The sequence below is a fragment of the Lipotes vexillifer genome, unplaced genomic scaffold (genome assembly GCF_000442215.2).
Source record: "Lipotes vexillifer unplaced genomic scaffold, Lipotes_vexillifer_v1.1 scaffold76, whole genome shotgun sequence".
Classification (NCBI taxonomy): Eukaryota; Metazoa; Chordata; class Mammalia; order Artiodactyla; family Lipotidae; genus Lipotes; species Lipotes vexillifer.
Genome location: NW_006773751.1, coordinates 2,044,942 through 2,112,388, shown reverse-complemented (window position 1 = coordinate 2,112,388; position 67,447 = coordinate 2,044,942). Strand labels below are relative to the sequence as shown.

The window sequence follows — 67,447 nt, the reverse complement described above, 5'->3', positions numbered from 1 at the left end:
GTAGGGAAATGAATTGTCTTGTTGTGTCATTAATTAGTAGCCTCAATGTGTCAACTTGCATAGAACTCCACTCAGGAGGCCAAAGTTTCCCTTGGCTCTATAACACTATTACCTCTTCAAATTTATTTTGTTTTCATGATACTGGCATCTTCTGAAAGTAGATATCAAATTTTTTGTGCTTTTGTTTTGAACAAGAATATCATTTAAAAATATATTTTATAGGGGCTTCCCTGGTGGTGCAGTGGTTGAGAGTCCGCCTGCCGTTGCAGGGGACACGGGTTCGTGCCCCGGTCCGGGAAGATCCCACATGCCGCGGAGCGGCTGGGCCCGTGAGCCATGGCCGCTGAGCCTGTGCGTCCGGAGCCTGTGCTCCACAACGGGAGAGGCCACAACAGTGAGAGGCCCGCGTACCGCAAAAAGTAAATAAATAAATAAAAAATAAATAAAAATACATTTTATGCAATTTGTCTTAAGAATGCACATCAGGAAACTCAAAACCACACTTTTAGCTCCAAACATGTTCCAGGATTCTGAGTTTCCACAACACAAAGAGGCATGTGTGATGACCCATTTTAAGCCCAGTCAAAATATTTTGAAAAATAATAATTACCTAAATAACTTCCCTAACTGGTCTGTCAGTTATTACTACTATTTTGAGAAAATTAATTTAAACAATTAGATGAACTAAGTGGAATTTTAAAACTCCAAATTCCTACTGTCTCAAGGTTGAGTTTCTTCAGTTAGAGAAAAGAGGTAGAAAAGGCATTTACTCAAGAATTCCTTGGGAGCTGCAATACTGACCGTTCCTGCTTCTGGCCTTTGAGACCAATATCTTGTTAATTCTAATACTTCCTTGAAAGTACAATTGCTCAAAATGTACATAACACGAGAGTTTGTCTTAAGAAGTATCCATACTATTTTCAACATTTTGGGAGACCCAGAATAGAAGGCAGGAGAATCTGTAAGTTTCTGGTGAAGACCATTTTGGTTTCTACATCTTTGCTTATAAAAAGAGCTAAGGATCTCAATGTGTGAAATAACCAATATGAAAAATATATTTTGCTGAGAACTATAGCAGCCAATATGCATCTGACTGCAAGGAACAGACTACTTGACTAAAAGTAGATCAACAAGAGGGGCTTACACTTCTCACACAACAAGGAATCCAGAGATTGACAACATCAGGGTCAGCCAATGACTGTGTGATGTCAGAGCTTTGTGGCAACCTGATTCTCTTCGATTCTCTTGCTCATGATGCCTGGGTGGCCAGAGCAGCTCCGAGTGCCTTGTCCCCGTTCATCGTCCAAAGTGAGAAGAGAGGGAAGGGATTTCTACTTACCTTATTCTCTGTTTTAACCTGAGAATGAAATTATTCCCAGAAATTACAAGGGCTAATTCGTTTAAAATGACATCAGAGAATGAACATGTGTTCATTGAAGCCTAGGGATCAAGGCCTTTGCATTTTTTTTCTACCCTGATTCCACGGCCTCTAATTTCTCGTTATTGTTATTATTATTATATATTATTATATATGTTATAATATTATATTATAATATAATATTATTATATTAATAATAACAATATTATTGTTGTTATTATTATTATTTTGTCTGCTATTGTAATTTTTTGTTAGTTAAATGTTTTGGTGAGAAAAAAGAATTGAGAAGTTATTCATATAAGCAGAAAGGAAATATGTGTTTACGTCAGCAAAAGAAGCTCAAAGTTCAAAATTTTTAACGTAAAAAATATTTTCAATTATTCCAATAAGTCCCAGCAAAATTCCCATTATGTGTCACGGGCCGCAATGTCCTCCTGAGTAAGTGAGACTCAGAAAGCAAGTATCCAGAATTTTCAGTTTCTGAGGGCAAGTCCCACAGGTAAGGAAGAAGAATGGGGATATGACTGTTTATTTCACAACCAGCAGTGTCTGCGAATGTATATATCCCAAGTTTCTGACCTTCTTGGCAAAGTTATGAGTTTGTGACTAAATAAAGGTGTAACTGAGTAGCACTTACTGACCTGTCGTGTCATCATGCCAACACCCTTCCGTGTGCTCTATTATGACCAGAAGGGCCTTCAGAGCTCATCTTCTCCATCCCTTCAGCCCTAGGTACAACCACATGCCAAACAGCCCCAAAACGGAGCAACTTCCCCAGCTTTGAATGAACTAGAGAAGAAGCCATTATTCTTTTTTTTTTTTTGGCCGCGTTGGGTCTTCGTTGCTGCGTGCGGGCCTTCTCTAGTTGCAGCGAGCGGGGGCTACTCTTTGTTGCGGTGCGTGGGCTTCTCATTGCAATGGCTTCTCTTGTTGTGGAGCATGGACTCTAGGCATGCAGGCGGTCTCAGTAGTTGTGGCTCACGGGCTCTAGAGTGCAGGCTCAGTAGTTGTGGCACACAGGCTTAGTTGCTCCGCGGCATGTGGGATCTTCCAGGACCAGGGCTCAAACCCGTGTCCCTTGCATTGGCAGGCAGATTCTTAACCACTGAGCCACCAGGGAAACCCCAAAGCCATTATTCTTGACTCATTCATTAGCCAGAAGTTCTCCAAATTTCCCTTGCATGATTTATGTTCAGGGTGTAGAGACAAAACAGACACGTGTTCATAAGTAAAGGAAACCATTAGGTAACAGCCATCCAGGGATACGTTCATCCGTCCATTCATTCATTCCATGTGTCCACTATTTTCTGGCACTGTTCTATGCACTGTGGATCCCAATAGAAAACAAGAAATTGAGGTCCCTGTTCTAATTGCTTACATTCTCTAGGAGGAGAGAGACAATAAAGCAAGCAATGCATAATGAGGGGAGTGGTCAGATCTGTGAAGACTGAAGAACAGGTGAAGTAAGACAGGGGGTTGGGCACATGAGCTCCTTTATACAGGAAGGTCAGGGAAGGCCTTTCTGAGAAGCTAACATTTGAGCTGAGGCCTGGATGATGAAAAGGAGCCACTTGTGAGAAGGTCTGAGGGAAGAGCATTCTGGGAAGAGGGAACAGCCAGCACAAAGGCTCTCAGGTGGGAATGAGGGATAGAGAATAGACAGTGTGGCTGCAGCCCCGTGAGAAAGGGAGTGTGGTAGACGCTGAGCAGAGGCCTCGCAGGCCATGGTGTGGGGTTGGGATTTATTCAGGTACAGTATGTCACCTGGGAGAGTTGTAACCAGGGGAGTGACACGATCAAGTCTGTACTTTTAAAAGCTGTTAACGTTAAAAAAAAAAAAGAAAAAAGAGGGAGTGCCTTTCTGAGGAGAGGCTCTGGACTGCTGCTGACTGAATGGGGTGTTGATGGAGAGAGAGACTTTGGCCCAGAACACGTGAGTGACATAACCTGGACCCACCTGGGTGTGTCTGGCTCCCAAAGCCAAGCCTTTATCCTATGTTTACTTTTGGTCATTGTCCCTTCTATTGGAGCATCTCTCTCAGGACTCAGAATGGGTTCCATCTTCTCTCATGTAACTCTGGGAGGGCAACCTCAGGCCCCAGGTCACCACATCCTAGATAAGACCTCGGGAATGGTCCACAGCAAAGTTGAGATCTTTACATACCTTTCTATTTGTTCAGAATAGAAACAACCCCCTCAGCATAGGCTGCAAAGCCCCCAAAGAATAGAAACCCCTCAGCATGGGCTCATGACCTCATCACATACCTACTCTCAGGTCAGCCTCAGGATCCCTGGGGGGTTATCAAAAATGCAATGCAGTGGCACAATCTCCCAAGCCTCTGCCTGGTCCCCTTGAATGTTTAGTAGTAATGATAAGCAACACAATGAAGTATTCAGAAGCCCTTCTAAGTGTTTTGCATCTAAGTATTTACATGTATTAACGTACACGAGTCCACTTAATCTGCAAATTACCCTATGAAACAGGTACTATTAGCAGACCCATTTAACAGATAAGATAATTGGGGCATTGGAAGGTAATTAACTTGCCCCAAATCATTCAGCTAGCAAGTGGTGGAGCTGGATTTGAATCCAAATAATCGAATCAAAATCATATATTGCATCTGTCCACAGACGCCTTCTAGTGTTAGGGCTCAGGTCCTGAATGTGGGTGCTTGTTTTCTTCTGAAAGGAGGCTACCGAAGCCTGACTTCCATGGTCGTGCAGAGAAGACAGAAAACCATTTGGGTCCATAGCCAGCACTTTGACCAGGCCCTTTAGGGCCTGTGTTAGGACCACAGATTCAATTCCTGTCTGTGAACTCAGACCCCACATCTACACAAACAAGACAAAGGAATGTCAGCTTCAGCCTCCTGTTCTTTAGAAATCCCTGGTGCTCTCCTCAACCCCACCCTCAGGAACATCTTGCTTGAGATGGGTTTCATAGTGAGGTGAAAGTCAGTCTTTATTTCTCAATAAGAGCATTAAACTCTCATCAAATGTAGGTCTATGTTTAGCCACTAAAACTTACCTAACGTAAGACAACGTACGGCTATGTCTGTGTGTGGGTATGAGTGTGTGCTGCAATCGTTCTCAGCAAAGGGGAAGCCGCAGACAGGTACAGTTCACGGGTGGAAGAATCTTAAAGGCGAGTAGGGAATTCTGAAGGCGGAGGCCAGATTGACCCTGTTCCAGGACTGCATGACTCCCGACAGCCCAGAGAGTCCCACTGGGAGCACCGCAGGGCAAATCCGGCCCAAATCCCTCCCCGCTCAGCTGAGCCCTGGCCCCAGGACTTGCCATGAGGGGTCACGCTGCTCTTTACTTTGGTTCCCGCCGGCTCTGGGCTATGAGGTCAGCCTTGGGCAGCTACCTTGAGAGGCAGCTGAACCAGGCGGTATTGTCCCTGGGCCTTGGAGCAAAATCACTGAGTGACGTAGATTCTCCCACGTAATCCTTGAAGACAGAACACAGAGGAGTCTAAGAGCTGATGTAATTTGCCCAAGTGGTGGAGCTGGGATTTGAACCCAAGGCACATGTGGCGTCAGGACATAAGCCAGAGCAGGCCTCCCCAAGCCCTCAGCCTCGTGGGGCACCAGAGACAGAGCATCACAGGGTCAGCTGGATACAGTGGAAATGACCACTGTTTGACCAGGGCAGGAACAGCTGGAGGACAGGACTAGATAGCCGCTGTGCAGAGCCTCCCCAGGAGCAGAGGGCCCTGACCCTGGGCAGGTACATGACCCAGACCAAAAAGGCACGGCCAGAGCATGACCCCGTTACAGCAGGGAAGTCCGCCCCAAGCCAGGCGGCCTGGGTCCACTCAGACCCACCCTGGGGCAGGAGGACCGATGGAGGCCACAGACCACATCTCTACATATTTAAAATATTTTAAAGTTATCAATCAAGCTAGCAAGCTGTTAAGTAAAACATGTTCTCTCCTCCTACTTTGACACATAAGCCTCCACAATGACCTGGGAGGCCAGGTTTGGATATAGAATTCTTGGACTTTGCAGAGCTCTGCGTCTGACTGAGCAGGTGTGGGGAAAGTGGGCCCCAGCCTGAGGCCCGCCCTTCCTCTTCTTGGGCCCGCTCAGTCCCACCTCTCGAGGGACCTTCCCGTACATGTGTGGACACTGGGCCTGCATATTCAAGCTCTGCCCGTGGCGTTTGCAAAAAGCTGCCACATGGCCACTAGTTGGGCCTACTCAAGAGCACTGTCCACCCTCAGGAAGAGGAACCCAGGGGAAAGGCCCTGGAAAGCAGACTCATGGTCATTTGTGTTGGGAATTCCACAGTCTCAGTTGCCCAAGCGTGCTTTAGAAGGTGGGTAGGGCTTTCCCCTTGGCTCCGTGGACTCTCTGCCCTGAGGGGAGGGACACCTCCAGAGCAGGGCCTTCTAATCCATGAGGCCCAGGACGGAGGCGTCTCAGCCTGGGTCTAAGGCGGTTGTCGTTGCCACTTCCTCATTGAGAAACTCTGAGCACATTAAGTAATCTCTCTGTCCCTTGTTTCTCACATTTGTAAAAAATAAGATCATTGCAATAAGGAATAGCAGGAATAAATGAGCTTATTCAGTATGGGTGAAGTGCTTAAAACAGTGCTTGGCAAGTAGCAAGGGTTATGTAAGTGCCATCAATTAAGTGTAATTATTGTTTGGACTTAGGCATCCTCGAAGTTGTTAACAGGTTGAGTGCTGCCCCCAAAACTCATTTCTTGACTGGTGATGGGCAAGGGCACTTCCTGGAGACCTGCAGAATTCTAAGAGCTATAGGTACTCCGGAAGCCTGGTCTGTCCTCAGGCCAGAGCATATAATAGAACAGAAAGCTTGGAAAGGCAGGAACAGAAGGGACTGGCATAGAGCGAAGGGTGGAGCATTGGCTGCTAGTTCATTCAAAAAATATGTCTTGGGTGGGCACTTTCCAGGCCCCAGGTAAGCAGAGTGCACAAGACAGACGAGGGTCTGTGCCTTCATTAGTCTTACCTTCTTGAGGCAGGGGAGAGGGAGAGAAGGAAGCTATGTAACAAGAAAGCAAAGAAATAAACATGACCATCACCAGTAGAGTTAAGGGGAGTGAAAGCAATCAAATAGGGTGAATAGAGAGTGAATGACTGGGGGCGGGAGGGGCAGTGAGGGATGGGGAGAACTACTTTCTAAAGAAAGAACTACCTTCTGTAGAAGGCCTCTCTGAGGAGGCGATGTTTAAACAGAGACCTGCACAATGAGGAGGGACTGGCCATGTAAACAGTCAGGAAAGGGTATTCCAAGAGAAGAAACTGGCTAGTGCAAGGGCCCTGGGGTTGTAATGTGCTTGACACAATATAAGAAACAGAGAGAAGACCTGTGTGGCTTAAAAGTAGTTTGCAAAAGGAAAAGTGATAGGAGACGGAAGTCAGAAAGGTAACGAGGGACCAGATCATGCCCTTCTCAAAAGGTAATATGCCTACACACCATCTGGTGATCTTGTCAAAGTTCAGATTCAGATTCAGAAGGTCCGCGGTGCGGCCTGAGATTCTGCATTCCTGATACGCTCCCAGGTTAGGCCAGTGCCACTGGTCCGTGGACCACTCTTCGAGCAACGAGGCTCTCAGCACAGATTTCACTTTAACTATATTCAGAAGACTTCAGACGATCTTAAGCAGGAACGTGACTCGGTCTGGCTGTGTTTGTAAACCTCGCTCTGGTTGCAGTGTGGAGAACGGGTTAGGGGTAAGAGAGAAGGCTGGGTACCAGCTGAGAGGGGACTGCAGTGGTCCAGGTGAAAAGTGGTGGAGGCCTTGTGGGTACTGAGGGAGTGGGTGGACAGCAAGTCACCAAGCCTGGCTAACTGATTGGATGAAGGGGGTGAATTAAAAACAGAAATGAAGCATGCCTGAGCATGGTTGGGCCCCGAGCAAGAGGCTGGGGTGATGATGCCTTTACTGACGTGGCCGAGGCTAAGGGAGAAACAGAGTTTGGAAAGAAAACCCAGAGTTTTGGTTTGGATATGCTAGGTTTGGGATGACAGTCACATATTCAAGTGGAAATGTGAGTCAGATAAATGAATCTTGAACTTAAGAGTGAGCTTAAGGCTGAAAATAAAAATTTAGGAGCATTGCTTTGCAGATGATGTTTTCAAGGCACACGAGTGATGGGCTTGCTTGTGGAAAAAGTGTAGGAGATACGGAGGAAAGCTGAGGGCTGAGGCTGTGGGTCTCTGGCACTGGTGGGGTAAAAGGAGAACAAGGACAACCTAAGAGTGGACCCCAAAGATGTCCACACCTAATCCATGGAACCTGTGAATACATTACCTGACGTGGCAAAAGGGACTTTGCAGATGCAATTAAGGGTAAAGACCCTGAGATGAAGAGCTTTATCCTGGATTTTCTGGGTGGGCCCAATCTTACCACTGGAGTCTTTAAAAATGAAAACGGAAGAAAGAAGAGGGCGTCCAAGAGATATGATGATGGAAGAGGCAGAAGAGAAAGTTAGGTTTGCAGGGGCGGGTGGAGGGGTTCAACAGCAAAGTTATTGAGCCACGCGTGGGGCTGACCCGGAGCACAAGTGAAGGGGTTGGCATTGATGGGAGGAAGGAGCTGGAAGGGAGACTAAGAGAATAAGCACAGGTGTAAGGGGTTTGCAGTCTGATTGTGGGAGGAAGCGGAGTTCCTGTCTGATGGCTTCTGTTTTGTCACCTAAATGACTGAAGTGAGGTCTCACGTGAGGGTACGGGAGAGAGAGACGTATAGGAGGTTTGAGGAGAGGCAAAAAGAAAGTGGTTTATCTTGGAACACAGGACGCCACCTGATTATGGAAGTGCAGTAGCATCGCTTCAGGGAGGAAGTGGCCTTTGCTATCTCTTTCTTCTCCCCCTGGCCCTGGGACTGTGAGTGGTCTGTCGGGTCAAGGCTGGGCTCCGCAGTATGCTACATCCTAGACAGATGTCCCAGAGCAACTTTCTTTGCCTGCCTGGGCCTCAGTTCTGCGTCATCATTGTCATCAGGCTTGCCCCGCCTATTTCCAGTAAAGGAGCCTGTACGTGGCAAAGTGCTTTGAGGACTGTCCAGCCCTGTCCAAGTGTGAGATGTGTTCTTTCATGATGGGTGGGGTCCATCTTATGATTCCTGGTCCCGGAAGAGGGAGATCCCCTGAAGGCTGGAGATGAGTGTCCGGGAGGGTGTCCATCTAGCAGCAGCCTCTGCATCCTGAGATCACTCCCTTCCGTAGATGAGCCATATTCCTTGCACCTCCACCCCAGTCCCAGGAGGCTTGCGAAACTCCGGCTTGAGTTTGCCTTCCTGGTACCTGGAGAAAAGAGAGTGAAAAATCTGTGTCGGGCTCCCTCTCCTTGGGGCGTTCCTCCAGCCATGTTGTCTGCAGCTGTCACCTGGCTGGTCCTGCCCTGTCCCTTGCTGAATGTCTGCTTCCCATGGTGGGGGGCAGTGGGGGCACCAGAGTGGCAGTAAGGTTTCCAACTCAGGTTCCCTGCAAAAGCTGTCTGGTGGATTAGGCTGTGTTGTGTAGGTTGTTTGGAAAAGGGCTACCTTCCAAAAATGACGTAAATAAACCTCACTGTGACCAAAGAAAGGGAGGGTTCTCCCAGTGGAACCCTGGAATCCGAAAAGCAAGAGGACCTTGACCAGCCAGGGTCAGACACAGTTCAGCTGAGGACGTGCGGGTCCAGATCAGGTCTTTTTGACTTCAGGCTCATGTTTCTTTTCCCCCACCATGTAACACTGCGTTCTGGGATCCAACAAACCTGCCTGCTTCCCAGGAGTGGGAAGGGGAGGTAAGGCACCAGCATTTACAGAGTACTTGCATGCTAGCGGCCATGCTTCTGTTCTGGCTCTCTTTGCAAGGGGAGGGGAGAAGATGCACCCCTGGGAGGCTGAGAGCCATCAGTAAAACAGGGACAGAGGCTCTTTTGTGATTAAGTGCTGGCGATCCGAGCTCTATAGGAGACCAGCATGCTCTGCCTTGGAAGCCAGGCTGCGCTCAACATTTGGTCCTGGTCACTGAGGGCGGAGGACCAGAAATAACACCAGGGCACCACGATCTCTTCTGCAAGCACCTCTCTACTCCTCCTCCCAGTCCCCTGTTGCCATGAAAATGATTCCATTTTTTTCTCCAAAATGGAAAGCAAGGAGACAAAGGGAAATTATCAGGAGAATGACGATGGAATAGAATGTCTTCAAATCTCACTAACATTCAAACGGTGGAGGAGTAAGATATATAATAACTGGACAAGGGATATAGAGAGAAATAAGGAGAAAGCCCCTCCAATATGTATTACCAAAAAATCTCCACTTCTGTTGTTTATTCACTTGCTATATTTCTAGATGACATATGCCAGTTATGTGGCGGTTCTACGGACTTGTTACATTGCTCAAGGCCAAGGTTCCCCAAAGGAGCTGGGAGGAACAGAATGTTGAGCTCAGCACTTTTCTCTGGCATAAAGTTTTATGTTAAAATTTTAATAAATAAATAGGAAGAGAAGGAATGTGCTGATAATACTTTAAAATTTCATGTTTACAGAGGGATATATGGTAGAAAGTGCTTGTACTCTTTCAGAAAAACAGCAACAGCAATGATTCATAGCTGCCACAAGGATAATGATTATCTTTTTTCTTACCAACATCTGAGCATCGACCAGGACGTGCAAAGACAAAAGAAGAGAGATCTCACATCCCACAGTCAGTGAATGGGTAAGGGAGACCATCACAAGTGTGATTACTTTCAAGATGATTATTAACATAAACAAGTTTCGAGAAAGGACAGGAAGATAGGGAAATTTTACTTTAGATGGTAAGGCCAAGTTGGGAAGAGGAGACCATGAAGGTCAACTAGGAAAATTGAGGCTCACCAAATGGCTGTCAGGGCATTCCGTGTTTTTATGAAAGTACAGTAGCAGACACTGCATCCCAACTCCCCTTCTGGACCAGAGGGTACAGTGTGTAGCTGCAGATGAGGCAGGGCCAACCACCAAACAGCAGAGCTTGGCACCTCGGGAGATATGATGGCAATGTCTGGGCACAGCAAATCTAGAAAGCCCATCTGTCCAACAGAAGCATCCCCTCCAGGGGCTGGGCAGAAGAGTGAAAACCAGGGCTGAAGGGGTGTGGCTGAACAATGGACAATAGCATGGAGTAAGTGGGTTCCATAAGGAAGGAGAGGTGGAGGCTTGTGAAGTCCTTCAGGGTGTCTGCTGATAAGCAAGGCCATCATAAAGTAAGAATGCAACATCTGGATGCTGATGTAGTCATCTGGGAACATGAAAACACTCAGTATTTCATTTGGGCAGTTCATGCAAAAAGCATTAATTGAGTTCCTACTGTGGGCTAGGCAAATTCTTGCAAGATATCCTTTCTTGTCTATATATATATATGCTTCTCCCCCCTTTTGCAACTAAATGGCTTGTGTCAAGTTTACCTGGACACCTGAAAATCTCTGGTGCATTCGGGACACATCTGGACATAGGTATTGTGACCTCCAGGTGTACTCAGACCTTAGCCTTTCCTATTATGGAAAAAAACAAGTACTAGTTGAGCCCTGCTGTCCTGGACAGTGTGCTAGACTCTTTCACATTCTCCCGTTTGATTCTTACACCTCTGCCTCCTGGTGCCGGACGTCATCTGCTTTGGTCTGCACTGCCTCATTTACCCTCTTCCCCTGATAACAGTACTCCTTTTTCTTTGGAAAATTGATCCTCTTTTACTCCAAACATGTAATTATGGTCGGGGCGGCCAATTACGGTGCTCACCCCCGTGGTGATATGACCTCCCTGATCATAGTGACTAATCTAGGAATAAACAAATAATCCAAGCCTGGCCAGAGTTTTCCCCAGTATGTTTCAAACTAGGGTCAGGAGAGAAGTTCTGGCTTTTTTTCCCTCTGACCTCAAATTGAAAGCTAAGGCCAGAGTTCTGGGCTTTCAGAAGCAGCCCGGCTAAGAGAATAAAGCCAATGTACAGAGACTAGAAATGCAGAGTAAGATGGTGTCATGGTGTCTCTGAGGCCAGGTATGGCTTTGCCCTACTGTTGATTTGGTTCTTTGAGGCAATCGATTCCCCTTCCCTGCTTCAGCTGATTCAGTTAGGGTTTTCTTGAGTACAACCAAGAGTCCTCCTAAGGTGCTCACTTATTCAGACAAATCCCAGAATCTCAGGCAGCCCCTTCAGCTGACCACGAGGCTCAGATACTGTTCCTCTGAGTTTCGACATCCCTTTGAAGTTATCTTGTTTCCTCTGTAGCTACCCACACTACACTGGTTCCAGCTCATAACAATTCTAGACTAAATATTTATCTTAGGGATTCCCTGGTGATGCAGTGATTGAGAATTCGCCTGCCAGTGCAGGGCACACGGGTTCGAGCCCTGGTCTGAGAAGATCTCACATGCTGCGTGCGCCACAACTGCTGAGCCTGCGCTCTAGAGCCAGCGAGCCACAACTACTGAAGCCCACGCGCCTAGAACCCATGCTCCGCAACACGAGCAGCCACCGCAATGAGAAGCCCACGCACCGCAACGAAGAGTAGCCCCAGCTCACCACAACTAGAGAAAAGCCTGCGTGCAGCAACAAAGACCCAACACAGCCAAAAATAAATGTTAATTAATTAATTAATTAAAAAAAATTTATCTCGGCACTGCAAAGATAGGCTGGAATTTTCAGAGACTTGACTAAAATTCTGAGGGCTGACAGCAAGCAAACAAGTAATATGAGGTAATAAATGTATAAACATTTATTACAGATTACAGAAGTCTTCCACAAGCTTACTTCAGGGTTTGCAGATCTATATTACTGCCTGAGCTATCTTGAAATTGCTTCATTCTAATCCTGAAGATGTGGCAAAAGGTTTTAGCAGTTCAGCCTGGATTCCTTGCTTCCTAGCTATGAGTCTGGCTCCACATAGACAACATTGTTTAAAAAATTAGTTAAATTGAAAAATTAAAATGTAGCAAACCAAATTGATTTTTAGATGCAGAGATCTGATGTTGAAATGCAACTCCTCCCTCGTATAGCTGTGTGACCTTGGGCAAGTTATTTAGCTCTCTATGCCTCCGTGACCATGTCTGTTAAGACAGAGATCACAGTATTATGGGATAATTCTGAGGATTAAGTGAGATAAAACATGCAAAAGGTTCAGGGTTGATAAGTGAAATTTCCACTATACCCCAGCCCCGAAAGAGAGCAAACTGTAGGAGGAAGCGTCCACCTTTTTTCTGGTCCTCCCTTGACTCACTGAGAGTGAAGATGGGTGACTTAACTGCTAAGTATGGGGGAAGGAACTCCACCGTGTGTCTCAGTCCCTCCAGAGTCTCCTTCCCTGGAACCTGGCAGCCTGTGTGTGGGCAGGTGCCGTCTCATGTCTTCTCCATTCAGCCAGCTTACCAGACAGGCTCAGCCCCTGCAGAGAAGGCCCGGAGTTGGGGGTCATGTTTAATTAGGAACACTTTGTGGAAGCGCATCTAAGCCACATTCTCCAATCAGCTTTGTCTGTAAGAAAGTGGAGGAGTTTTAGTTTCCATCTGTGGCTTGTGCTTGTTTCTTACTTGAGAGGGGACACAGGGGTATTATTCACTGAGACCGCCCCCCATACTCCCACCCAAAGCCCCTTTACTTAGCACAGTGCTCGACCCCTAGTAAGCACTCAATAAGTGCTTGGACATCTATTCTGGAAGCCTAAATTTCTCTCGAATCAGTCTCACAAGTATCATGAATTTGGCAAGGTCCCCAGAAGCCTCCTATGGGGAAGACTGAGCATCCTCTAACCCAGCGACTCAGCAATGTGGCCTTCTTGCTTTTGACTTCAGGCCTCATTTGATGACTTGCAGGTTCCTAAAAGGCTTCACTCCTGATATTGGCCAGAGAGCCCGAACAACAAGGCCTCAAGCATACAGCCTTATATCTTCATTCCACTTTAAATAATCAGCTCGTCCTTGGAGGCAGAGGGCGAGGGGTGGGGGATGGGTAGAAGCATGCAGGGGGGCTATAAATGTGTGTATGTGGGGTGCCTATTCCCTTTGAACTGCCAACAAGTGACTTAAGACCAGGAAAGCTTTACCTGAACATGGGGTTCTGCCCCAAATATCCCGTTCACAGCGGTCCCCATCTCAATACTTCGATAGATATATTGGAAACCCTGACAAGAATGGACGCTACCATGACCTTGCTATGTGGCCTTGAGCAAGTGCCTTCACCTTTCTGGGCCTCAGTCTCCTTGACAGATAAAGAATAAGACCATTGGACTAAGTCTGAACAGGAAAGAACCAGTTGCTGGGAAGGAATTGCTCAGCTGCCCTCGTGTGCTGGCTCTCTGTCTGGTGGATGGGTAGATCTCCAGTTCCCCACTCCCACACAGGAGACTCACAGAAGGATGGTCAGGGAGTTTTGTGTTTTCCATTCTCATTTCTTGAAGAGCGCAAGTTTAGGTACAGTATTCTGCATTTTCCACCCTCCTCTAACCTGCCTTTTGTCCTGGAAGCCCACCGCTGTGGGCTATAATCAGGGCATTCTCACCTCTGGCTTTGACTGTGTTTGGCCAGTGGGAGGCAACGGCAAGACAGCAGAGGACTGGGGGAGAAAGAGGGGGAAGCGAGGCTTTCCCGATGCCTCCCTGCTCTCCTGCTGGCTCTGTGTCCCTGGCAGTGGCGGCATTTTGGGGTCACCGCTCCTGTTGGGTGGCCTCTCTCCTTGGACTCCAGAACCCGTTGGTCTTCCTCACAGGGTTCCCTCCCCTTGTCTCCTCCCATGGAGGAGTGCTAAAAGGACTTCATCCTGTGGTCAGTCACTAAGGACCTCACATCTGTCGTCGGTTCGCTCTACCCGCACACACCTCTGGAACCAGATCCATTAACACCCCCGGAACCAGTCCATCCATTAACACCCCACTCAGCAGCGTGCCTTCTTTTTTCTGCCGTATCTAAGTGATACAGACTCTTGACTACCTCTCTTCTGACTCTCACAACTGGTATTCTAACCAACCCCAGCTATGGAAAGGTTCATCTAGAAGACCAAGAGGCAAGTTCTGAAGAGACAAAGCAAAGATTCTGGGCACCTGCCTTACGGCTGCTCACACCATCTCTGATCCTCAGTGCTAATGAGTAAGTGGAAAGTCATCTAATGCTCTGCTACCACATGACATATTTTACCTAACACTATTCTTTTGCTCACCATCATTATCTGTATTGGTGTATAAACTGCATTCCTCTTACCATCTATCTCATTTTTGGTGGACAGACTCCCAAATTCCTTCTCTTTTATTTATGCATAACACATAAATGATTCACAAGTGGGAAAGTCAGCAGGTCTCCTTCGACCTCAGTCTTCTCATCTGTAAAAATGGGATAATAATACTCTCACCCTCATAGGGTTGGCATGAGGATTAAATGAGTAACATCTGTAAGTGCTCCGAAGAGCAGATGTAAACTATTAGCCAATACTATTATTATCCTCTCATCTGATTTACCTTGCCTCAGTTTCCTATAGCCTCTATGCAGGAAGGGGAACAGGGAAGTTGGCTAGCTTTCAATGCTTTCCTCAGCACACGTTTCCCCTCCACACCCCATTCCTGAGTAGATTTCCTTCTCTGCCACCTTTTCATCCCAGGAAGCTCCTGGAAGGGCAAGCAGGGAAGTTGTGATACTTATGTTTTCTGCTTTCAGTTCTAGACCAGTGGTTTTCCAATGGTAGCCTGTGGAGCCCTGGGGTTCCCAAGAAGCCCCATGGACCACAGAAAGTGGTTATTGCTGTAGGTCACAACTTTCATCTTGCTTTTTTTTAATTTTATTTTTTATTAAAAAAACTCTTTTTGGAGTATAGTTGATTTACAATGTTGTGTTAGTTTCAGATGTACAGCAAAGTGAATCAGTTATACAGACATCCACTCTTTTTTTTTATAAGGTTCTTTTCCCATGTAGGCCATTACAGACTATTGAGTAGAGTTCCCTGTGCTATACAGCAGGTTCTTATTAGTTATCTATTTTATATATAGTAGTGTGTATATGTCAGTCCCAATCTCCCAATTTTCCCTCCCCCCAATTTATTCCCTGGTAACCATAAGTTTGTTTTCTACCTCTGTGACTTTACTTCTGTTTCATAAGTAAGTTCATTTGTACCCCCTTTTTTTTTTTTTTTTTGCGGTACGCGGGCCTCTCACTGCTGTGGCCTCTCCCGTTGTGGAGCACAGGCTCCGGACGCGCAGGCTCAGTGGCCATGGCTCACGGGCCCAGCTGCTCCGCGGCATGTGGGATCTTCCCGGACCGGGGCACGAACCCGGGTCCCCTGCATCGGCAGGCGGATTCTCAACCACTGCACCACCAGGGAAGCCCATGTACCCTTTTTTTGATTCCACAAGTAAGCGATATCATATGATCTTCCCAGACCGGGGCACGAACCTGCATCCCCTGCATCGGCAGGTGGACTCTCAACCACTGCGCCACTAGGGAAGCCCTGTACCCCCTTTTTTTAGATTCCACATATAAGTGATATCATATGATATTTGTCTTTCTATGGCTGACTTACTTCACTCAGTATGACAATCTCTAGGTTCATCCATGTTGCTGCAAATGGCATTATTTTGTTCTTTTTTATGCTGAGTAATATTCCATTGTATATATGTACCACATCTTCTTTTTTCTTTTTTTTTAAAAAAAGACATTTATTCAGCGTCATGATCAGACTATTACATTTAGCAATCAACAGCATGGGTGCAAAAAATATATATATATATACATTAAAACGCTTTGTTGGAATGCTTTACACTTTCCACAGAACAGAAACTAAAATAACCTGTTATACAATTAGTCACAAACACAGTGCTCGAGTGTTTTTGCCCATACACATGGGTATTGTCTAAAACATGTCTTCTTTGTAGCAGCTAGGCTCTGCCACCACTGTGCTTGGCTGAGTTCACAAATCTGTTGTAACCTGTAGCTTCCCTGTCACTTCTCTGGCTATCCTCTCCTGCTAAGCTTTGTTTCCTGGCAATCAAAACCTGCCACTGCCATAGCTACTGCTGCTGCTGGAACCACCATAGCCACCTTGGTTTTGGGGTTTGGCAAAGTATTGGCCTCCACCACCATAGGGGCCAGAACTTCTGCCTCCAAAGTTTCCTCCTTTCATGGGTCCAAAATTTGAAGATTGATTGTTGTAACTGCCAGAATCATCGTAGCTTCCACCACCTCCAAAACTGCTTCCATCGTTACCAAATCCATTATAGCCGTCCCCACTGCCACCACAGCCGCCACCACTGCGGCTGCCACCAAAGCCAGCTCGACCACTGAAGTTTCCTCCACGACCAAAGCTGTCATTCCCACCAAAACCCCCTCCACGACCACCACCAAAGTTTCCAGAACCACTTCGACCTCTTTGGCTGGATGAGGCACTAGCTGTCTCTTGCTGAGATAGGGCTTTCCTTACTTCACAGTTGTGGCCATTCACAGTGTGGTATTTCTGAATGACAACCTTGTCTACAGAGTCACGGTCATCAAAGGTTACAAAAGCAAAGCCTCTCTTTTTGCCACTGCCTCGATCAGTCATGATTTCAATCACTTCAGTTTTCCCATACTGTTCAAAATAATCTCTTAGGTGATGTTCTTCAGGGTCTCCTTTAATGCCACCAACAGAAATCTTTTTCACAGTTAAGTGGGCACCAGGTCTTTGAGAATCTTCTCTTGAGACGGCCCTCTTTGGTTCCCCAACTCTTCCATCCACCTCGTGTGGCCTTGCCTTCATGGCCGCACCCACCTCCTCCACAGTGGCATGTGTGACAACCCCGAAGCCTCTGGAGCGCCTGGTGCTTGGATCCCTCGTTACTGCACAGTCTGTGAGCGCTCCCCGCTGCTCACAATGGCTCCTCAGACTGTCATCGGTTGTTTCAAAGCTCAAACCTCCGATGCAGAGCTTCCGCAGCTGTTCGGGCTCTTTGGGTGACTCTGACTTAGACACGACGGCAGTGGAGGCGGGGGGAGACATCAACGATGCTTACTCGGCGGCATCCATGGGCAGAAAGGAGATCTACCGAATGTATCTCTTGACCACATCTTCTTTATCCATCCCTCTGTTTATGGGCAGCTTGCTTTTATTGGAGACTCCTTTTAAGATTCTGTTCGAACAGACATCCAAGACTTAAAGTTGAAAATCCCTGTATTGGGCTTCCCTGGTGGCGCAGTGGCTGAGAGTCTGCCTGTCGATGCAGGGGACACGGGTTCGTGCCCCGGTCCAGGAAGATCCCACATGCCGCGGAGCGGCTGGGCCCGTGAGCCATGGCCACTGAGCCTGCATGTCCGGAGCCTGTGCTCCGCAACGGGAGAGGCCACAACAGTGAGAGGCCCACGTACCGCAAAAAAAAAAGAAAAAAAATCCCTGTATTGCTGTTCTGAGATATTGAAGCCTCAGATTTTCCATGCCATGGCCACTGAGCCTGCATGTCCGGAGCCTGCGCTCCGCAACGGGAGAGGCCACAACAGTGAGAGGCCCACGTACCGCAAAAAAAAAAGAAAAAAAATCCCTGTATTGCTGTTCTGAGATATTGAAGCCTCAGATTTTACAACTCTCAAGGCTAATTTCTTTGGCCCCATTGCCAAGAAACTTTATCTATTCCATTCAAATCATTTGTATTCTTTTCCATTTCTGATGTTCTGAAATAGACATGTGAACAAGCAAATCTTTGCGTACTTATGTGAGCTGTGCTTCCCAGGTGCTCTTCTTGTTTAGCCAAAACTGTCCCCTTAATTCCCAGGGAATTCCCTGGGGAAGATAACTATAACATTTTTTAACAATAGAGACATGTGAAGCCACTTGACTTTTCCTGGCCCCTGATTTAGCCGCTGGGGTACGTCCACCCCTTGGAATCCAGGGTTGCTAGGAGACTATCTATGCAGTTCAAGACTTTGAACTTGAGAATATGTTCAAAGCCTATTCTCTGTTCAGGCACAGAGAATACGAATTCATGAAGGGAGCAAAGGCTCCAACTTCCAGATCTCTGCCTGGAATGCTCTTATCTCACATTGCCACAAGTTTCCCTCCCATTCTTCATTTGGGTCTTTGTCTCAAATGTTATCCCGTTAGAACTGCCTTAAGACTGGGGCAGGAGGAGCCCCTACCTTGTCTTCTGAGCTCTCTGGCCCTCTTCCAGCCACGCCTCTTTCCACAGAGCTAGAAGACCATGGGCCAAGGGGATGAGTCCACCCAAAGCCCCTGTGCCTCACCCCTTTTAGATCATACTGCGGGTGCATGAGACCCTAGAACTCCCTACTGCAGTAGCACCAGGCCAGCTTCTAGAGACTGCATCAGCCTTTTCCCAAGGTCTGTTCTCTTAAGGAACCAAGGAGCGGCTATTTGCTGGAGGTATAGATGGAGCTCAGATGTGCAGACAGGGATGCTATAGGTGTGAGCACAAGTTCCCCTTAAGTATGGGATAGAGCTGGGGTGCAAAGAGTAGGAGGAAGGTTGAGGGCCAGGGACCAGTTACCACCTAAGCAGCCCCATTCCAATGCACATCTTGGGGGAAGTCCGAGATTTCTAAACTTAAGTTTGGCCTTCCAGATTATTATGAAGGTATACTTGTCACCATGAAAGGACAGGAATTTTACATAACAGTTTAAATTGGTTTATAATTTTAAATTATGTAGACATATGATATGTGTGCCTCCATTTGCACGATTTACCCTGGCCCTGCAAATATCAGGGATGGGCCCATCACTGACCTCCCTGTCTAAAATAAAATACCACTTCCTCTGTCACTTTATTCTTACCCTATTGCACATGTCTTCATAGCCTTTGTCAACATAGGATCTACATTTACATCTCTCTATCCCTATCCACACTAGAATGTAAGTTCCATGACTGTAGAGTCTTGGTTTTATTTACTGCCTCAGCCTTAGTACCTAGAGCAGTGCCTGGCACAAAGAAACCACTCAGTAAATGTTGAATGAATAACAAATCTAGTCTCAGATGGCTTACAGGTGAGGTGGCCTAACCCAGAAGACACAAAGGGAAAAGATCACGTGACAACACCGAGGAACACCTGCTCCTGTTAAGATAACTCAGCACTGGAACTACGAAAGGTAGACCACAGAAAATTAATCATCAACACTTTAGTACACATGAACACAAGATTAGTTATCAGGTTACTCGTGAGAGGGATATGTAAGTGAATATGGAGATCTGTGTGTAGGCTGGAGAGTTAGATGTGGGGTACCTGGGCTGCTGGGAGCCCCAGTTGGAGGAATCGTCCTAACAACCTGAGGTGGCCAGACCTGCGTGCTGAGGAAACTCTGATTCCACCCAATGGACCACGCCAATCCAGCCCAGCCTAAAATGGAAGGGGGCCTCTAATTCATAATTAGGAAGCCCTCAAATAATATTTTCCTTAGATGATCACAGGCGTTGGGGAGTGTGGGGTGTGGGCACATCTGATCCCCGTGGCGTCATGGTGGCCACAGACTCAGAGACTGTCCTACCACACGTCCTTCTCTCCCGCGTGCTTCTAATTCACAACTTCTTATCGCTTGGTGGGATCCCCAGAACTTTCTGGGAACGGCATAAATCGGTCCAATCTATTCCAACGGTCTCTTTTCCCGTTGGATACGGGGCCTGTGAGAAGCCAAATGACTTCCCGGAGTCGCCAAAAGCGACAGGAACGCGGGCAGAGTCCCACACCTATCATTTGGCGGGGGGGGGGCGCTCCGGGGCCTGGGCTGAGCTCCCCTCCTCCTGCGGCCGAGGCGGGAACCCGACTAGCTCTGAGGTCTCGGCGGACTGCGAAGGGGGCGCTCGCAGCCGGGCCCGGACTCTAGCGTCCGGTTCCGGTTTTCGTCCCTCATCGGCTTTCCTGCCCACTGGCCGACGGGCGGGGCGGGGCGGGGCGGGGAAAGGGGCGGCACCAGCCCACGGTGGGCGGGGTCACGTGGCTCCTCCCCGCGACGGAGACAAGAGGTGCGGCGGAGGCACCCGGCACTAAGTCGTCCGAAACTTGAGCGCAGTGGTGGACTCCGCGCAGCTGCAGAGGATGGAGTGCTGTGGACGCGGCTCCGGGCCGCAGCCGTCGCTGCTGCTGCTGCTGCTGCTGCTGTCGCTGCTGCTGGTGGTGCCCGGCGCTGGCGCAGCCCCGCGCTCGGCGCTCTACTCGCCCTCCGACCCGCTGAAGCTGCTACAGGCTGGCACCCTGCGCGACGCCGTGCTGGGCTCCCACAGCGCCTGGGCGGTGGAGTTCTTCGCCTCCTGGTGCGGCCACTGCATCGCCTTCGCCCCGACGTGGAAGGCGCTGGCCAAAGACGTCAAAGGTGAGAAACTGGGTGCGGGGGAAGGCTCGCTCCCCTCGCCCCACCCGGCGGATCCCCGCCACCTGCCTCACGGAGGCCCCTTCAACTCTCTCCGCTTCCTCCTGCCTGTCACCTCCGCTCATCTTCCTCTCTGCCCCTCCCAGTTCCCCCCAGTTTCTCAGCCCTCAGCTCCAACTTTAGCTCCCGCCCCTCCCTTTCTTTTACCCCTTGGCCGGTGTCCCGAGTTTTCTCCCCGTCCCCGCGGTCTGGGTCCCCAGACCTGCTCTGCTTTCCTTGTCAGTCTTCTGCCAGCTTATGGCCCCCATACCTGCGACGTGGTCTCCTTTGTTCCTCCTCCCTGACACCTGACGGCTTCCTGTAGTTCAGCCTTGTGGCAGACCCCTTCCTACCAAGTTCCCCAGCTGCGGTGGGATCAGTGTTGGGGAGAAAAAGAACTGATACTCATTCTGCCGCCGCCCCTATTCCCACTCCCTCCTTCCTTTCCCCACCCGTTGGCTAGTAGACCCTGCTGTTACGTAGACTTCCTTTCTCAGCTGTATCTTTGAGGCAGAGTTTCCCTGTTTCCTGTTTCCCGGCCGCTCCTGACCTGCTGCCTCCAGCTCCTTAGCTTCTGGGCCACATCCTTCTCTCTCCCCCTCCTTCTGCACCTTCTCCTTCTGCTTCAACCTGTGAGCCCAGAGGCCCGACTGAGGGCAGCCTCTTGGTGTGGGTTTGGCCCTTGCTCCATTTTCCCCTTCATTGGCCTGACCACTAATACCGTATTTCCTTCATTCTAAGAGACTGTCAATCGTGAGACCCACCATTCATTTACTAACAGCCGGAGGAGTAGAGGGATAAGACGACCGACCGCTAATAGATGTATAGAGATTTAAAGGTGTACTCCATTATAGAAAGGTTAATGTTTTTAAAAACTTAAGATTGGAGCTGAGTAAATATGGCAACAATAGTAATGAATATTTATTGAGTGCTTACTGTATTGTATGTCAGACACCTTCCTGAGTGAGTACTTGATGTGTATTAATTCAGAGTTTCCTTTGCACAGGATGATCCCTGTGGTGTCATCCATCTGCCTAGACCAGGTAGTGGGTATTTGGCGGGGCTGGCGTGGCGTGATGGTAGTGGTTTGCTTCTGATTTGCTCCCTCTGAATGGAGTTATTTCCTGATAACTAGGTGGTGCTAGGGCCCTAGCAGGGCTGCTGACCCTCAGCGGTCACTGAATGAGGCATCTTAGGGCGGTAGGCCTCTTCCTGGAGAGGGAAGAACTGGAACTGTTGTTCCCCTGCTGTGCCGTTTTCTTGATACACTCAACTCTTTGCGGTAGAGTAGTGTATTTGTAGATGTTGGTTTTCAAACTCAGGCTGCTTCTTCCCTTGAGCAGCTTGCAAGGTGGTTCCTGAAGTGGTTAGATGGAAAGATGTATCATCTGTTAGCCATATGGTCTTGGAAAGGTTTTTTTTTTTTTTTGTGGTATGCGGGTCTCTCATTGTTGTGGCCTCTCCCGTTGCGGAGCACAGGCTCCGGACGCGCAGGCCCAGCGGCCATGGCTCACGGGCCCAGCCGCTCCGCGGCATGTGGGATCTTCCCGGACCGGGGCACGAATCTGCGTCCCCTGCATCGGCAGGCGGACTCTCAACCACTGCGCCACCAGGGAGGCCCGGAAAGTTATTTTTAAACAAAACCGATAAACCATTTTCCCTCCAGTTTACACGCAGACACTTGTCTGCATGCCTCTCTGGTCCCATCACTTGAATGTGCCATTTCTCAGCAGCTCTTCACACTGCATCATTTCAGTGATGTCAGCACATCTGGCCAGGGCAGGAGGTAGGAAGGGTGTTGAACTTGGAGCTGGAACACCTGAGGGGCACTAGGTGTTCAGGGGACACTGTGGGCCTGAACGTCATAAAAATTCCTACATCAGTTTACACTTTGAGGCCATAAAAGTCCCTTAAGGGCCGCAGGTGGACTCAATCTAGAAGATGCTTACATCTTGAGAATGCTGGACAGAAAGATTAGCTTCCAGCTGACTCATGGGTTTGGCCTCTGGCAGCCCAGAGTTTTCCAATGAATTGCACATCCAGATACTGACCCAGCCTGCTCCTGGATGAGGGTTGCCACTTCCCAAAGGGGTCTGCTCCCCGGTGCATGGAGTGAGAGTTTCCCTAAAAAAAGCAAATCAAAACTTAACCTCAGAAAGGAAAATGGTGTCTGTAGAGATGAGCCACAGTCCATGGGAGATGGGAGATTCAGGTGAGAACTGGAAGTCTCCCATGAACCATGGAGGTGTCAGCCCCCTAAGCAAGATCATGTTGGGGGGAGCGCTGGCCAAACCTGGTGTTGGCCTGCAATGATAAAGAGTGCTTCCACTCCAATCCAAGGAGGTGTTTCCTGGTGAGGCCCTTTAACATCTCTGTATTCTGAGGTTCCTTGAGAAAGTTTGGTCGTGGGCCAGCAGAGGGTTGCTCTCGCACCACCCTGGGCCCATGGGCCTGTGGCCCCTGCCCTCTGCCACTGGTATAAATGCCTTGGGTAGGAGCAGTGAGACTGTGGAAGGTCATGAGGGGAGAGAAGAATTTTGCAACCCTGCCCAAGTGGCCTCAGGCATTTAATCTGACTGGCCAGGGCTCATTTCTTCAGTAAATTGTAGGCTAGGTTCTCTGGGGCAGTTGTTACCCTGGGGCAGAGCGCTTGTTTCTAAGGATCTGGCTCACCCCTTTCTATTCCAGAGCAGCTCTCACTGCCTCACCATGTGTTTGGGAAATTGATTGTGTTCATTTTAGACCTTCAGTCCTCATCACTGGCTAATCAATCAGCAAATACTTGTTGAGTGACCTCTGTGTGCAAAGCATTGTTTATATTGCTATTGGGTAAATCACACAGCAGGGAAATTGGCACCAGTAAGAAGCTGTATTTGAAAAGGGTCAAAAGAGCGTAACTCAGTCATTTCTTGTTTTGGGAATTCAGGGAAGGGGAAAGTCACAGAGGCCTGGTCACCAAAGGCCTTTATCTAAGCAGTTATTTATTATACACTTGCCTTATGCCAGGCACTGTGCTAAGGGCCTTTATAGGCCACTGTTGTATATAATCTTTATGAGAAAATATCTGAGCAAGATAGCCTTTATTTTTTTTTTAACCGATAAGTAACTTGCCCAAGATTACACAGATGCTGGAGGGGGTTCTTTTTTTATTTTTCTATTTTTGGCCCCACCATGCAGCATGTGGTATCTCAGTTCCCAGACCAGGGATCAAACCCACACCCACTGCAGTGGAAGCACAGTGTCTTAACCACTGGACCACCAGGGAAGTCCCTGGAGGAGGTTCTTTTTTTTTTTTTAATAAATTTATTTATCTATTTATTTATTTTTGGCTGCGTTGGGTCTTTGTTGCTGTGTGCAAGCTTTCTCTTGTTGCAGCGAGTGGGGGCTACTCTTGGTTGTGGTGCGCAGGCTTCTCTTTGCAGTGGCTTCTCTTGTTGTGGAGCATGGGCTCTAGGCCCGTGGGCTTCAGTAGTTGTGGCACACTGGCTCAATAGCTGTGGCTCATGGGCTCAGTAGTTGTGGCTCACGGGCTTAGTTGCTCCGCGGCATGTGGCATCTTCCCAGACCAGGGCTTGAACCTGTATCCCCTGCATTGGCAGGCAGATTCTTAACCACTGTGCCACCAGGGAAGTCCCTGGAGGAGGTTCTTGAACCCAGCTCTTCCTGACTCTCCAGAGCCTGGGCAGGTGGAGAGGGGGGAGAAGGAGGAAGGTACTCCAGGTGGAAAAAGGACCTGTGCAGAGTGTGGAGATGAGATTTGTAAGGCGTGGGTGTTGAGTGACAGCAAGCAGTGTGGGTTTCCTCCTTTTCTCTCCCAGGGCCGTCCTCTCCTGCTTGTACCCGTGCGCTACTAGTGCAGAGCCTGGCGCAGGGTAGCAGCTCACTGACCACTCATGCAGACCGATGGCACAAGCCTCACAGGATTCCAGATGAGGCTGTGAGTGACCAGGTCTTCTGGGGCTGCCGTGGCTCCTCTTGACTCAGACCTGGGGTGTCATCCAGGTGTGAGGGGCGGGGAAGGCGTTTTGTCCATGTCGTGACCTCACTGCCCAGAAGCCAGCAACAAGGAGGAAGGGATGTCGTGGTAATGGCATAGGCCTGGCCAACTCCCTGTGTCAGGAGGACTCCCGGAGACTCAGGCGGGGGTCTCGTTCTGACCTCTCGACCTGACTGGCTCTTGTGGTTTGGGTGGGTCTGGCCCCTGCCTTAATAGAGGCCCAAGCTGCTTAGCACTCAGAGGCCTCACGGCCATGCTTCTTGGCGAGAGTGTTTTGCCATCCGGCACCCCCGTGGTTGTCAGAGCTGGGAAGGACTTGAGACACCTTCATCTTGGCCCTCGTGTGACCAGTGAGGAAACGGAGACCCAGAGAGGAGACATGTGGAGCTCATGGTGCTTCGACCAGTTGCAGCTGTCTGCAAGCCCTGTGACTCTGGGTCCAGTGCCCCTTCCTGGCCTTGTGAGTGGGGTGGGTGTGCCGCCTGTGACTCCAGAAGGAGCCCATCCCCCTCACCAGAAAGCATCCCCTGTCCCGCCACCCAGGGTCCGCAGCTGTGCTGCCTATACTTAACCTCCCCTCCCGTCCGCTCCATTTGCTCATTTACTCTGTCAGTGGGGAGATTACTTTGCCAAGGCAGTAATTGCACCAGGAAAGTTTTTTTTCTCCCTAAGAGTAGGGCTGGACTGAGACTGCTAATCCTTTTGGTGTTAGGCCTGCGGGTTGTGGTATTAAGTCACCTGACACTTTAAAAAGCCTCTCTCACCCAGCTCTGTACCTCTTTGACAGCAGTGCACTTCCCGTAAATGCAGCTTTGCTTTACCAGTGGAGCACCCAGGTAAGGGTCCTCTCTATTCCTGGTACTGTTACTAGAATGACGAATAGTCAGGCCTGCAGTGATTAGGGTCAAAACAGAGCTTTATAGGTCATTATGGCTCATTAAGGTATTGACGTTGATATTCCTGGGAAACATTTCTCAGCCCGGACTCTCCCAGCACCTGACCGGCCCCAGGCTCCCCCTCCCCCTCCTCCTCGGGCTGGAGCTGGTAAGAAGAGGCACCGGTTCCATTTCGTGGAGGTACAGGGAATCAAGGCATAAAGAGAAAGGAGTCATGGACCTTCCAGGAGCTGGGAGCTGAGAACTCTCAGGCATCACCTCCCGCCTCCATCCCCATTACTAACACCCACCCCACCCTGTCCCCTCTGAGTTTCCTGGCTGGGAATAGAGAAGCTCTCTGTTGTGTCCTGGGCCCTCTTGAGACCACCGGGGAGGCTCAGATCCTGGGTTCAGATCCCACGTTCACGACTGATTAGTTGTGTGCTTCGGGCACAGTTATCTGATCTCTATTTTACAGTCTAGGAAATCAGGTCTAGAGATGAATAAATACCTCCTTACTTTCTTCATAGCGTAGCTGCGCACATTAAACTACATACGTTGGGCACATGATAAACTCTGTATATGCCTGGTATCACTATCATCTAAGTAAAGGCTGAGTCTATGATACTTGACCAACTCTTGGGCGTTACAGAGAATGGTATGTAGCTAGAAGAGGAAACTGTCTTAACCATTTTCTCTCTCATGGGGAAGGTTGTGACTGGAGCAGACAGCAAAAGTATAAAGGTAGCATCCTGACCCTGGTGAGGCAGAGAGACAAAAGTGGGGTTTTGGGTCTGGTAGCCCTGGGACCACTTGGAGGTCTCTTGGTCTCTGTCCTCGTTTGTAAAGCGGGTAAAATGGTGCCCACCTCCAATGGCGGTGGTGGAGTGGGAGAATCTGGAGGACAGATTTTCTGGAGGACACAAATCTGGAGGACACAAAATCTGTGGACGCTCGCTGAACACTAGCTTTCTGTCCTCTCCTCTCCCTGTGCCTTCAGAGCCTCATGCCCCAGCGGGCAGCAAACAACCACTCTGGCCCGAGGGATGGCGGCCTGCACTCTTGGAGAGAGGAGTGGAGTGGTTGAGGCCTGCTGTCCTTGGTCCCTGCCAAGTGGCCTTATGAGACCCCCTGCCAGGGGCCCTCACTGGTGGAAGGACACAAAAGTGCCACTCTTCTACGCTTAGGTCTAATTGACTTGCTGATTCTTTTGGGAACAGCCGGGCCTCTCCTGGGGGTCTCCCTGAAAAAAGCCCTAGATGCAGAGCTGGAGCCAAGCCTGAAATGTGCCAGATGACCCTACAGGGTGACCTGTGCTTCCCACCCTCTGCTGGGCCTCCCTTGGGCAGGAGAGGAGCCATAGAAAGGAGGCCTGGGGTGCTCTGCCTGTGATCCAGGGCAAAACCCCATCCCTGGGCAGCTCACTTCTCCTGCATTCACAGGTGATGGCCATTAACCTCACCCCCTGCCTGGACCTGAGGATAGAGTAAGGCTGAGAGAAGATGTTCCAGCCCTGTAGCGGCCCCGGGACTGGGTCAGTTGTGTAATTCAGTCGATAGTCACTGAGCACCTATTGTGTGCAGGATAATGGGGAAGCTAGGCAAGGAGGATGCAAGGATGAAGAGACATTTAGGGATGGACAGGCGTGTAACTGTGTGGTGGAAACGAGAACAGGGTCCTGAGCCTTGGGCTTGGAAGGCAGCTCTTCCTGGGGGGAAGAATCCCGTTCAAACTGAGTTGTACCTGACAACTGGGAGTTTGTTGGGAGGGTAGAGGTGGCTGTGGGAGTAGCCTAGATGAGCATTGTGCTTTCAAGGAAGGAGAAAACTTTCAGCGTTCCTGGAGCATAATTTGGGGAAATGGTAAGAGGAAGCTGGGTGGGGAGGGACCAGATTAAGAATGGCCTGCTGCCTGTTGAGTTTTCTTCTGGAGGCAATGGGAGCCACCAAAGAATATTGAGTAGAGAGTGACATAGATCTGCAGATAGAAAAGATCACTGGTGGCTGGGTAGGCTGGTGATGGAGCATATTACAACCTTGGCCAGGAGGGAAATGAGACATTTCATTTGGACAAGAAACCCTGCACTAGCTCACTAGGAGGTTGGGTTAGAGGCGACGTGAGAGGTAAAGAACCCGGGGGTGGGGAGAGGAGACATGGGGGAGGGCAGGAAGAGACTCGGGAGGGAGGGTGGACAGGACAGGAAGCTGGTTGGGATTATTGGTTCCGCGTGGCTGGACTGCCTGACTCTGTCCCTCCTACGTGGTGCTGACAGTGGGGGAGGGGTCAGGGGAGAGCAGAGTGTCAGGAAGGGCAGGAGGGATGCTGTGCTGAGCCCAGTGTGGAGCAGACCCTGGTGACTGACCACAGCAGGCTGCCCTTCCAGCTAGATGTAAAGCTGAAGGATGCAGGCCATTCAGGTTGGCGTGTATTTGTAGCTCAAACTGTTGCCCTCCTGTGCTAGGGGAGCCAAGAGCTCCCCAGAAGGGGGTTTGGTGAGATGGGGTAGCAGGGGATGTTGGGGAAATGGCATCGTAGTGTGTGGCTCACCTGTCTCTGCTGAACATTTCCATTCACACCCCACTCCCCCATCCCCACTCCCTCCCTCCCACCAGGATTCAGTGCCCAGAGTCCATAGCCAGCAAGAAAGGAGAAGGGGAGAGGGGCTGGGGAGGGAGCGGGTGTTGCCTCTGGCCTGCCTCACAGTGCCAGGCCCCCCTCCCTCGTGTCACCCCAAGAAGGACCAGCTTAGTTGCTCTGAACCTTCGGAGCCTTTCCTTTGAGGGATGGGTCAGGGGTGTCTGGGAGGCATCCTGGCTCTTCCATACATCTGTCGTGGAAGTGAGGGTGACACTCCTCCCCTGGGCATAAACGGTTCCGGGAGCTCTGATGCCTTTGGAAATAGTGGTTTTTCAGATGTTGTAAGGGACAGGTTCTGGGGCGAGGTAAGAGGTGCCGGCAAAGCCACAGGTCTCAGGGATGTTATTTGGATATTAGTCTTCTGTCATTAGCGAGTTCTGCGTGAGCTGCCTGTGTAAGTCCACCCACCCCATCCTGTGCTCCAGATGGGAGGGGTAGGGCCCTGTGGGGAGCATGTGTGCCCTCCCCCACTCCTCAGGCAGGCTTGCCCCTTCCCTCATCGGCCTGGAGATGTCCGCGTTGGGGAGGGTGCTGGGGAGCCAGCCCTGAACCCCAGGCCGGCACGCCCATGCTGGCCCCTGCCTGCCTTCCCGCGGCGTCGCCTCTGCAGCCCTGTCCACTCTCCCGTCCTCGTCTGCTCACCCCGTGCCCTGGTTGCCTGTCACCTGGACTGACGGTCAGGGCTCCACTCGGTTCTCGCCTTTCCTGCCAGGGCCCTGCTTGGTGCCCAGGGTTGGTCTCCCCTGCGGCCACGTTCCTTCACAGCCCCGTGCCACACGGCGTGGCACCAGTGCATTGCCAGCTCACCGTCTGTGCAGCTTCATGTGCACATCCTCCATCCCGGCGGGAGCAGCCTCACTGTAGTGTGGCACTTTGGTAGGTGCTCCCGGGGCACCTGACCTGGAACCGGAGCTCAGGAGGCCTGCCCGGTAGATGAGTTTGTTTTCTGTTTCCCAGAGCCGGAGCTGTGGCCCAGAACGGTGCCATTGTTCTCTCTGCCAGTAAGTTCCAGCGGAGGGAGGCCTTGTGGCCTGGGGCCTGATGAAGGAGCAGGGTGCCCAGGCAGCCGGCCTGGGGAGCTCTTATCTTCCAGACTCTGGCCTCAGGGCTTCTTTCCCTGTGGCTTCTAGATCCCAGGTGTCTTCGCCTTCTTCCCTTGGACTTCTGCCTCCACCTCTGGCCGGGGGGCCGGTCCCCACCACCCTGTGTCCCATCCACCCAAGCTGGGCTGATGGCCACTACCTCTGGCCTCAGAGGCCTTCACTGAGGGTCCATGGGGGAACTCAGCACTCCTGAGGCGTGCTCTTCACCCTTCTGGAACTGATCCTCTCTAGAGGGCAGCAGAGACAGAGGCAGTATCCCAGGGGCTTTTCCCCAAGAGGGCCAGGCTCATCTCATACCTCTCTTCAGCTCCTCCAGCCCCTGTGCCCCTCCCCCACTGCAGAACAACGGGGGACACAGCTTGCTGTTCTGAGTGGGTTACTGGTGCTATTTAACCGTGTCCTAAGCACAGGCTAAATGCAGAATAACCCAACTATCTCAGAGGCCGTGTTTTGAGGAAGGGGTGACCTTTCTCCTAAGAGCTTTGGAGGCAGGTGCCGTGGGCACTAGTGGCGGTGGGGTGTTGCGTGGGCGATGTCAGCAGGCAGAGGTGCCAGCCCCTCTTACTTACCTCGGGTTTTTTTTTTTGTCCTTTCAGGTTGGAGGCCGGTGCTGAATCTCGCTGCCCTGGACTGTGCTCAGCAGACCAACATCGCAGTCTGCAGAGACTTCAACATCACTGGCTTCCCGACTGTGAGGGTGTGTGACCAGGAGGGGTGAGCGGGCTTGGGGGCAGTGCTGTCGGAGCACATTGTCAGCTGCTCCATGCTTCCCTGGTGTCTGCCTGACTGCTGGGCTCTGTGGTGTCCTCCCAGGCTCCTGGGCTTGACCTGCTTGAATCACAGCCCCTGGAGCACGTACCTATTTAGAGGCAGAAAGGGATTGTGAGCTGGGAGGCAGAAAAGAAAGAGGCTCACTTGGTCTGGCACATTCTCCCCATTATAAGGAAAAGGGGCTGTGTGTGGTTGTGTTGGGATGGGCAGATTGTAGCTGTGAGAACTGATCATCACCTGAGCTGGTGAGAGCTCCCAGCCCCCAGGGGCCTCTTTCCAATCAATTCCTCTCCCGCCTGACCTCCCAGCCTTAGAGGGCTGATCTAAACCCTGTAAAACCAGGCTTTAGGCTCTGACCCACCTGTAGGCAGGATCAGACTCAGGGGGTCTCATGGTCCACCAGAAAAGGTCCCCTGAGACAACTGGCCAGCCTCATCCTCATCAGGCAAGTGCCTTGAATCCAAGAGGCTCAGAAGTGACCGGGCAAGAGAGCCTTAGCCCAGTGCCTCGGGCAGCAGGGATCTCCATCATGAAAGACATCACATCCAACACACGAGGGCCCCGTCACCCCGGCTCTGGCTGCAAGTAGCATGAGCTCTCTGATGAGGCCTTGCCTGCCAACCTGCCCACCGCGGGGCACCAACCACTTAATTAACATCTGGACAACTTCCAAGGCTCTCACATCAGAGGCCCTGGGAAGCCCAGAGCAGCAAGGCTGTGCCATTATACTTAGCACCCTCCCCAGAGCTCAGGCCCAGCCGTAATCCAGTTATTTCTCTTCCAAATTAAAGAATCCAAATCCAAATCTCTCTCTCCACCTATAAATAATTAGCCTGCTCCCACCAGAATGGCATCTAGAAAAGCAATTTCCTCTGTGGCCACTAAGAATAATCAGCAGGTACGTTTGGTAGATCTCCTTTCTGCCCATGGACGCCGCCGAGTAAGCATCGTTGATGTCTCCCTGCCCGCCCCCGCCCGCCGCCTCCACTGCCGTCGTGTCTAAGTCAGAGTCACCCAAAGAGCCCGAACAGCTGCGGAAGCTCTGCATCGGAGGTTTGAGCTTGGAAACAACCGATGACAGTCTGAGGAGCCATTGTGAGCAGCGGGGAGCGCTCACAGACTGTGCAGTAACGAGGGATCCAAGCACCAGGCGCTCCAGAGGCTTCGGGGTTGTCACACATGCCACTGTGGAGGAGGTGGGTGCGGCCATGAAGGCAAGGCCACACGAGGTGGATGGAAGAGTTGGGGAACCAAAGAGGGCCGTCTCAAGAGAAGATTCTCAAAGACCTGGTGCCCACTTAACTGTGAAAAAGATTTCTGTTGGTGGCATTAAAGGAGACCCTGAAGAACATCACCTAAGAGATTATTTTGAACAGTATGGGAAAACTGAAGTGATTGAAATCATGACTGATCGAGGCAGTGGCAAAAAGAGAGGCTTTGCTTTTGTAACCTTTGATGACCGTGACTCTGTAGACAAGGTTGTCATTCAGAAATACCACACTGTGAATGGCCACAACTGTGAAGTAAGGAAAGCCCTATCTCAGCAAGAGACAGCTAGTGCCTCATCCAGCCAAAGAGGTCGAAGTGGTTCTGGAAACTTTGGTGGTGGTCGTGGAGGGGGTTTTGGTGGGAATGACAGCTTTGGTCGTGGAGGAAACTTCAGTGGTCGAGCTGGCTTTGGTGGCAGCCGCAGTGGTGGCGGCTGTGGTGGCAGTGGGGACGGCTATAATGGATTTGGTAACGATGGAAGCAGTTTTGGAGGTGGTGGAAGCTACGATGATTCTGGCAGTTACAACAATCAATCTTCAAATTTTGGACCCATGAAAGGAGGAAACTTTGGAGGCAGAAGTTCTGGCCCCTATGGTGGTGGAGGCCAATACTTTGCCAAACCCCAAAACCAAGGTGGCTATGGTGGTTCCAGCAGCAGCAGTAGCTATGGCAGTGGCAGGTTTTGATTGCCAGGAAACAAAGCTTAGCAGGAGAGGATAGCCAGAGAAGTGACAGGGAAGCTACAGGTTACAACAGATTTGTGAACTCAGCCAAGCACAGTGGTGGCAGAGCCTAGCTGCTACAAAGAAGACATGTTTTAGACAATACCCATGTGTATGGGCAAAAACACTCGAGCACTGTGTTTGTGACTAATTGTATAACAGGTTATTTTAGTTTCTGTTCTGTGGAAAGTGTAAAGCATTCCAACAAAGCGTTTTAATGTATATATATATATATTTTTTGCACCCATGCTGTTGATTGCTAAATGTAATAGTCTGATCATGACGCTGAATAAATGTCTTTTTTTAAAAAAAAAGAAAAAAGAAGATGTGGTACATATATACAATGGAATATTACTCAGATCTGAGTAAATGTGTCTTTAAAAAAAAAAAAAAAAAAGAATAATCAGGAAATGCCTTTGAAGACTGAAAAGCCAAGCATTGTCCCTGGAACAAGATATCTCTGAGTTCAGGGGCTTCAGTTGCCAGGCAGAACCATGAACCATATCTGAGCCTGATGACGCCAGGAGAATTTATCTGGAGAGCAAGGCCCCAGGCCCCTCCAGCAAGGTCCAGCTCTAACTCCATGTGACCTTTCTGTTCTCACGGCCAGTGAAATCCTGCTGGGTTCAGAGTTTCCACAGCCCCGGAGAGCTCCCTCCCACACTCCTGTTACCACTTAGGGTCAGGGCCCAAGCCCCCATTCAGCTGGCCTGGGGAAGTGTCCTGAGCCAACAGCTACTGCCGTATCATTTAGAGGTGGCAGCGGAGACATTGTTTGTCAACTGTCTCTTTTAAGTAAAAGGCTTCCATGACAGGCCATTGTCCTATCCTTGGCCCCAAGATGTGTAACTTAAAATGTTCAAAATTACTCTCCAAGGGGAGGACGGAGCCCTCTGTTCCTTCTGCTGAGGTAGGGCAAGCAGCCCCACACGGGAAGCTGGGGCAAGATCAGTGTGGCAGCAGGAGTCCCTGCACAGGGGAAGGGGGTTGGCATTGGTCCCGTGGCCAGGTCGGGACATCCTGTGGGGGTTCGGTGGGGGCTGGTGCCTGGGGCATTCTGTTTCTGTCTGAAAGAGGCTGGGGCTCGGGGGGTTGGAAGGAGATGGCTCAGGTATGTCGGGAGATCCAGAAGCTTCTCAGCACCTATCTGAGTCATTCAGCACACACAGCCTGAGTGCCCCAAGTGACTAATCATCTCCTCAACTGCCCATCCTGCTGTGGGAGGGGTGCTGGCAGGGCCCTAAGCTGGGCTCCTTAACTGCCCTCACACTGGTGGCATCTGGCTGGGCTGGGCTGAGCTGGGCTGGTAAGCTCCAGAGACCAGTGTTGTGACCTCCCAGCCTCTCCTGAGGAGCCTGCACTTCAGTTTCAGCAGGGAGAGGGGCTCTGTGCCCTGTCCTTAGGGCTCTGGTCCAGGGTGCAAGTGGTTCTAGCTCCTGATCAGTCTCTGTTCTAAGGCCCTAAGCAGTGGCTTTCAAACATTGTTACTGTGACCTACAACATTTACAGTGAGATCCAGAAGTTGGTTTGTATCTGTTATCCCTAAAACAAGTGTTTCATAAAATATTCTTCGTAAGTGCAGTACATGCTATTTTGTGTTCTATGTATTTTTTAAAAAGTACTGGCTGTGATTCACTAACTTGATTTTACAACTTACCACTAGATTACTTCTAGTGTTTGGAAAACACGACTCAGATTCCAGATCTCCAGAGATTCTGGCTGGTTGAGAGCCCGGTGTGCATGTGGGCTGTGTGGCTGGACTCCCTGGGAAGCAGTACACCCGAGCAGGTGTACCGAGCAGTACACCTGCTGGCTGCCAGCAGGCCAGAGAGATGGCCCTGCACCTGTCTGCCATCCCCTGGGGACTGGAGCCTGTCCTCACTCCCACCCATCAAGGCTGAGAGCTCTAAGATGAGGGCGTGTGTTGAACAGGGGGAGTGAGTGTCGTGGGTATGACAGGGACAGGCCCGTACAAGAGTATGGCCACTCCCAGTAACATGTGTCATTGTCCCTTTCCTCTGCCTCCTGCGCCTTGTCTCCGTGAGCAAACAGTGACCTTCTACCAGCCCAGCCTGTTTAGCAAACAACTGGCCCTGCAAGGCAGGCCAGCTGTGTCAGGGCCCTATCAGACTGGAGCCGGTGCCCATCTGGAAGAGAACAGAGGGGAGGGAGGGAAAGGTAGCTTAAAGCTGGTTTTGGCTGGAGCTTGGGGACCTAGAGGCTGGAACTTCAGGGGTAGAGGCTTTGCCAGTGGGCTGCAGGAGTGCCCCTCAGTGGGTAATGGAGTAGGACCCTTTGTAGCCAAAGGCCTGGCTGGGATCAAGATTACAGGAAGCAGCAGCATTGGGTGGGAGAGGACAGAAGTCTTCCCTTTGCAAGATTCTGAGGAGATAATTGACACGAGTTCAAATCCTGGCTCCCCTGCTTACTGTGACTCAGGAAGTCATTTAATGCCCTAGCCGCTGGCCTCAGTTACTTTGTCTGAAAAATGGGATGATAATATCTACCTAACAGGATTGTTGCCAACTATGAAATGAGGTCTTACGTGTGAGAGTGCCAAGACACTGTGGTATTAGCCAAATCCATAAATGTTAGTTGTCTTCCTTCCTGTTGCCCTATGGGCTCGTGGTAGCCCCTCTGTGATACCCCATTTGAGGCAGTACATCCATCAACAGCTGTTGAGTGAATGTTTGCTCGGGGCACAGCACTGTGCTCATCATCATGGAGAAGCCAGACCTGTAGGCCTTGGCCAGAAACATAAGCGAGGCCGGCCAGACAGGAAGGCGCTGCACACAAGGGCACTCAGAGCTCCCAGCTAGTTGACAGGCAGGGAGTGATGTGTACATGGTGAACGCAGGAGGAGTTTGCCTGGGGTCACTGAGTTCTTTCCTTCCCACATCAGAGAGGACTTCATGGGGGAGGAGGAGTTCCCGGAGGAGGGGGACTTCCGAGTGGGTGGAGTTTGGCTGGGAGAGAGGAGGAATGCGGGCAGGATGTGAGAGCAGAGGATGTGGGTGGAACCGTGTGGGGAGTTGAGAAGGCTGGTCTGGCTGGAGCAGAGGCTCTTGGGTGGGGTTGAGGCAGGACCCCGGAAGGAGGGAGCCCAGGGATGGCAAGTCCTTGAATTCAAGGCTGGGAGTGGGGAGTACCGTCTGGGCTGTTACTTTTGTGGCTCTTGTGAGATGTCAGGGAGGGGGACAGGACTCAGAAAGACATCTCCTGCCTCTCTCTGGAAAAAGGCGATAGGCCCCCCTCTCAGCAGTCACCTGCCCTCTCCCAGGTCTCTCCTCCACTGATGGCCCACAAGGTAGGAATGGTTAAGCTTGTGCATCCTCGCAGGCCCACTGTAAGGTATTTGGAGGTCACTGTCCTTAAAACTTGTTTTGAAAGCTTGGATTCAGTACCATTGATGGTTGCCACTGCAAAGCGTGCTTTCTGTTTAGCCTTATTTGGCCCCCAGGAAGGCAGTTGCTCCTGGATAGGTTGGTAAAGACCTGCCCAATGCCATCTGGTCACCTGCCTTTGAGGAGACAGGATTCCAGGGCCTCCATGGTTGGGGAGGGGCAGGAGCTCCTGTGTCAGGTGTTGAGAGGAAAGGGACTGGGTGCTGACCACTTCTGGAGGAAAGGAAACTCCCTGCTGGAGTCTTAATTGCCTGTTTCCAAGGAGTGGTGGCCCTTTCCCTAGGGTAGGGCACACGCCTCCAACAGCTGACTTAATAAGGATGCAGATTAATAAGAGGACAAAAACGTGCCCTGACTCGATTTTAATGTGATTTTTGCATGAGCTTCCAAGCTGATCAAAGGGTAGAGATTCTCTGTTCAACTGAACAGATGTCCTTTGAGTGTTTCCCTGTCCTAGACACTGTGCCAGGCACTGTGGGGCTTGCAGAGGTGAATAAGCTATAGTCCTGCCCTCCCAGGTGGGAGGTGGGTGGGTGGGAAGTGCGGGTTCAAGTCCATCGTAGCTGAAATGTAGGGAATGGGGGCGGGGCAGTGGGAGGTAAGTGTGGGTGGAGGCAGATCCTGGAAGGCCTCGAACGCTCTGAGTTTGGACATTATTCCTTGACAGTAGGGAGTCATGGAAGGGCTTTGAGGAGGAGGGACATGATCAGACCAGAACTGTCCCTTAGAAACCCAAACAAGGTGGCAGTGAGGGTGATGGCTCCATCATTTGAAAAGATGGAGCATATGACCATTTCTGAGGGCATGAGGTGGGGACAGGTAGAGACAGTTGTAGTGGTCCAGGAAGTAGGTGGTAGGCTCTGGTCTAGAAAAGGCAACTGGTCTCAAGGACTGTAGAAGAGATGTCACAAAGGTCAAGTTCACAGACCACAGGCATTGTGGGAGAGGGAGATGCTGGTCTGGGTGATGGGGAGGAGGGCGATCACTGGGTGAGGGAAGGAACATGGGTGGAGAAACAGGTTGTGGGAGGGGTGACTCAGTCTTGCAGAGTGTGTGTGTACTGGGGGAGGGCTGCCCTGACACCTGGAAGAAACAAGTTAAGACAGGTGAGGACCTGAGACAGGGTTCAGGTCACAAGCCATTTGGACAAGGTAGATGACATCAGCAAGGGAGACAGACAATGGGTTGGTTTGTCCATTCACCCGTTTATTCACTCATTCATTCCAAAGCATAGCTTGAGCGCCTTGTTTGTGACAGCGCCTCCCAGGGCTTTTTAAACAGAAGAGTGCCATGATGCGACACGTGGCTGGAGGAGAAACTGGGGGCAGGAGATGGCACAGGAGAGGAGTCCAGAGCAAAGCTGGGACAAGGGCGAGGGGAAGGCTGTGCAGGTGGCCGTGAAGGCCTGGGCAGTGTCAGGAAAACCAAGGGAGGGTGCTGACATGAAGGCAAAGAAGAGTGGCGGGAAGATGTGGCACAAAAAAAACCCTGGCCGACGGGGGAGAAACGGGCAGTGATAGCATCAGATACTGCAGAGAGAGCAGGAAGGGCTGGAAGGTCATTGGACCAGCCAAAGAGAAGGTCAGCCGAGCTTTTCTGGAGTGGTCCCAGCTGAGTGGTGGGGGCATGAGCCGCAGCCAGCTTCGCGGGAAGGGAGAGGACTGAGGGCAGACACTGTTTTGAGAAATTTGGTGGCACCGGGAAATGGGACATGCAGAAACTGGAGAAGCCTCTGTTCCCATCCTCCATCCCTTCGTGTTCTTTTTTTTTTTTTTTTTTTAACTTTAGATTAGGAGGATCTGAACCTGTTTGCAGGCATAGGGAAGGAGCTGGTGGACAAGGGGAAAGATGAAAGAGAGATTAACTGATAGGAAAAAGTTCCTCTAGAGTGTGAGGTATGGGAACCAGCCCTCACTTGGTGACATTGTTCTGGAAGGTGGCTGGGAAGCTTCTGGGGACAGAAGGGAAGGCTTCATGACTGAAGTAACTGGAGAGAGGAGGGGGCCTTCCCTGTAGCCCTGCACCTCATGAAGGAGGGGAGCTCTTGGAATTCCTGCACTCCCCTATTGCAGGCTCCTGTCTGACTCCCCACTGCCCACGGCTGGGGCCTTCAGAAGGCTCAGCTGGGGTCTGGGGAGGCTGCCCTTGGATGGAAGTAGTGCCAGCCCCTTTTCATAAGGCACCTGCTCAGATCTTGGAGACCTGATGGTTGAAGGAGAGTCAACCACACTACTTTACAGTAGCTGTGACAGTAACACCTGTAGCCATGGAGAGCCACATGGCTTAAGGCGTCAGGATGTCAGTCATGTTTTTATGCCTGTGGAAGCAAGTTGAAGTCTATTCTGTCTGTACAAGGGCACCATCACCGTGAATAACTGCAGCTGTAAAGGTCATCCTCTGAGTTATTATCTGTGAGCAAACCAGACCCCAAATAGGTGTGTCTTTTATTTTGTTCCTGAGAAACAGTGTCAGCCCATAAATGCCTTAACATGCTTTATCTACTTGATTTCATGTCACAGTCCTAGAAAACTGTGCTCGTTTTTACAAGCATAAGCATACTTTTATTCATTCAAAATGTATTGAGTGACTGCGAAGAACACTATTATGAATATATGTGGCATGTGTCAGTGGCTGGTTTTCACCCAGAATAAAAGTTTATATTAATGCTCTAAGTAGAGAGAGAATAAAACAGGGTCCAGGTGAGGTCAGCAGTAGCGGGAGAAGGTTGCAGGTGGGGAGAGATGGGCGGCTTCTCTGCATCTTTGTTGTTCATGTGGGAGAGGGGGGCAGGTGGCCTCCAGATTTCAGTTTTCTGCCTACAAATGGCTAGAACCGACAGATCTAGCTGATCAGTGTTTCCTAGTGTTTCTATGGAACAGGGGAAGGGGCTGATGATGATATAATAGTGATAATGTTAACATTTATTGATTTCTTACTGTGTGCACCAGGTACAGTGCTAAGCACTTTGGATGTATTGTCATTGAATCCTCGCAGCAATTCTCCAAGGTAGATGGTGTCATCCTCATCTTAAAGATGAGAAGGTTCAGAGAGGTTAATAGAGTACCCAAGGTCACACAGCAAGAGCATAGCAGAGCCAGGCCTTGAACCCAGGTCCGGTAGACCTGAGGGCCTGCATTCAGCCACCAGCTTGGGATAAGGCCGAGCAGCCGTGCTAGTCGGCAGACGCCCAAGGTGGCTACAAGTAGCCCCAAGGTTAGGGACCTCAAGAGGAGGCCTCTTCCCAGACTGCAGGCTCTTCCCTAGGCAGTTAAGTGGCCATCTCTCAGGACAACTGAACTCTGTTACCTCCTGAGCCCAGGAGAGCACAAGCCAGAGTTCTGGCAGCTCTCCCACCGTTTAGACAGGAGCTCAAATTCTAAGGAGTTGTCCTCTGTTCTCTCTGTCCTCTCTCCCAGGGAGGCAACAGACTGGGCCTGGGTGTCATGTACATGGGGAGAGAGTTAAACTGGCCCGTCTGTAATAAGGCTTGTCTCTTCAGGGGCTCAAGCCCACCCCTCAGTAGAACCAAACTGGACACCCCTCCCTTCTGGAGTGTCTGCTGAGCCAGGCTGGGAGTCCTCGGTGGCCAGAGACATGAACCTTGCTGCCCCTTTTCCAAGATAAGGAACCAGGACAGATCCCCTCAGAGAGCAGCTAACCTTGTCCAGGGTGTGCGTGGGGGGTATGAAGTGACTTCACTTTATTTTTTCGGATGGGTCTGCATCACTTATTTATAGAGCAACTATATTCTAGTCCCTATGTGCCGGGTCCCGGCACTTCGTAGAAACAGACCCCCCTCAGCCAAGTGTCTGAGCCGCAGCTTCCCGGGGTGCACCAGAGCTGTGAGGGTGGGGATCAGATGCAGGACACCAGGGAGAGGAACCAGGGTCCCGCTCCAAGAGCAGAGACCTCCTGCTCTCATTTTACAGGTGAAGAAACTGAGGCTCACAAAAGTTAAGTCATTTCCCCAAAGTTACCCCGTTTAGTAAGCAGCTGGGTCTCAAACATAGAGCGCTCAACTGGCGTGGGTGTTGTGCTCTTAGCTCCACTGACTCTTCTGTGTGTTTGCTTCCAGTTCTTTAAGGCCTCTTCCAAGACCGGCTCAGGAGCTACACTGTCAGGTGGGTGTCCCAGCTCGCGGGGTCTCATTGGCGCCATTAGCATCTTTCTCCCCCTCTTTCGCCTGGGCTTCTCCTGGGGTGAAGAGAGCCCAGCCAGGTCTGCGGGGTGAGGAGGTCCCCAGTGAAAGCCAAATTTGTGTTTTCCTGGAAATGTCGTTCCCAGCCAGCCTGGAAGATGCCTTTGGGAAAGCAAGGCTGAAGAAGCCCTTCCGTTTGGGCCCATCTGGGAAGCAGGGAGGGTCACATGTCCCCAGAATAGCCCTTCTTGTCAAAGTGGGGTTGACATCCAGAGGGGCAGCCAGATAGCGTAGGGAGGGCCCTCAGGGCCCAGGTCTGAGGGACTCTCGCCTGCCCTGAGGGATGGGTCCCCCTGCCATGCTTAGGACCACAGGGGTGGGATGCCCCTGCCCCTCGTACAGAGGAGGACTGAGATGTGCTCTGTTTTGCTCAGCTCATGCCCTGGGCCCTTTGCTTCCATGAGGCAAGCTGACAAGGGCACTGGGATTCATTCTCCTCTCTTCACGCCCCTTGCCTGTGTCCATCTTCATTTACAGTGGCTGGTGCTGACGTGCAGACGCTGCGGGAGAGGCTCATTGACGCCCTGGAGTCCCATAGTGACACGTGGCCCTCCGCTTGTCCCCCACTGGAGCCTGCCAGGTATTTGGGGCTGGGGCAGGCCCAGGGCAGTGTGGCAGGATGGCAGGCCTGGCAGTGAGAGGACAGTGGGGACAGCAGGGCTGGGGACCGGGCTGGTTCTTCCTGTTGCCTGAGTGGTGGACACTCCAGTGGACCGGAGCCCAGAGCTGCCTGGAGCAGCTGGTGGAGGGCTTCCCATTGCTGGAGGTCCTACCTGAGGAGCCCTGACTTCCTGGGGCTGATGGGGATGCAAGGGCCCATCCCACCCAGTGGGAAGGAAAAGACGGGCGGGGTTCTCTGGGTCATACCTGCTGCTGCTTCTCAGAACCTGAAATATCGGAGGGATGCAGCTGGATTTCACATGACCTAACCCAGGGAGGGTCCCTGAGAGGGTGGGCGTGGGGAGGAAAAAGGGAAACCAGATGCCATTTAGAGGAAAGGGGATGGGGGACTGAAAAGAACAAAGCCCTGTAAAATGAAGGTGCTCATTTCCTGAGCCATAGCAGTGACCGGGGGATGGGGAGGTGACTCTCCTTCCTGGGCTGCAGAGCATCAGGTGGCTGGTGTCCTACATCTATCTACCTGCCAGGCAGCCTTCCAGGATCGCCTCTATTCTAGGAAATCAGGATAATGAGGTGCACGGTGTCTCACTCTAACTCTCCCACAGAAGGAGACAGGTAGATTGAAAACACGAGGTCCTGCCCTTCTGGACGAGAATTCCAGATAGGAGAAAGCCCACCTTAAGGGGCCAAGAAGGAGCAAATCCAAGTACCAGCTGGGGCTGCTAGAGGGAGCCCAGCCACAGAACACAGTGAAGGTTCTGGATGCTGAGAAGGCCTCAGGAGGCAAACACTGGGGCTTCGGCGCCCACACTAAGTCTGCTGGTGTCTGGAAAGCTGAGGCCCTGCTGAGGGACTGTGTTTCCAGGTGTCAGTTGGTGTTGAATCCAACTCACAATGATTCTTTTATCATCTTTCCCAATTCTCCATCCTCGCAGAGGGCCTCCTCCCAGAGGGCCCCTGGACTGAGTATATGGTCTTAGTTTGGGGCTCCACGGCCAGACCCCATCTCTCCAGGAATCACCTCGTTCCTTCTTCCATTTCTCAATGATCGTGTCTCTGCCTCTCTCCCTTCCTTACACCCACCCTCCCTCATGGTGCCTTTTCAGCCCAGAAGATCTCAAAAGCAACCAGCCAGGTAAACCTGCCAGCCTCTCTCAAAGTGATCCTTCTAGAGAGCTTTAGGGAGGAGGCGGGGACCTGTGGTGGAAGGTGGGCTGCCTCTTCCAGAAGTGTGAGTGGGAATGGACGGGATGGGGGCGAGTTACATGGTCGGCCGTCTGTGGGCTCGCTCTTCTGCCAGCCTTGGGGAGGTCTGGGGAAGTTGCCTGAGAGGCCACCTGCTACCACCCCAGGGGCTGTCAGTGACCATCCACCCACTGGGGTACACTCTGGCCCCCACCTCTCTGGCATGGCGTTCGTACTGTTGCTGGGCTGGGCTCCACTGGCCCCATGTTGCGCCTTCTGTTTGGAGGTAACCACTGCCACATCATTGGATCCGGAGGAGGGAAATAGGTCATCAGGTTGGGGACAAAAGTAGATGCTGTTGTCTCCTGTTACATGTCTGATGATGTTCTGCTTTTAATTGAAATAAGGGAACAGATCATTTTTGTATCATGCAGTTGTTTTCTATTGAAACTCTGCGTTTTAAAAACAGCTTGTATCTTAATTCTTTGATTTGGGGGAATAATAAGATTTGCCTTCTTATTAATTTCCACCTTCGTCCTGGGGCCCTAGTTTCCTTGTATTAAAATAAGCAGGTTAAAATCTTAAAAGAAGATTAGATAGCTTCTAAGATCTCCTGTACCCAGGACTTTCTGATTCTTTAGTTCCTTTTGTATGCCTGCTCCAGGAGTGGAAAAAGCACGTCTCCCAGTGGGTAGAGACTTAGCACAGATCAAGGCTTGTGTCTGATGGGTAGTAAACACCAGCTTCTTAGGGGACCAATAAAAACTGCTCTCTAAGCCTGGGCCTTACCCAGAGCATAGAAACACCTGGTCTCAAAGCGTGCCTCCCCGGGTCTCCTCCTTAGACTGCCCGTACGCACTCCTGACTCTGAAAAAACAACCCAAATAGGTGGGTGAAGTGAAGAACCAGGTTTCGGTAATAGGCAGAGAGCATCTTTTGAGACTCAGGGTTTGGTTTACTCCCGCTGGAGGGCTGGCATGGAGAGACTTCCTCGAAGTCTTGTGTGCAAACAGAGGAGGAGGTGTGTGTGGCCGCACTCACGGTACTGGTTCAGCCACGTCTGCTGTCGCCGGCAGTTTTGCTTTCTTCCCACCACAGAGAGAGTGACTGCCAGCGTTGTCTCTTGCAGGCTGGAGGAGATTACTGGATTCTTTGCAAGAAATGATGAAGATAACCTGGCCCTGATCTTTGAAAGGGAAGACTCCTACCTGGGTAGAGAGGTGAGCTGCCTGCAGGGTCCCACAGCTCCTGCATAGCCGCTGGGAGAGAGCCAAGAGCAGGGCTGTTCCTGTGCACTTCTTAGACCAGCACTGGCCTGACCCCTGCTGGGGGAAACGGGAAGTGTAGGAGCTGGACCTTTCTGTTTAAAGCCTTTATGTCTGCTTGGATCTTCCTCGTGGAAACTGAGAATGAGAACACCTGCTGTTTTTATTGAGCATTGCGCTAGATTGCTGACACACGGAGTTGCTGATCTTTCTAATTAACGAAGATGGTCAAATAACAGGTGGAAGATCACACAGCCAGTGAATTGATAGAGCAGGACTTTAAACCAGGTCTGTCTGCCTCCAAAGCTTGTGTTATTTCCACACTACCCCACCCGCAAAGAATTGGAGTAAAAAATCTGCGGGGGGAGGGAACATCAGAGAGCCTCTAGTCCCTCTTGAGGAAACGGGGTCCCTTCCCAGGTGAAGCAGATAACAGAATCAGGCGGGTTGGAATCTCCACTTCATCACTTATGTGCTGTCTGTGATCACGTTACTCAACTTCCTTGAGCTTCGGTTTCCCTGCCTTTGTAGTGGTGACAGTTACCTTTTTTCAGAGTGTGTTTGGGAGCGTCAAGTGAGGCGGTTTAGAGGAAGAGCCTGGATGAGTAACTGGCACAGAGTACGTGCTTTATAAAGATCCATCCCCGGCCTGATGCAGAGAGTCTGCCGTTCCACCGCTGCCTCACGGACTTCGCGGGCCACTGGGCTTTTCCCAGATGCAGAGGTGGGACAGGGTCGGTGCCTGGGAGAAGTTCCAAGGCAGTGCAAGGAGATAGAGAGAGAGGGGATGAAATTAAACACCACTGTTGACTCCGAATGGTTTTCCTCCTGAAACTCCCCAAGCACAGTTGAGCGCTCTGAGCTGTCTCCAGACCTCTCAGCCCCGAGAGGGGATGCATGGAGGTGGGATGGGCAGGGAGCTTTGCTGAAGGAGTCCCATTCCAGGCCTGGGGTCATGCCTGTACAGGTGATTGATAAATGTTCATTGGAATCAGCTCTTCCTACGCTCCTCCATTCCCCTAGTAACCAAGGGCACTGATCCCGTGTCCATGCAGAGGTGCCCAGGGATGGTTAGTTTGAGAGTCAGGAGGGCACAGTGGCCAAGAGCCCCAGCTCTGGAGGCACATCGATCTGGGATTTACAGCCCAGCTCAGGCGCTTGCTACATGTGTGACCTGATCACGTGATTTCACTGCTGAGCTTCGATTTTTGCGTCTACTATACGATAGGAGTTTTATTTTTTTAAAGAAATACTTACGTACATTAACTATTTACTAGTCATTGTTAGAAGCGAAGCACTTTTATAAAACTAACCCATTCAGTCTTCTTAACAGCCCTTGGAGGTGGGTATTGTTATTACAATTTTGCAAGTAAGGAAGTTGAGTCTGGGAGAGGTTTAGTCTGTGGGGGCAGGATTTAAACCCAAGCAGCCATGGTATACTGCACCACCTGGCTTGGTCTCCTAGTAGTTGTTCCTATTTCATAGTAAGTATTATTTTGAAGATTAAATGAAGCAATCTATATACAGAACATAATACCTGTTTAATAAATATTACCTAACAGTATATTTCTCCTTCTTAATCCCTTCTAAAAATAAAATCGTCACATCTAAGTATGTTTTTCCGATTTGGAATATAGACAGAAAGTCTTACAAATATCAGAACAAAATGAAACCACTTTTATTTTCTTCCAAGTATCAGATACATACATTTTTTTTAATTTACTTTTTTTATTGGGGTATAGTTGCTTTACAATGTTGTGTTAGTTTCTGCTGTACAACGAAGTGAATCAGCTGTATGTATACATAAATCCCCTCCTTTTTGGATTTCCTTCCCATTGAGGTCACCACAGAGCATTGAGTAGAGTTCCCTGTGCTATACAGCAGGTTCTCATTAGTTATGTGTTATACATATTAGTGTATATATGTCAATCCCAATCTCCCAGTTCAGCCCACCCTCCGCTTTCCCCCCTTGGTGTCCATATGTTTATGCTCTACATCTGTGTCTCTGTTTCTGCCTTGCAAACAGGTTCATCTGCACCATTTTTCTAGATTCCACATATATGCGTTAATATACAATATTTGTTTTTCTCTTTCTGACTTACTTCACTCTGTATGACAGTCTCTGGGTCCATCCACGTCCCTACAAATAACCCAATTTCGTTCCTCTTATGGCTGAGTAATATTCCATTGTGTATATGTACCACATCTTCTTTATCCATTCGTCTGTTGATGGGCATTTAGGTTGCTTCCATGACCTGGCTATTGTAAATAGTGCTGCAGTGAACATTGGGGTGCATGTGTGTTTTTGAAAACCACATCTTTTTATGCCTTTTACAAATTGTTCTCATTGGAAAGAAAATTACACCAAATTGGGACTGTTCTCAAGGATTCAAGATGTGTGGTCCACACCGTTCCAAGCAGGCAGCATTTGCACTCCTTAGAGCGGGGCAGATGTGGTTGGCGGCAGAAGACTCTCACTCGTCACGATAGTCTACTCTTGGAAAGGTTTTGAGTCTGGGTAGAGCACAGCTGCCACCCAGGCGCCTGCTCAGGCCTTCCCTCTGTCCAGTGGCTTGGCCTACCCACCGCCAAGTGTCTCACTGTCTCTGCAGGTGACTCTGGACCTGTCCCAGTGCCGGGGCATAGCGGTGCGCAGGGTTCTGAACACGGGGCATGACGTGGTGAACGAGTTTGGTGTCACGGACTTCCCATCTTGCTACCTGCTGTTTCGGAATGGCTCTTCCTTCCGGATCCCCGTGTGAGTGTCTCTCTGTCCCCTCTCTCCCCTCTCCCCACGCTCCTCCTTTCTTCCTGCCTCGAGAGGCTGCCAGCCTTTCACAGGGGCTGACAGGTTCTTTCTCCTGTGAGTCTTCCGAGGAGTCCATGGGCACCCTCTGCAGGAGAAGCAGATATCTGCCTATGGTGGGTGGGGTGGTGGGCATGCTACAGCCAGGAGTCTGGGCCCAGAACGCTGCCCCCATCTCAGCAGTTCAGCCTCAGGTCCCCGGCGCACTCAACACCCAGCGTTGGCGCTTCTGCCCCATCCCCACCGCGGCCCTGGCCCTATTCCCCATCCTCCTCTCTCCACAGACAGACTCATTGGCAGTCTGCAAGTGCCTGGCACGCACTCAGCTACGCCTGACCCTCCCTCCGTTTGGTTTTCTAATTGCAGAAAAGTTCATCAGGAGTCAGACAATAGCCAGTTCCGAAATGCCAAGAGAGAACAATCAGGCCAGCCATAGCCCCTCTGTCAGGCTCCCGCTGCTGAATGGTGCCAGATGGTGCCTCAGTGCCCTCCCTGGGCAGATGATTGATGTCCACCCGGCCCTGCAGGCAGGAGTGCGAGGGCCAGGGAGACCAAGGCTGGCCTGAGATGTCCAGTGAGCCACTCCTCAGGGCCATTAGTATCCTCCTGCACCAGGGCTGGGCAGCGCGGCCACTCGCCCTCACCCGGCCCCAGTCACCTGGCAGCACTGGGCCAGGCCTCATCAGAGAGCGCTGGCAGGGGGAGGCGGGGTGGGTGGGCAGGACGATGGCCGCGGGGACAGGGAGGGGCAGGAAGTGCCGGTCCTGGTGGGGAGCGGAGGCATTGTTTCCTCTCTTGGAGCTGGCGGAGGGGAAAATTGTTTGTGACGACGCTGCTTCTGAGCCACCTGCTCGTCCGTAAACATTGGGCCGGGACAGTGGAGTGGAAAGCAGTGCTTCCCAGTGCCAGGTCCCCTGGGGTGTCCCGTCACGCTGCTGGTCTTCACATCCCTCCCTCCAGGGCCCTTGACCAGGAGGCGCCACCTGCCCTCGAGGACTCCTCTTTATGAGACGAGAGAGAGAAATCAAAAGGATTGTCAGAAATTTCGTGGTTTGGGGTCATTGCTGCTATTTTTTAAAAATCATGTATCAAACTCCCTTGACCTCCCTGGGGAGTAGTGTCACCTCTGGTACCTTGGAGCAAGCTTGTGAGCTTCCTTGAGGCCACGTGCCACTTTGTAGCTTTGGTCTCTGGGGAGGGTCGTCAAACCCACCGTCCGGTCCGTGGCCAGAAGGAGCGCTGTCCCCAGAGGGCCCTCCTGCCCCCGAAGGTGCCCTGTCTCCCCACCTCTCCGAGGCAGGTTGAGGAATTCACGGGCCCAGCCGCTTTTCCAGGTGGGATTTTGACTTCAGACTGGTGTCAGAGAGGCTTTCCACAGCATGAGCAGTGAATATAAAGGTTAACCTGAGGCAGAGCTACCCCAAGTTTTACCTCACTGAGGATAAGACCGAACCAGGTTCAAATATTTCTGAATAAACATTCCTGTCAGGTGAGCCACCCGCCTCCTCTCCTGCCGCGAGTTAGCTCTGGGGTTTTGTTCCTCCGTGCTCACTGCTTTCCCGCATGGCTCCCTTCCCTCACAGGCTTATGGAATCCAGGTTCTTCTACACCATGTACCTGCGGAGGTTCGCCAGGGACACCAGTGAGCCTGTCAACACCACGGCTGCGCCGGACACCTCTAGACCCATAGCCCCTACCGTGTGGAAAGTTGCAGATCCGTAAGGCCACGCCCGGGCCTCCTCTTCCTTTCCCTTCCCCACCCTCTCTTCTAATCCTTCCACACTACTCTGTTCCTTGTCACAAGCTTGGCACGTGTCATACTGAGCCCAGACCCCCCGAGGGCTGGCCTTGGCCTGTGGGGGCCCCCGGCCGCTGGCCACGCACAGGAGAGTCTTAAATGTGCGGAGGCTGCAGCGTCTGCTGACTGTATTCTTCATGATGGAACGCATACTTTCCGATGCCCACATTCCTTAAGCTTAACTCTATTCAAGACCAAGTAGAATCAGCTTGGAAGGATAATGTGCAGCCTCCAAAACAACTTCCCACCCAAGCAGTTATTTCTTCAGCACAGATTTTTGAGTACCTGCTATGTGCTAGGCACCATAAATACCGATTGTGCAGGGCAGATGCAAGCCCTGCCCAGAGTTTACAGTCCCTTCGCAGCATCCCTTCTAGGAAGGCACCCGACCTCACTTGAATGCCTCTGGTGTCAGGAAGTTCACTACTTTTCACGATAGCCAGTGTCATCGTGCACAGTTGTAAGCACGAGGTAACTGTTCTCTCTGAGGCTCCTTGGCTGTGCCCTGGTGGTAGAATTTCTGCTTGTTGGGCAGGGAGGTGGGGCCGTAGACCTCTTGCTCTGGCCCCCAGCATGGTACCATGTGGAAATGGCTGACCAGGCAGCTCAGAGCTGAGTCCAGAGAGCGGCTTCCACAAGGGGGCTGCACGAGAGAACTGGGGGCAGGGTCACTGGATTTCGGGAAGGATTTTGCATCCCAACATGAGAGACTCTTAAGGGTGGAAAGTGCTAGTGGAGAGGTTTGTAGTAAATCAGGTGGGAAGGAAAGAGAAAGTAAGAGGTGGGTATGTTCATTATAATCATTCAAATTATGATTATTCAGATCATTCAAATTGCTATTATGGCTGACACTTCTAGTCTTATGTGCCAGGCTCTGCTGGGCACTTCTGTCCATTGTCTCCTCTAGTCAGGGGGCCACTCCTTGAGGCAGAACACAGGAACGGAGAGGTAAACTGAGGCCCCAGGACATGGAAGTGGAGCAGAGGGAGGGGACCTTGGCACGAGGGTAAAGCGCAGGTGGCCACAGTGCTCACCCCATCAGCTGACCTTGTTGGCTCCCCACCACCTCAGGGGGCAGGTGGGGCAGGAGTCCATTTTACAGGTGAGATCACTGAGGCCGGAGAGGCTCAGAGGGTTGAGTTGCCCAAGCTCCCAGAGCTAGGCCACCATAGAAGGAGGCAAGAATCTAGGAGTCAGGAGGCAGGGGTAGAGAAGCAGCCCTTCCCTCAGGACCCTGAGCCCAGATCTCACAAGAGCGTGATGGGCACAGGCTGGAGCAGCCAGCTTGGAGCCTGCAGCCCTTCCCCCAGGGCTGCGGTCAGCCCGAGAGATGCAAGATGGAGCCCTGGTGCCCAGGGTCTGGCGGCTGCAAGGACGTCAGCCAAAATAAATGTAAACCCCACTTCCCCTTCTCCCCAGCCCCATTCTCAGCCTTGGCGGGCAGCCAAACCCTTGGTCTTTCAAAGAGCACCCAACTTCTCGAGCCATGTTGTGTGGGTGTGCCCCTGTTGGTCCACTTGTCTGTCCCTAGGGATCTTTGTTCAGAACAGAGAATGAAGCTCAACCTTCTACTAGTGGCCTGATAAAAACACCTTTAGTGAGTGATGGGAGAGGCTGGCCCTGGACCTGCAGAGGGGGAACCCTACTCTGTGCCAGGAGGTGCTGAGAGTTTTACATTTGTGCTTTTGTTTAATCCTCTCAGCAACCTGCCTGTGAGCAAGTTATTACTATCCCCATCTTACAGGTAAGGAATTGAGGCTCAGAGAAGTTAAGTAATTTGCCCAAGATAACACAGGTAGTCACTGGCAGAGCCAAGTGCTAACTTACTTATTTTATTTTATTTTTTTACTGAAGTCTAGTTGATTTACAGTGCTGTGCCAATCTCTGCTGTACAGCAGAGTGACTCATTTCTACACAGACAGACATTCTTTTGCATTATGGTCTATCACAGGATATTGAATATAGCTCCCTCTGCTATGCAGTAGGACCTTGTTGTTTATCCATCCGATGTGTAATAGTTTGCATCTTTTAACCCCAAACTCCCAGTCCTTCCCTCCCCAACCCCAAGTGCTAACTCACAGGACTCTGTGACCATCAGTAGTGCCTCCTCTTCTCTCCCTTTGGCCCTGGGTGCTTCTGCCCAGCCCCTGCCCCATGGTTAATACCCTTTTCTCTCTCTGGCTCCTTCTGGGTCCTTAGCTCCAAGATCTACATGGCTGACCTGGAATCTGCACTGCTCTACATCCTCCAGGTAGAAGTGTCCAAGTTCTCTGTCCTGGAGGGGCAGCGCCTGGTGGCCCTGAAAAAGTTCATGGCGGTGCTGGCCCAGGTGAGCAGGGCCCTGCCCTCCCTTGTGCAGCAGCCCCACACCACACGGGATCAGTGCACATCCCTGAAGCAGGCGCCAGGCCAGCCCTCCCTCAGGAGCTCGTGGTCGGGCTGGACACCTGGACCCGCGGCTGTCCCAGTCTACCATGGGCTGCTGCCCTGCGGTCTGCACCCTTCTCCCGTCAGCCCCGTACCACCAGGGACAACCCCCTTCCCCCACCCCGCCCTGTGCAGGGGGGTGGCTGGGACCCAGGGCCTGATGCCCTGGGGATATTCCCAGCTGGCTCTGCCTGCCTGAGTCCTCTACCTCAGGCCAAGCCTGGAGTGCGGCCTCTCACTCCCTGCCGCGGTCACTGGGAAAGCAGGACCCGCGGACCCCAGTGAAGGAAAGAAGGCTTTTCTGAATCTCCTCTTTTCCCTCCCAGACTCTGGCCAAAGTCTGACGCAGCTCCCTGGCCTTAGCTGTGCCTTCCTTATTCCTTTGTAGTTTCCTGCCAGCATGGCTACTCCTCCAAGTGTAGCTCCTCCTTACTGAGGACCTGACGTGTGTCAGGCATGTAATCCTCTTAAATCTCACCGCAGGGTGGCGGGTGCCACCCCCATTTAAGAAGTACAGGTCGCTCAAGTGATGTGCCTTAGGCCTCCTGTTTGGTGGTGTCGTGGCCAGGATTTGAACTGGGGTCCCAGCTTTAGAGCCTGTACCCCTTCTCTGCCACGCTCCTTGCTCATCTCTCAAGGTGAGATGTGGACTGCCTCTTTCCTCTGCACCTGCCGCCTCCTCCCTCCCTCCCTGCATCCTTCTCTGCAGCTGTAGGTCCACTGCCAGTGCTGCCCTACTTAAATCCCGAGGCTCTGGCTGCCGAGGACTTGCTGAGTCAGGTGCGGGCTCTGGTCCCCCTCAGAGGCTGACTGCTGAATCAGCCACCCCCGGCCCCCGGGAGCCAGGTCTGAGCCCCTCCTTCTGGCACAGGTCTGCGGCAGCTGGGACTACCTCTGGGGGTGGTCTGCGCCTCTCCCTCGGGAACTGCCGCCAGCCTGGTCCGTCTTCCCTCCCCACCAGTCCTGGCCTTCTGGTCCACTTGGCTTAGTGACGGGCATCTGTGGTTACACCGAGGACCCTGTGAGGTGGCAAGTGCTTGTCACAGTGCTGTTCCAGTCTAAGGCAAGACAGCTTTCAGCCCCTCTCAGATGTTCCATGCAGACTGGGCCCCTGTTCTTCAGCCCAGTCTGATAATAGAGCCTTTCCTCAGAGGGCTTGTGAGCCGCTTGGTCCTCACGTTGCTGAAGCCCAGGGTGGCTGACCCAGAGGAGCAGAGGGGAAAAGTCCTCGCGTAGTTCTGTGTGCTGTCTTCCTGCCTGACACGTGAGGCGGGGCCCCAGGAAGCAGAGAGGGGTCCCCTTACCCCCCCAGTCCAATCCACTCTGAAGAACTCATCGCAGCGGAATTGTTTATTGTGTGCTGCTTGCATCTCTCAGCTGGACTCAAAGCTGGTTTGGGTTTGGCTCCCAGTGGGACCGGTGCAGCCAGTGTGAGGGAAGAGAATGAGACCCGGGAAATGCCCGAGCAGGGCAGAGGCTTAAGCAGCACCCTCTCAGTGGTGCCCGCCGAGCTTCTGCCCTCAGCAATGCTGGAACTGAGTTTGGGGTGAAGGAGTCCTCCCTGCCAGAAGCCAGGGCCCTCAGAGAGGAAAGTGGAGGGCTGAGGGGCACGGGCTCAGGGGCATCTGCTGTGCAGCACAGCCCCTGGAGACTCCGGAGTATTCTGGCCCTACCCTTGCCTGGGTAGCTTTATCCTGAGTAGCAATAATAGTAGCAGCTACCCTTTCTTGAGCTCTGACAAGGTGTCAGACTCTGCAAGGTACTCCTTTGTGTTTTAGCTTATCTGCATTTCTCAGAACAGACTCCACGGGGTGGGTACTAGCATTATTCCATCACAGAGAGGGGAACGGAGGCCCAGAGGGGTAAAGCACCTTGTCCAAGGTCCTCCAGCTAGTGAGTGGCTGAGCTGAGATCTGTGCCTACGTTTCGTCTAACCCACACCCTTATGTACTATGTGCGGAGAGCACTGAAAGGCTGAGTGAGTAGAGCTCACTCTGCCTGCTCAGCCTTAGGGACCTGTCAACTGTGAGTATGGCCAGTCGGGAGGCACTGCCCTGCGGCCCAGCCCGGCATCTCCCTGCTCCCTCACGGAAGCGGCTGGCAGGACTGGCCACTGGGTGGCGTGTGGTCACCAGGGTTTCCCTGCTCCCGGCGCAGGGTGACTCCCTGTAGTCCAGAGCCCCTTAATTCATCCTTCCTCCTGACACCGTGGCCTTAGAGGGCGTCATCCTTCCAAATCAGGACGATGGGTGAAGGTCAGTGAGAAGCGCTGACTTGAAGCTGTAAATTTGTGTTGAGAGCCCAGAGGCCTGTGTGAGCTGACCAAGAGGGAGCGCCGTCAAGGCACAGGATTCTTTCCGGCCACTTCTCCTGCTGGGGGACAGTGTCCAGCCTGGAGATAAGAATACGCCATGACTTTCTCAGAGGACTGGGTCCCTTGGCAGGTTTTTCCGTTTAGGGATCATTCCTGTCTCCAGCACCCTTCTTCCCACAAATGCTTTTCTTTGCTGTTTTTCCTCCTGTGTTGCCCTCTCGACCTGCCCCTTCGTGGTTAATCTGACCTGCTCTGCTACTGCAGCCCTCTCTCTCCCTCCTCCCCCGACCCCGGGTGTGTTTGTGCGTGCGGTGTGCGCACACAGGCATCCATCCTCGTCCCTGGAGTCCTTGTGGTTTTAAAGTGCTGATACTAATCCGATTTGAGTTGACTTATTGTCAGAGTGGCTTTTCATGCTCCTCAGAGACTGTTGGGAGTTCCCATCAAGATTTGGATCTCGGCTCAAGCCCCTGCACTGCCTTGTCCCCATTGGCAGCCCGTGGAATACAAATGAAAGGCCATTTGCCAGCCTCACCCAGCTGGTCAGTTAGCCAGTCAGCTGCTCTATCAGAAGATGAGCTGAACAGAGGCCCGTGTGGCCCAGGGGTCCCAGCAGCCCTGGGCAGCGACACAGGAAGGTGCTCAGCCTTCCGCCCAGTGAGCGTGTGGTCGGGTCAGAACTGGAGCCTGCAGCCTGGAGAGGGGGCGGCCTTGAGGGCCTGGTCCCACTGAGGGCCTCTGCCCATCCCTCCCCCTCGCTTTCGCAGGTGCCCCAGAGCAAAGGTAGTGAGGAACCCACATGTGGGTGTTAGGCAGGATGTTTTCCCGGTGGTCTTGGAACGTTCTAAAAAGCTGCCCCGGCCCACTTCAGCCTGGCCCCCGGCCTTCCCCAGGCCTGCGGAACTCTGGGGGAATTATTTCTCACGCTCCCCTTATCGCTCCCCTAGTACTTCCCTGGCCAGCCCCCGGTCCAGAACTTCCTGCATTCCATGAACGACTGGCTCAAGAAGCAGCAGAGAAAGAAAATTCCCTATGGTTTCTTTAAAACTGCCCTGGACAGCAGGAAGGAGGTGAGTGTGGGAGGGCTAAGGAGGGTCTCCACCTCATGCTTGGTATCTGTGGGAGTGGAAGGGCTTCACCCTGTCACCTCTGACCTCTGTCACCGACCTGCACTCAGGAAGGAGGCAGTGATTGTGGTCGGGTCCTCCCATTAGGAGCGAGTAAACTGCTGTTTATTGAGCCCTCTGTGTACAGACCTCATTTAATCCTCACAGCATGAGTGGAAGGCAGATATTATCCCCATTTAGCAGATGAAGAAACAGAGGTCAAGTAAGTTGCCTGAGATCATACAACCTGTAAGTGGTTGGGCTGGGATTTAGAACCAGTTGTGAGACCCCGGTGGTGAGAGAGCTTTTTGTTTTTTTCTGCGGTACGTGGGCCTCTCACTGCTGTGGCCTCTCCTGTTGCGGAGCACAGGCTCCGGACGCGCAGGCCCAGCGGCCATGGCTCACGGGCCCAGCCGCTCCGCGGCATGTGGGATCTTCCCGGACCGGGGCACGAACCCGCGTCCCCCGCATTGGCAGGCGGACTCTCAACCACTGCGCCACCAGAGCTTTTAATTCCAGCCCTCTGTTGCTCCGCGGCATGCTGTGCTCCTCAGCAACGATTCTGTCCAGGGGCAGCTTTCTGGGCTCCTGCTCTCACAAAGGTGGGCACGTTAACCAGGAGAGGTGCAGAACCTCACAGACATGTGGGGTGTCAAAGCTTGACTGGACCTTAGAGATGACCCCCCCTCGTTCTACAGAGGGGAGGCTAAGGCTAGAGTAACGATGTGACCCGGTCTGTGTCACGGGTTCTCAGACCTACTGCTCCTTTGACGGGTGTCGCCAGTGGACGGGAAATGCCACCTTCAAGGTGATAAACTGAGGAAGGGACCATTTGTTCTGGGGCTCTGTGCTGACCTGGAGTCTTCTGCAAGTTGCCCTCCCCACTTCCCACGCCAGCTCCTTTTTCTTCTCCACATATGCATTCATGCTTGTATGTGTCCCTTAGGGCGCTCTGATTGCCGACAAGGTGAACTGGGTAGGCTGCCAAGGGAGTCAGCCGCATTTCCGCGGCTTTCCCTGCTCCCTGTGGGTCGTCTTCCACTTCCTGACCGTGGAGGCAGCTCGGCAAAATGTAGACCACTCACAAGAAACAGGTGAGTCTGGGCCTGTGCACCCCTGGTACCTCGGCCGGCCCTGTCCTGCCCTCCGCTGGCTCCCTGCTGCAGGCCTGAATTTAGGGGAGTCCGCCTTTGCAGCTGGCCACACACAAGCAGCAGGCCTGGAGTAGCCACTCAGTCCTGCCCGCTGCCTCCTAGGTGGTGCCCCACAAACGGGCGTGAGGCTGCTCCCTGGCTTTCTTGTAGCCATAAGCCTGATTTATTTTTAGTCTTCCCGAGAGAGTTCTGGTTCTATTTTTTATACTCCCATAAAGAAAAGAACTATGTCTGTTTCACAGTTTATGCGGCTGATACCGTAGACTCTGAACAATTATCCTGCACTTCCCACTGAAAAATCATTTTCTAGGGGAACCTGGGGGAGTACTTTTCCCCCTTTGGCCTGTTTCATCCCCAAACCGTGCAGCTGCTCTCCACGACCCACACTGCCCCACAGCTGCACACAGCCGCTGAACGGGTGGGCATCTAGCTCACGGAGGGACTAGGCTGACGCCAGGCCCTGGCCCAGCCTGGAGGATACAAAGGAGGAAGAGGCAGTCCCTGCTCCCAGTGGACTGTGAGACAGGTGGGCACAGGGCTGCCGTGCAGCCTGCCAGGGCCCAGGGGGAGAGCAGGATGTGCGGGTGGAAGAGAGGGAACGCTCCACGCCATCGGGAAGGGTGGGAGGAGGTGAGTGAGGGGGAATGATGGACGGGAGTCCCCGACAGAGGAGACAGACGGCCTGCGCAGAGACAGAGGGAACAGGGGGAGCTGCCGGGTGTGAGGACAGCCAGCCAGTCTGTCAGCCTGGATTCACGGAGCGTCTCCAAAGAGCCGGGCCCTGCTCTAGGGGTGGGGTACAGCAGTGCATACAGCGAGACGTCCCTGCCTCAAGGGGACAGTAGTCCAGTGGCAGGAGACAGACAGTAAACACACAGATCATTTCAGGTGTGATGGTGAGTCGGTGAAGAAGACAGAGCCAAGCGGTGGGGGAGGGGGGCTGGGGAGGGGATGCTGTGTTTAGACAGGGTGTCTGGCTGGGGGAGGCTTCTCGGAGGAGGGTCCCCTGTGCTGAGACCTGATTGGTAAGAGGGAAGCAGCGGTGGGACATCTGGGATGAGAGCCTCCCGGGCTGTCTGCTCAGGCTGCCATAACAAGGTGCTACACACTGGGTGGCTTAAACAACAGAAACGTGTCTTCTTACAGTTCTGGAGGCTGGAAGTCCATGATGAAGACGTTGGCAGGGTTGGTTCTGCTGAGGCCTCCCCTTGGTTTTGTAGATGGCCATATTCTCCCTGGGTCTTCCCACGGTCCTCAGTGGGGGTGTTCCTGGCTACGTCCAATTTCCTCTTCTTACAAGGACACCAGTCATACTGGATTAGGATGTACCCCAGTGACGTCATTCTCACTTAATCACCTCTCTACAAACGCTGTGTCCAACCAAATACAGTCACATTCTGAAGGACTCAGGGCTAGGACTTCAACATAAGAATTTTAGAGGACACAGTTCAGCCCATAACACAGGTCAAGGACCAGTAAGTGCAGGGAACAAGTCTGGTGTGTGTGCAGCACCAAAAGGCGGCCAGTGTGGCAGAGCCTGGGAGTGGGGAAAGCAGGAGAGGAGGTGGGCTTGGAGGTCCTGGTGAGGGAGGGAGGGAGATTTCAGTCTCTGCATTGTGAGAATCTTATAGGGACCTTAAGCAGGGGAGTGATTGCACACGATGGGTGCTTTAGAGCGATTACTGGGTGGAGGGTGGGCTACAGCAGGGCAAGGGGGCGGCAGAGCAGCCAATTAGGAAGTTGTGGAACTTGTCCAGGAGAGGTGGTGGTGGCCTAGACTAGAGCTGTAGGTGTGCACGTGGAAGAAGTGGGCAGGTTTGGGAATATTTTAAAGGTAGAGCTGATAGGACTCAGTGACAGGTTGGATGAAGACTATGCAGGACCAAGGACTTTGGTCGGACCTTGGACTTGTTGGGCCTGAACGTCAGGTAGTTGATGGTCCTGTGAGCCGAGAAATGGGAAGGCTCAGGGTGGGGAGGGAGTAGATGGGGGAGGGTACACTTAGTGGTCTGTGCCTGTTGGATCTCTGAATGGAGATGTAGACAGTTGAGTCTGCAGTTCTGGGGGGAGGTCTAGGATAGAGATACAAATCTTGTGGTCATTAGCATACAGACGGTAGTTAAGGCCTCAGGACTGGAGGAGCCCATTAGTGGGTGGGCAGAGAAGAGTGCTGAGGCCTGAGCTCTGGGGCATTCAGCATCCAGACCTCTGCTGGGGGAGCAGGGGCCAACAAAGGAGACTAAGAAGGAGTGGCCATTGCAATTTCAAGAGGTCCCCCAACATAAAGAGTTTCAAGGGCGAGGACACAGTCAGCCGAGTGGGGAGGTGGTGTGAGGCGAGGACCTCACTGGCGAGAGCTGCGTCAGTGGATTAGTGGAGAGAAAGGCCTGGTTGGGTTGGGCTGAAGAGAGAGGAGCCGGGAAGAAATTGGAGGTAATGGGGGAGTGACTGGGGTGTGACTGGGGTCAGAGAAGGGGTTTCTTCGTTGTAGTTCCTTTTTCTTGTCGGAAGAAGCCCATACAAGGGAGAAATTGATGATGCCATAACACAAGAAAATATTCGCAGGAGTGAAATCTTGGAAGAGGCGAGAGGGGTGAGGTCCAGAGCATGAGCCAGGCAGAGGAGGCAAGGATAGCTGCAGGGCAGGTGGTGAGTGGGTGATGTGGGTGGAAGCAGGAGCTGAGGGGGCTGAGGAGGTGAGAGGCAAGGCACAGCTTGGCGTGGGCACTGACGTCACCAGAACCAAGGGCACGGGCAGGGGCGGTGAGTGGGACAGAGAGCAGCGTGCTGAGTCCCAGTGGATGGAGGGGTCAGACTCGGAGATGGAGCTTTTAAAGGGCTGGGGGGATCGCAGCAGGAAGGAGAGAGAGTTTGGAAGCAACCGACAGCAGGGAGGGTACCTCCGCCACCTCCAGCCCTGAGTGGAAGACAGAGGGGTTTAAGGGGGGCGGGTTTGGGGGAGCAGTGGTATCTTCAGGGAGGAGCCTGTGTCAGAGCAAGAAGAGGGTGGGTATTCAGAGCCTGTGCTGTTGCCAGGCCAGAGAGCCCAGTGGGAGGAAGTGAGGGGGCCGGGGAGAAATGGAGACAAATTAGGGAGCGTTCGGGGCCAGATCGGGATGGGCTCTGAATGCAGCATGGCACGATGGGGAGCGAGTTGGAACAGGAAGCCTAAAGCAGGAGGGGCAGAGTAGGGGGGCCCACGGGATGGGTGATGGGCCCTCTGGCCCCTGCCCTCCTCTCCAGCCACGTCTCTAAGAGCCTGAGTGTCCTGACAATGCGTTTGGACTTTATCCTGAGTGTCCGTAAGTGATGAGGGCCTGGATAAGAGGCAGACAAGGGAGACTGAGGTTTACGAGTTTGGGAGGACACGGGGTCAACTCGAACATGACCCCTGGGAGGTGAAGTCGACAGGGAGACCTGGGCCCCTCACCAGGTGGGCTGGGGTGTGTGTTCCCCGTGCAGAGGCGACCAGCACGGAGTCCCTGTGATGGGAACAGTGGTGGAGCCAGCAGGGACTGGCAGCCGGAAGGGCCCCTGTGACTGAAGTCTCCTCTCCCCTGTAGGCAAGGCCCAGGAGGTCCTCCAGGCCATCCGGGGCTACGTTCGCTTCTTCTTTGGCTGCCAAGCCTGCGCTGGCCACTTTGAGCAGATGGCCACTGACTCCGTGCACCAGGTGGGGAATCTGAGCAGCTCCATCCTCTGGTTCTGGTCTAGCCACAACAAGGTCAACGCTCGCCTCGCAGGTAAGGAAGGGCCTGCCTCCAAGGCTGGAGTCACCTGCAGAGGGAGGATGAGGCAGGGGAGCTTTGGAGTCTGGGAACAGAGGCAGGAGTCGGTACCTTCTTTGTCCTCTAGGTTACACCCCGTGTTTCATGGTGCTTCTCAGCACCCAGAGCCCTTTCACGTGCTCTACCAGCCCTGCTGACATATGTCCGTATCGTTAGACCTATTTTCTAGATGAGAAAACTCGGGCTTTGGCACCGTGAGACCCTGGTCTTCTGATGCCATTGCTTACTCTCTCGCCCACACCAGGGCCCCTCCCTCTGGCCCGTTGGGGTCCCTTTCCTGCCTCACATGTCCTGCTTTCTGGCTCTTGGCCCCTTACTCAAACCAACAGAGAGGAGAGAGCTGGGCCTCTCCCCGCCCTGGGAGGGGTATAATGATAAAATATACTTGAAGAGAAAATCCTGGTCCTTCCTAGAAAAACCAGGGACCGATTCTCACGGGGGAGGCCTTGTCTTCTGAATATACCTCATTTACAGTGTTTTCTATTCCCCATGCACAGGAGTCAGATGAGTCCAACAGGCAAAAGCATTAAACTCCAGGGGTGACCAGAAGCTGGTGGGTGGGGAGGGAGCCACCTGTGGACGGAGCCTGGGCTTGTCTGTGGGGAGAGAGGAAGTGTGTTTGGCTGGGACAGACCTCCCAGGGGTGGGAGGTGGGGGATGAGGCCTGGGGCTGGGCCAAGGTCAAAGGAGCCCATGGAGCAGGTGGCTGTGCAGGCGGCTGCACTTGGTCTGCATCTCCTGGGGCCTCCTGGTGGGCTTCAAAAGAAGACACGTGCTGTCTCTCCTCCCACCCCTTCTCTCCCTGCCCCTGTCTGCCCCTGCCACCAGATGCTCATTTGACCCTCCAGCCTCAGGATCTGTAGGCTCCTGGCTTCTCTGGGGGCCCAGCTGCTGCTGGAGGGCCAGGACCCCATGCCTCTCCCTGAAGGGAAGGCCGAAAGGAAGGCAGTGTCCTACTCTCTCCAGAGGGGTCCTTTCAGATCAACTAGTAACAATAATGAGCAGGTGCAAATGGAGTGCTCACTTTGCAAGGCCTGATCACTGTTACTTCTCACTGGACCCTTGGAACCTACATGTTGCTCCCTCCCCAAAATAATCATTCTGATTTTTACATCACTTACTGCTGCCGCTTCTTCATTCTGGCCACAGCAACTTTTTTTTTTTCCTATCAAACCCTTTAGGGGAGGTGCCTCCTCCAAGAGAGATGGGCTGATTGCCCTTCCTCAGGTGACACTGGAAGAGGGGCCGGTGGCAGGCCCTCCGGGGCTCAGCCTGGGGCTCTGCCCACAGTGCCAGCCCTGCTTGGGCTCCCAGTAGCCTGGTGGGAAGGGCAACTTCTTGACTCTCTCCTGAGTGTCCTTTTCCCCATCCAGGCCCCCAGGCCTCCCCACACCCCACCCCTTGGGGCCCACCTGAGGAGGAAATTCCACTAATTCCTACCTACCCGAGAGGGCCGCAGGGGGTAAAGGAGATGCCTCGTAACTACCATGTGCCTTGAGCTCTTGCTTTAAAAACAGTTTCCCTTTGATTACAAAAAGACTGTATCTTCACTTGCATAAAACCTGGGAGATTTTAGAAAAATGCAAAGAAGACACACACTAGTGGACCATCCAGTCTGCAGGACAGATCGTTCTGAGTCTTCTCGCGCTTTCTCATGTCTGGTCCAGGGGTACCAACCAGCAGTGAAGTTGACAAAGAGAGACAGTGGGTTAACACGGGGAAGTGACCGGAAGGGAAGCTGTGGAGTTCTGGGGGCGGGGGAGGGTAGGAACGTCCTCTCCCAGAGAGGCACCAGTGTTGGGCTCTGCGGTGGGCCAGGCTCTGTGCTAGGTCTTTCATCTGCCCTCTCTCGTGCCCATCCCTTCCTAGGGCAGCAGTGCCCCCTTTTTGCAGATGAGGGAGCTGGCATTCTGAATGGAATAATGCGGTCTGGGCTTCTGGGTGGCCAGTGTGTCACAGGCAGCCTGTGTGTGCTTCCCTCCTCAGGTGCCCCCAGCGAGGACCCCCAGTTCCCCAAGGTGCAGTGGCCACCCCGTGAGCTCTGTTCCGCCTGCCACAGTGAACTCCAGGGTGCGCCCGTGTGGGACCTGGGCAACACCCTCAACTTCTTGAAGACCCACTTCTCCCCGAGCAACATCGTCCTAGACCTTCCTTCGGCTGGCCTGGGCCCCCGGAGGGGTGCATAGAGGATGGCAGTCCCTGCAAGGCAGGTGGAGCTGGAGCTGGCGACCGGAAATTTTACTCTGGGCCCTGAGAAGGCTGAGATCATGGTGGGCCCAGGGACAATGTCCCCTGGAATCACCATCCCAGATGTTCCAGCAGAGGGACCTGGGGCAAGTCACCCCCAGGAGACACAGGCTGGCCTCAGCATGGCCAGAGATGAACCAGACCAGGAAGCTCCTGAGCACATAGCGGGACTTCAGAGGGATAAGTTGGAGCAGCCAAAAGGGCGGCAACGCTTGAGCAGGCGAGACACAGGAGCCGTGTTGTTGGCTGAATTCCTGGCTGGGAAGAACCTCCCCAGAGGCCCTTCAGAGCTGAGGCGAGTGGGCCGCAGCTCCAAGAAGCTGGCCAGCGTCCCTGACGGGGAGCCAGAGGCCGGGGCCTGGCAGGGCCAGAGCCAGTGGCTGCAGGTGCTGGAAGGGAACTTGTCCCACCTGGACATCAGCCTCTGTGTGGGGCTCTCCTCCGTGTCCTTCACGGGTCTGCTGGCTGTGTACACCTACTTCCGGGCCAGGATGAGGGCCCTGAAGGGCTATGCCAGCCACCCCGCAGCCCGAACCGTCCAACTTGGGAGGGGACAGGTTAGGGAGCTGCCATCCATGGGCTCTTCCAGCCCCCTGCACCCCACCCCTCCCACCTTGTTCCTTGTCCAGGAAAATCTAGGAAAACCAGTTGCTGCAGCAGACGCCCCTGGGGCTTCTGGAAAGGGGTGTTCCATAGACAGGAAGACATGCACAGGGTCCAGGTTCATCTGCCAGCACAGGGGGAGGACAGCCTTGGGCAGTGGGGTTGGGAGACTCTGTCCTGGGCCTCTCAGCACCAAATTCCTCTTTTTCAGCTTGTTTGAAGTCCTGCCTCATTCTTCCTGAAGCTTCAGTGATTCCCGCTTGGTATTGGCCCTAAACTGGGGCAAGTGAGGCTGCAGTCTCCAAGGTTTCCCATCTCCAGAGGAGGGTCCCCTGGGGCTGGAGTGGACTCCTTACTACATCCCGGGACTCCGTCCATCCTGCTACGAAGAGCCCTTTGCACCAGAGAAGGAAGGACTGCCTCTGGCCCTCTGTGCCTGCCCGTCCTCCCGCCCCTCAGACCCTCCTGGGTGGGGTTTGGCTTTACGGTGGGCTCCGGAAGCTTCTGGAAGTCATGCTGGTCTCCCAGGTGAGGTCTGTGGGAGGAGGGCCTCTGGCCGGCTCCTTCCCAAACCTTGGGTACAGGAAGGGTACAGGCTGGAATCGGTGTGGTGATGGTACTGGGCTGGGGGCGGGGGGTTAGGGAGGGCTGTTGGGATCTCTAGTACCTTAGCTGTGAGAGGCTGAGAAGCATTTGCTTTGAACATGCTTTGACTTCTCCGCATTGGGCTCCACCCCTCTTGGAGCTGGGTCTTTTGTCTCTTGTTGATTTTCATCTCCAAAATAGATGCTAATCTTTACTGTGGAGGGAGGGGAGTGTCGTCCCTCTCAAGGGTCCACCTCCCATCCTGTAGAGGTTAAAAGGGTCAGAGGGGAGGATGACGCTGTACACATGCTTGATCCCCACTCTGCCCCACGGTCGACGGGGCTCTGGAATAAATTATTTTTGTTAAGGCAAGCGCTGGTGTGTTCCTTAACTTGCTACTAGTGTCCGGGTCTGGGTAGAGCGTGCAAAACCCAGCCTGACCTGGGATGCAGCCAGCTCCCGGGGGGTCAGAGCGCCCTTGTCATAGCCCCTGTCTCCTGGATGGGGCCCTCCCCCACTGTCCACAGAGCTCTCTGTGCCCCTCAGTCCCGCCTCCCCGCCCTGCTCCCCCGCCCTCCCAGGGAGCACCTGCCCCGGTGCTCTCAGTTCTGCTCCAGGAAACTTGGCCTGCGCCCGCCTGACCCCTCCTCAGGCAGGCGGCCTACATCTCCAGCTCTCCTTGGAGGGAGGAGAGAGGGCTTGTTTTCCAGAGCCAGCCTGGGCTGCCTGCTCAGCAGGGAGGAGTCAGCCAGATTGGAGAGCCCGCCCCTAATCCGGCCTGCTGGGTTCTACAGGGATCAGAACAGCTGATAATGGACCTCATTAAGGGAGAGCAGGAGCCTCAATCCGATTTGGGGTTTTCTCTTGGACATCTTCGCTCTGCTCAGATGGCCTCGGCCCTGGGTGGAGCAGGTGGGGTGCCAAGCACGCTCCCTCTGCTAGGGCAGCTGGGTGGGGAGGGTGGAGGGGGGCAGGCAGGTCGACCCCCCGCTTCCCTGCTTGTGTTAGCCCTGTGTCAGCTCCTTAGCTGCCTGGCTCCTCGGGTGGATTGCAGCCCGGAGCCTCTCTGCAGGCCTCCTGTCTGTCCAAGAGTTTCCTCTCTGTGTCCTTGCTCTAGTCACCCACCTACCCCCTCCATCCTCCAAGGCGGGCTCGGCTCATCTCCACCTCTGCCCCGCGGGGCCCTGGCTGACAGGCTGACAGGCCCACCAGAGGGTGAAAGAGGCTCCCGGGGCCAGTGCCCACTGGGCCAAGACCGCTTGAGTACGCCCGCTCCCTCACCCCCTGGTACCTGACACGATGCCAAGAGCAGAGGATTTCTTCCAGCCAGCGCTTATGGCTCCAGTGACCATATTTTCTAAAACCAGGCTCGGGTGTTCAGAATTAGGACGAGGCTGGAAAAGCTGATGGAGCAGCCCAAGCTCCACGGTGACTGCCCACAGTGGCCGAGGCAGGAGGCAGGGCCTTACATCGGGCCACCAGGGCCCTGTTGGTGGCTGTGGGTCCCCTTCGTCACCGCGGCCTCTGGCAGGCAGCCGAGCATCTTTTCACCCCGTCCCAGCCCCTCTGATAAACAGGGGTGGGCCTCCTCCTTAGCAGGACTGCTGCCTTTCACCTTGATTTCCCCAGGGCTCTTAGAAGCATCGATAAACCCGCTTCGCCCACCAGCTGGTCCCCTCCCCGCACCCGGGCTGCCAGCCTGGGAGCTGGGGCTTCTGTGGTTTGAATGCAGCCCGCCTGTCGTTCTAGGTTGTCCTCTGCACCTTAGGAGAGCTCCCATGCAGGAGAGGTTCCTCAGAGGAGCCCTGCAAAGCAAAGGGCCCTTGTTCTGGGGCCCGACAGAGAAATTCACCTCTGCCTGGGATGTTACATACTGAGTTCAGGGATGATTTCCGGGAGGAGGAGGGAGCTGGGCTGGGGTTTGAAGGATAAGTGGGTATTAGCAAGGAGAGCAAGGAGGAAAAGGCGTCACAGGCAGAGGAGAGAGCACACGCCAAGTCCAACACAAGAAATTCTAAGCAAAAAGCTTCCAAAAAAATTTAAGGATTTTTTTTTTTCCAATGCTGCACGGGGATGAACAGAGGAAAGAGACGTGCTGTTATGGAGCTTACGCTCTAGAGGAAAAGACAGACAAGTGAGGAAAAAATGACAGTCTGTGGGAAGTGCTCCGAAGGATAAAGAACGGCAGGGGGATGGGGAATTTCTCTGAAGCCTGGAGGAAGGAAAGCCAAGAAGGGGTCCCATGGGCAGGGCTGGAGGGACCACCAGCCTGAAGGGCTGCTTCATTCAGAAGCCACCCCTGGGCTGTGGAGGGCCCAGAGCGGGGGCCCACCTCTCGCCTGGCCCCTCCACGGCAGCCTTGGCACAGGATGGGCGAGGCTTGGCAAAGATGGAGGCACTCCTGCCGAAAGGAGGGGTAAAGCTAAGGGGGACACAGCCCATGGGGGCATAGGCCTTGGGCATGTAGAGGAAGACTCAGGGAGCATCTATTTAGATTCTAGGGTGAGATCTACCTGGCAGGGCTGGCAAGTTTCCAGGTGCCTCTTTGGCAAGGCTTGCTCATCTCTACACTGAGAGAGCAAAAGGCCTCTCCCTCCCTAGCGCAGCTGGGCTCCCCCAGAGGACAGCGGGCCTCAGTGCTGCCTGTTAACCTCCTTCCTCCACCACCGCGATGGCACGCCCTGCCCTCACCACTGTCTTCTGGAAGCCTCTGCCACGGCAGAACTGCAGCTTGTGGTCGGAAGGGACCAAAACCTCGTCTAGGTTGAATCTGCTCTACCATGTCCCCATCAAGTTCTCAACCCTCAGCGCTTCCAGTGGTCACAGAGTTTAGCAAATAATGTTAAGAATATTGATCATTTGATAAAAACTCAGCTAAGATCCCATTTTGACGCCATACACCAGAGTAAGTCCCAGTGATGCAAAAATTAAGGCATAGGAAAATATAGCTGAATACTGTGTTTTAAGCACAAAAACAGTGGAAAAGGTAACTAAGGTGAGAGTTTGAACTACTTGATAACACCAATTTTTAAAAATAAGTTAAAAATAAAATCAAGCTACCTATTAAAAGAACTGGGAAATATATGTGATAAATATCACAAAAGAGGCACTTCCAACTGGTGGTCCAGTGGTAAAGAATCTGCCTTCCAATGCAGAGGATGCAGGTTCGATCCCTGGTCAGGGAACTATGATCCCACATGCCGCGGGGCAACTAAGCCCACGTGCCACAGCTACTGAGCCCACGTGCCGTGGAGCCCATGTGCCCTGGAGCCCACACGCCACAACTAGAGAGAGAAAACCTGCACGCCACAACTAGAGAGAAGCCCGAGTGCTGCAATGAAGAGACCGTGCGCCACAACTAAAAGATCCTGCGTGCTGTAACTAAGACCCAACACAGCCAAAAAATAAATTAAAATATTAAAAAGGAATATGTCCATTATGAAATATGCCATCTTCAGAAAGAGCAATTTGCAAGTATTGACCTAAGATGTCCAAGGATACATTTTCTGTTAACATATTACTATTTATTACTATCTTTATTAATAAATGTACATATTTAACACTGTAATTATTGAATGTAATTTAATGTAAATTTAAAATTATTAAATGTAATATAATATATCCATATATATTAATAATGTAATTTATAGCATTGTTTTATATATATATATATATATATATATATATATATATGTTAATGTTTGGCTAGAAAAAGTCTGGAAGAATATACACCAGACTATGACCAGTGCAGTTATATCTAGAAAGTGAGGTTGGGTGGACTTAAAACAGGGCAGGGACTAGAGTGATCAAGGGAGGTATGTAGGGTGCAAAACTTAAGGAGATGCTTATCTTCAGGGTCCCACTATTTCAGGTCAGCCCCTGAGAGTGAGTGCCTCCTTAAATTTGGTGCCAAGGTGCCTCCAGAGCCTCACCCTCATCCTGGCTCTGACTTAAACACTTAAGTACGTTTTTGAATTTTTGCAATAAACATTTTTGAAACAAAAAAAATAAGGAAAATAAATAGAATTAAAGGATCTTACAGGTCTATTGTAAATAAGAAAAGCACTAAAGCCCTATTAAAAATGATGAGCCAAAGTATTAAAACCAGAAGAGAGATGCCACTTTTGTCTATCCTGTTGGCAAAAATGGAAGGAAAAAAAAAAAAAGATACTGGTAGCTAGAGTGAGAGGACATGAGATGCATCAGTTATCTATTGCTGTGTAACAAACCACTCTAAAGCTTAGCAGTTTGAAACAACAACAGTTGTTCATTTTGATCACAAGTCTGCACCTTGAACAGAGTTTAGCCTAAAATGGCTCATCTCTGCTCCACGCAGTGTATCTGAGTGTGGTCCATCTGGCAAGTTGACGTTGGCTGTCACCTGGAAGCTCAGCTATGCAGTGGGCAGGAGGCCTCAGTTCCTCGCCACGAGGGCCTCTCCATGGGCTGCTTGGGCTTCCTCACAGCATGGTAGCTGATCTCCAAGAGCAAACATCCAAAGAGAACAAGGTGGAAGTGCATGGCATTTTTATGTGCTAGCCTCAAAAGTCAAATAGCATTACTTTTGCCATTCTTCATTGGTTGAGGCAGATTTAAAGGCTCACCCAGGATGCAGATACAACAGGCTTCCCAGGTTCAAGAAGAGGAGTCCCCGGCTCTACCTTTTGATGGGTTTTGATGAAAACTTATTACCAGTTACATTACATTAAACATTACATATATCCCCAAATTTGTATCAGTTCATACTACCACTAGCAGTGTTTGAGAGTGCTCTGTGGCAGATTGTACGAAGGTGACCTCAACAATCTCTTCCATCTTATATAGTTTTCCAGAACTCTTTTTTTTTTTTTTTTCGGTATGCGGGCCTCTCACTGTTGTGGCCTCTCCCGTTGAGGAGCACAGGCTCCGGATGCGCAGGCTCAGCGGCCATGGCTCACGGGCCCAGCCGCTCCGCGGCATGCGGGATCCTCCCGGACCGGGGCACGAACCCGTGTCCCCCGCATCGGCAGGCAGGCTCTCAGCCACTGCGCCACCAGGGACGCCCTGAAAACACTTTTAACAGGCCAGGAATATGAACTGTCAATTCATAAAAGAAGAAATACAAAGATCAATAAATATATGAAACTATCTTTTCAATAATCAAGGGAGTGAAAGATGAATAAAATATCTTTTTCTATACATCATGCAACAATAAAATCTGATGCTGGTAAGGTGATAATGTAAGTTGGCAGAATATTTCTGAAAAAAATCAATCTTAAAGATGTTTATACTCTTTGATTCAGTAATTTAACTGCTCAAAATCTATCCTAAGGAAGTAATCAGAGATACTGACCAAAACCTGGAAACACCTACATGTCCACCATCAGAAGACCTGCCCCCACGGAGTGCAATGCCCACAGGGCAACTGGGTCCCCCCTTCCCAGGGCCATAGTTCCCACCTCTTCCTTTTGCATTCCCGATTTGGAGGCCAAGGGACAAGTTACCTTTATCATCACATTTGCACTGTTGATTTAGAAGAGGGAAATATTTCCAAGCACTCATATCTCTTAACTACATGAGTCATGTTTCAAGAAAAATGAAGAAAGCGTTATCTGTGTGAAGAATATTCCTATATATTTGATACTCAGGCAGAGCATATCTCTGTCTAAGAATGGAGCTAGCTCACTTCATTCCTTACCTCAGCTGCCTGCCCCTTGGGCATATGAGTTGTGACCTGATTTTAGACTCAGCTGAGACCTCACTCCTTCGGCAAAGCCCCCTGAGCCCCTCAAGCCTGAGTCAGGTGCGCCAACCCCGTGAGAGCCAGCCCCATTACCACCCGGCAACGAGGTCCCCTGGCTGTGGCCTCCTCCCCCAGCTCCTCTGAGCTCCATGAGGACAGGGACAGTTTTCCGCTCT

General features: G+C 52.1%; 1 protein-coding gene and 2 pseudogenes across 1 annotated transcript; 2 read left to right on the top strand and 1 right to left on the bottom strand.

The window, feature by feature from the left end:
* Nucleotides 1-16,340: 16,340 nt before the first annotated feature.
* Nucleotides 16,341-17,327, bottom strand: LOC103078712 (heterogeneous nuclear ribonucleoprotein A1 pseudogene; annotated as a pseudogene).
* Nucleotides 17,328-20,364: 3,037 nt separating this feature from the next.
* QSOX1 (quiescin sulfhydryl oxidase 1) lies at nt 20,365-62,190 on the top strand. Its single transcript, XM_007448533.1, is given in 14 exon segments — nt 20,365-20,638; nt 29,883-29,983; nt 39,528-39,573; nt 40,128-40,230; nt 42,586-42,676; nt 45,334-45,479; nt 47,111-47,245; nt 49,525-49,654; nt 53,014-53,136; nt 54,119-54,266; nt 57,890-58,069; nt 60,101-60,918; nt 61,424-61,492; nt 62,131-62,190. Coding segments are annotated over 14 exon segments (2,424 nt in total).
* On the top strand, nt 31,011-32,012 carry LOC103076769 (heterogeneous nuclear ribonucleoprotein A1 pseudogene; annotated as a pseudogene).
* Nucleotides 62,191-67,447: the final 5,257 nt, after the last annotated feature.